The sequence below is a fragment of the Morus notabilis genome, unplaced genomic scaffold (genome assembly GCF_000414095.1).
Source record: "Morus notabilis unplaced genomic scaffold, ASM41409v2 Scaffold977, whole genome shotgun sequence".
Taxonomy (NCBI): Eukaryota; Viridiplantae; Streptophyta; class Magnoliopsida; order Rosales; family Moraceae; genus Morus; species Morus notabilis.
In genome coordinates, this window is record NW_010356730.1 from 45435 (window position 1) to 110434 (window position 65000).

Sequence of the window (65000 nt, forward strand, 5' to 3'; positions counted from 1 at the left end):
GCCCGTGAAGGGCCTGGGCCCAGGCCCGGCCCTGGCCCTTATGGACTAGGGCCAAGGGCCTAGACCGGGCCTGAGTTTTTCTTCTCCGGCCCGGCCCAGGCCCGTGATGAGCTTGAGGTCAAGCGTGCCGTGCCGGCCCGGCACGGCACGGTTGACAACACTACGTAGGATGTAGCAAATAGAAGAAAGACATTTTATTTCTAAGTTTTTTAGATGATCACAACAATGATATAAGCTCTGTTACATTGAAGAATGCTCCAGAAGATCTTCAATTAACAACACCTTGAATTCAAAAGGTTATTGCAAATGTTGATGTTGTTGCAACTATGAATATTATATAAAAGATTTTGGTGGTGCATTTATTTTCTATGTTAGTTGATGAATCTCGTGACATATCAATGGAAGAACGAAAGGAAATTGTGTTGTGGTATGTGGATAAAAATGGATGTGTAATTTATGGGTGTTTATCATGTAACTAGTACGACAGCTTTCTCACTTAAAGTGCTACTGAAATTTATTTTTCAGATATAGTTTGAGTATATCTAGATTTTGAGGACATGTAAGGAGAATTCAGTGGTTTGAAAACTAAGGATAATTATTTTGGTGCCCTCTGTTATAACAAAACATCTCATTTTTATGTTATATTTTAATGATATTAAGACTGTACCTTCATTTTAAAAAAAAAACATTCTTCGGTATCCTGAGATCATTTTTAGAATGCCCATTTTACCCTTTTCACAAATTAACAATACACTAATATTTTTTTTTTAAAAGTTATGAAAATACTTTAAAACATTTAAAAATTTAAAAAATCAAAATAATTTAAATTTTTTTAGAAAATATTTTTAAAGTTATTAGTTTCTATTTAATTAATAACAAGGTTAATTTGGACATTATATGTCCCAAAAATCAATCTCAGAGTACTGAGAAACTTTCTTTAAAAATAAAGGTGTCATTTAATATTATTGAAAACATACGATACCAACGAGATATTTTACTATAATAAAGCTACTAAAATGATTTATCTGGAAAAAACTATTATTATGAAAGAGAACCCTTGTGTTGTTTACATTTATTGTTTTGCTCATCAGCATCAACTTGTCCTTTCATCTGTAGCAAAAAAAAAAAAAAAATGTTCAAGTTGCAACGTTCTTCTTTTCAGTTACTACTGTGACAAATATTGTTGGAGCTTCATCTACGATGTGAAATTCTTCATCAGAAACATGCATCTACGATGGGACTGATGCAATCATATGATTTTGCAAGTTTGCACCTAATGAAAACTATATTGGGAATTATGAATGAATTACCAAAAACACTGCAAAGGAAGGATCAAGATATTGTGAATGCTATAACTTTTGTGAAAATATGAAAGGAAAGACTCTAGATGATAAGAGATGAAGGATGAGATTCTTTTTTTGATCAAGTTTCTTCTTTATGTAGAAAGCACAACATTGATGTTCCCAACTTGGATAGTATGTTTATGTACTCCGGGCATATCACGACATAGAGCTCAAGAAATGACGTATCTGCATCACTGTCGTATTGAATTATTCTATTTTATCATTAATATGCAACTTTAAGAGTTAAATAATTATTTAACTGAGATAAATACTGAGTTGCTTTATTGTGTAGCATAGGGCTGTAAGAAATCACCTCGAACCCGACCGAGCCTAGCCAACCCTACTCGAAAATCACGGGTTTCTAATTTTTTATTTAATTTTCGGTTTTAATTATGCCTAACCCGCACTGTGCGGGTAGAGGCGCGGGGTGGGGTTACATGAACCCGAGGTAACCCTACCCGGCCGAACATGTTCAAAGTAGGTAAAACAATGTCCAACACTTCAAATACTTACTTTCATAAGTTTATGGACTTTAAGCTTTTAAACTGTTAACTTATTTATGTTTTGGATTCACAGTTTGTGTAAAAAATGCTTGTATGCCATAGTTGTTGAATTAGGACATTCTTTATTTATATTGGAAGTGCTTGATTTCAAAGTGAGTGTTTTAATTGTTCACCTTGCATTTAGACCCCCTCTTGAAGGAAAGACATATTCTATTTGATAATGATTTCTTTTGTAACAAGCACAGATTAATTGACTAAAAATTGATTAAAATTGATGAAGTCATTGATTAAAATTGGTTTTCACCAACCCGAGTAACCCGACCCTACCCGAGTTCACCTGAAAGGTTGCAGGTTTGTAGACTTAAGAGAGTGTCACGGCCTAAAATTTTCTCAACCCACACTGGTCGGGTAGGCTCAATTTTTCGGCTCAACCCTACCCTACCCGGCCGATTTACACCCCTAGTGTAGCATACGCCCTAATAATTCATTATCTGCTTTTGATAAGCAAAAATCAATTCGTCCTGTTGAAATTTTATCTGAAAGATTTTTTTTACAGTTGATTTAGGGTGCTCGATGATCAACTTGAAACTTATATTCATGATATGCACTCTAGCAAAAAAGTTACCTATCAATTGATATTATTATTTTAATCATGTGATATTAATTTGAATGTAGTAATAAATTGAGTAGTTAACAAAAATAAAAAACTTATGATAATTATTGAGATTAAATTTTTATCATAATACATTATCAAATTTTTATATTTAAATAATAATCACAATAAAAACATAATAATTGAAAGCTCATATATATATATATATAGTATTTTATGAAAATTGTATACTCCACTAATAATATGGTATGGTTATGAATCCTTATAATTTCTTTACCGGTAGGGAAAAAACAGTTGCTCTCGTAAAAAATTACGGTCTAATATGGTCAAAAAAAGATATTGAAGAACGCGTTAGGTAAGTTCTATTGCTTTTTACCTATGAACTTGAAAAGAAAAGATTGTGATGAGTGTGACCCAACGGCTTTCGACTACTTTTCTAGTTGCGATGTTACCTTAAATTTGCTCCGAAGATGTTCTTCTCAGCTTTTATCACTCTTCTCCTTTTCTTTTCGATGGACTCCCTTTGTAGATCTTTTTAGTGGGCCTGGGCCCAACTTGAAATAGAATAACATCCCTTCTCACATGCCCAAGTCAGAGACATTTTTAGAGAAAATTACATATAATATATTAAGAGAGCGTAAGTCTAAATTTTTATTTTTTATTTTTTATAAATATTTTTTTATTAATGTAATTATTTAATTAAAAATATTATGAATTAAGAATAAAAATTAAAAATTCTGATCAAGAGTATTTGTTAAGATTGTCAATTTTATGGTAGGACAGCACTTATGATTTTTTTTTTTTTTTTTTTTTTTTTTTTTTTTTTTTTTTTTTTTTTTCTTTTTCCTTTTCAGACTTACGATTGACTCACTGACATTTGTATATAAATGGGTCGTTGTAATTTGTATGACAATTTCGTCTAAAGAAAACAAGGGAAAACAAACGAAATAGTTTTTTAAAGAGAGAGAGAAAAAAAAAAAAAAAAAAAGAAGGTAAAACCAAGCTCACTTGTCCAGAGAAATTAATTAACAGCATCTGGGAGGTGAGGAAGACAGTTGAGTCTTGATTCCCTTCTAGGTCCAATAAAAACAATATTTAGCGGAATTTCATTATAAATAAGTGAAATACAAACACTAATTTAGACGAAAAACTCAATGCCTTTAGCAACTCAACTGCCATGAAGTTCAACTAAAACGCTCTAGGGGTAATTCATGCACAAGAAAAATATAAAAAGAAACACAACTAATCAAACACACAAATGACGCATTCAAATTTAGTGACATTTACAAAACTACTAATTTTGAACCATTCTATTTCATCAATTCTACTTAAATTATTATATATTTTTATCTAAACGATTTTGAGCCCCGTTCATTTCGCCGATTCGAGTTTAGAATTCGAGTTTTGCTACAGTAAAAAGCTCTCAGAAACAGTCACATCTAACTTTTTTGTTACAATAAAAAGCTATCACATAAAATCAGATCTTAACTCAAATTACAAACTCGAATCAGCGAAGTGAACGGACCCTTTATTTTAGTGCTTCAGTTTGATGGAGTATACTTTATACCTTATTACGTTTTTTTTTTTCTTTTGGATCAAATTTTCAATAAATACAAAGATAAATTTCTTGCTAAAAAGAAGTATTTAAATTTAGTTGTATTTGCAACACCACTTTCTTTTTACGTGCTATTAGAGGTGTTGGATTCTTTCCTTTTGTTTTTCCAAAGACTTTTTTACATGGACGGGACTTTATGAGTTTAGTAAATTAGTCTCTTAATTTTTTTTTTTAAAAATTCACCCTTTAAATTTTAAAATTTATTGTATTATTGGTTAAATTAAAAACGAAGTTAAAAATTTAGACTGTATGTTACATGCGAGTATTTAATAATGATAATTCTAGTCTTTTTACATCAATTGAACTCTTTATACACGTCATGAATGAAAATTTTTGAAATTATGGGACCCCAAAACGGTTAACTCCTAATTTCAAAAAAAAAAATTCGGTCATTATATATATATGAGGATCAATTCAATGTCAAAAGATATTAATTACCTTTATTAATTACTCACTTAAAAGACACTGTCCATACTCCCAATTTCAAAAAAAATTGAAAAGATATTAATTACCCTTATTAAATACTCACATAAAAGATATTGTCTAAATTTTTAACTTGCTTTGTAATTTAACTATCATTGTAATAAATTTTAAAATTTAAAAGGTGAATTGTCATGAAAAAAAATTAGAGACAATTAATTAAACTCGTAAAGTGAGATGGTGTCTTTACAAAATAGCCTTTCGAAAATGTTTGGAAAACGTGTGTGGCCCATAAATTCAATTAATGATGATTTTTGCATTTATTATAACTTCCATTCAGAATCTATATTTTGGAAATTTATTAAAACAACTCACAATCCCATAATTCAAGGGATTAAAATTGTGAAAAGCACGATGAAGGAAGAGTGTTTATAAAAGTCGTCTCTCGTTTGGGTCCCTAAACCCATCATTCTCATTCATTTTTACACCATCGAATATTGAGATTAGATTGAGGTTTAGAAGCTCTCAAACCCGGTGGTCTTTTTTAGTTTTCGGAAAAACTTTAGCGTCGCCAATGGCCGGAGGTATTTCGATCTTTAGTTCTTCCGTCTTTGATTGTGTTAATGTTGTTTTATGCATATAAGATGCTATCAGTTGGTATTAGAGTAATGTTTAGCTTCTGTCTTGACGTTTTGAATCTAAAAATTACCCCGTGAATTTTCTTGATTTTGATTTCATTATTTTCTTGAGTTTTATAAAGTTTTGATTTTAGAAATTAGTAGGAAATTGGATTTCGATCATTTCTGTGGTTTAAAACGTTGTTTTTGGTGCCTAAAATTGAGAAAAACTGCCGGACTTCAGTCCGGGTTGAAAGCAGGTCAAAACTGGGTTGAATGACCCGATTGAAGGTTGGAGATGACAGAAATAATGGTCTTGTTTCAATTGATCTCATTTTTATTTTTCATATTTTTTAAGAAAAAAAATAAAAACGTTTTTAAAACAACATTTAGTGTAATAAAGATAAAAAATAAAATAAAAATGATATTTTTATTTAGTATAAAATGAAAGAAAAATAAAAAATGACTTTTAATCATTTTTAATAAGTTTTTTTATACTAAAAATAATTTTTTAATAAAATTACTAAATGTATTTTTAAAAATAATTTCTGCCTGAAATTGAAAACGTTTTTATTTTTATTTTTATAAAAAAATAAAAATTATTTTAATACAAATTTCAAACTCAATTGGTGAAATAGTCTCTCTCTCCAAAAAATCATCTTTTTTTTTACAAAGAAAATATTTTGTTGCGAATGAACAAGATATTAAAGAATTGTCCGTACGTAAAATCATAATCACTAGCACGAGCAAAAATGGTTGAAAAGTCTACTGTTTGAAAGAGAGTAAAACAGCCCGAAATCCCAGGAGCTAATCCAAAATCCCCTACTCGATTGACAGGCATAGCTTTTGTAGCTGCTTTATCTGCCTGAAGTCGTGTAAACCATAAATGAATTAACAAATAGGAAGCAAGACCTACTCCCTCCCATCCCAGGAATAATTGAAGAGAGTTATCTACAGTCACCAACATTGGCATAAAAAAAGTAAAAATGGATAAATAACACATAAATCGAGGGCTATGCGGATCCTCAGACATATATGAAATGAAATAAAGATGGACCAAGCTACTTATGGATGTAACCACAATTAACATCACTACGATAGGGTAGGGTGGGTGGTTCCGCTCAGATTGTGGCCAATCTTCCTAACCGCGCGCGGGCCAGACTTAGAGCGCGGGAAACTCATCACTACCTCGTAAGGGCGTTGAGACCATAGCATGTTACACGAAAGCGCCGCTTTCTCTGTAGTGTTGTCACACAACTACTCACCTAGAAGAGCCACTCGCTTGTAGTGTTGTCACACAAGATAAGCACGCCGCCCGCCTGCTGGCCGGGCGAATCGAAGTATGTCAGCTTTGAAAAATGCACATGTCCTTTTGTTGGAGGACTGCTGTCACTAAAGGAAAAATGGCATGTCGTTTTAAAGGTTATGAAAACGACATTTACATTTTGATGTATTAAAGAGCTGCTGGTGTATAAGGAAAAACGACGCTGCTTTGGAAGTCTTAAGTAAAACGATTTGTCGTTTATTAAAGCTAAAAGGCAGCCCTCATAAGGCAAAATGACCTATCATTTTTCGACAAAAAAAAAAAACAATTGTTTTTTTCATAATTTATAAGATTGGGTATTTTTTTACAAAAATTTATATATTTTAAATAATTAAGATTTTTCATAAATTTTGACACTTTTATGAAAAATTCATAATTTTGGTATTTTGTATATTCATATTTTAGCCTTCAAATCATGAATATTATATTGTATAATTATGTGCTAAAATTATGCTAATTTTGTATGTATAATTTGTTTTTGTTTATGCATACAATTTATGTAAAATGTTTTAGTGCATAAATTTTTTAACTTTGTTCATATTGCTTATTGTTACATGCAATTTATGTATGAACAAATTTTTTAGAATAAAATTTATATGTCTAGTAATCCATATAATTTTATATAATTAGAGTTTAGGCCAAGCACCTTTAATTATGTAAAATTATATATTAAGTGGTTTAGGATCACATATAGGAAAATTAATCATATTTAATGTAATAAATTTTATCCTACATAAATTTTTATTATATTTGTATGATTAATTAGGACATAATATCATATTCTATTTTTTATTTTACCCACACGAATTAAGAAAAGGAATATAATTTGATAGTTTTATCACTAGATGAATCTAATTGAATTAGAACTTTAGCCCACAAGCAAGTTTTATGTCATTAGATTCATAATTTTTGGAACATGACTTACATTGGTATAACATGATATGTGTTTATTAGTCTCAAATTTATGTAATGTAAGCATGCATGTTGAATTTTGATGTAGCTATGCAACTTGTGAATTTTCCTGATATCAAGTGTGATATTCCTAAACTGAAAAGGGATAATTATAAAGTATGGAAGGAGAGAATTCTTCTTTATTTGGGGTGCATGGACATTGATTATGCTATTAGAAAAGACAAACTGACCATTATTAAAACCAGCTCTTCAGAAGAAAAAGCTCTTTATGAACAATGGGAGCGATCTAATCACCTTAGTGTGATGTTCATAAAGACCAAAATCTCTGTTGGTATTCGAGGTTTTATGGATTAGCATAATAATGTCAAAGCATTACTGAAGGCTATTGATGAGCAATTTGTAACTTCAGATAAGGCACTTGCTAGCACCATAATAATGAAGTTTTTGTCCCTAATGCTCACCAGTGTGAGAGGTGTGGGGGAGCACATCATGCAGATGAGGGACATTACGGCTCAGCTGAAAACTCTTAAGGTTGAAATGTCTCAATCCTTCTTTGTGCACTACGTACGAAATACTCTTCCACAACAATATGGACCCTTTAAGATCTCTTATAACACACATAAGAATAAATGGTCAATCAATGAACTTCTAACTATATGTGTTCAAGAGGAATGAAAGCTGGTGATGGAAATGGGTGAGAGTGCAATGTTGGCAACACAAGAAAAGGACCAAAACAAAGAAAAGAATTAGAACCAAGCAAATCAAAAGGGGAGAGTAAAATACCACCCCAAGATGGAATCAAAAAGAAAATCAAGTGTTTCTTCTGCAAAAAGAAGGGACACATGAAGAAATATTGCACCAAATTTCAGAATTGGCTTGAGAAGAAAGGTAAACCAACCTCGTTTGTTTATTATAAATATAATATGGTTAATGTTAATCATTATACATGGTGGATTGATTCTGGTGCTACAATCCATTTTTCGATTACTTTGCAGGGTATGCAAAATCTAAGGAAGCCAATGGGAAGTGAGCACAGTATCTTATCAAGAAACAAGATCAGTTCACATGTGGAGGCTATTGGAACATGCAATTTAGAACTAAATAATGGTTGTTCTAGATTTGGAAAAGACATTTTATATTCTAAGTTTCTCTAGAAATTTGATTGCGGTTTCAAGACTTGTAACTTTGGGTTAATTCCTTTAACTTTTAAGAGACATCTTTTAGTTTGTTTTATAAATTTGATCATGTTGGGAATGGTACATTGTCTAATGGTCTTTTCTTTATTAATTTGAAAAGTGATGTTGTTAATAATGTTATACATATTCACGTTGGTATAAAACAATGTGTTATGAATGAAGATTCCTCTATGTTGTAGCACCGGGAATTGGGTCATATCTCCATAAATAGGATTAAGAGATTAGTAAATGAAGTACTTAGTACTTTGGATTTTACTGATTTTGACACTTGTGTGGAAAGGAAAGCAGACTAACAAGTCAAAGAAAGGTGCCAATAGGAGTGCATATATTAGAAATCATACATTCAAACATTTGTTGTCCAGACATGGACTAATATGGTCCAAAATACTTCATTTTTTCATAGATGATTACTCATGATACATGTATCTTTACTTGCTTCATAACAAGGACGGAGCATTAGGTACCTTTAAGGTTTTCAAGGTTGAAGTAGAGAAACAATTGGGAAAGCAAATTAAGATCGTAAGAACAAACAGAGGTGGAGAATATTATGGTAGATACACAGAGAATGGACAAGCACCTAGTCCATTTGTGAAGTTTCTTCGAAAGCATGGGATAGTTGCCCAATGCACCATGTCTGACTTTCCAGATTAGAATGGTGTATCAGAATGGTGTGATAAAAAAAGGAAACCGAACATTATTGGACATGGTGCAGAGTATGCAGAGTAGCTTAAAGCTACCTAAATCCTTGTGGACTAAAGCTTTTAAGATAAGAGTGTGTATATATTGAACCGAGTTTTGACGAAGGATGTCTTAAAGACACCATTTGAACTACAAAAAGGTTAGAAACTGAGTTTATGACATATACGCATTTAGGGATGTCCGTTTGAATTCTTCATTCATTCCTAAGTTCTTCATTTTCGGGTCTTATTTCAGCTTCTTTGGGTTCCGCAACTCTTCTGGCTTTATTAGCATGCAAAACGAGGATTTTAAAAAACCTTTGGGCCCACATGAACATGAGTTCTTTTACCACAAACATTCCTCGCTCCAACCTTGTTTAGAATACCCAAATTTCTCTCATCAATTCCTCATATTTACGAAGACATATGTGTGGGCACGTCTGAAACAAAACTGGATTAGCTCTCAAACACTCAAGTTTTCCACGAACACCAAGACATGCACGACGTTGAATTTGAGGAAAAAATTTCCTTTTCTTCACTCTATAAAACCAGCCACTAAGCTAAGGAGACTCCCAGAAGAAGTCTAAACTTTATCTCTAAGATAAAGCTTGAGAGTTATCTTCCACTTCTATTTTATTTTGGAAACAAAATCCCTTCTCTCTTATCCTATAATGCCGACCACCATAGGACAATACCCCCCTGTGGGTGGCATAAATTACAGATAGTGAAAGAGAAAAAATTGTCCTTTATCCAAAACTCTAATTTTGACTCAAATTCAAATTCCAATTAAAGTCAAACTTAATTTAATTTAAATTTCATTTGAGCAACTTATCAAATAAGAAAATTGGATAACTTATGGAGCAAACAACTAAATCCCAGCGGGATTCTCAGTGTTGGGCGTGTACACCATATGAACCCTTCCACATATGTGCTCCAAAATTCAAATTTAAATAATCACATAATTCAATTTATAATTAACTCTCAATTAATTATTCTTAAGCGTTTTATTTAGAATTTCATAATTCTAAAATTTTTATTTTACCCATAGTGTATTATAGGATTTCAAGGACGATGTGGAGACTCATGGACTTATAATTTCAAGCTCTAAAAAAATTAATAATTAATTAAAACTCTTTAATTAAATAATTAATTCTATTAATTCTAAAAATTACTCTACTATAAACTTAGAATTTCAGTCTCATAATTATAGATATAATTTCATTCTAAACTGTGAAGTGTCCATTTTTTATAGCCAATACATATAGATCAATCCTCCATAAATAATTCATAATTAGAGCTAGGTGAAATCCGTTAACCTCTCTGGTTACATCTTTATCCTTGAGTATCATTGATTTTCTAATGGACAGTGATTCATAAAACAAATTCATGAATTGGAGCTCCTACTAATCCAAGTACCGAATCAATCATCAAGAAAATTATTTATCTACTTCTTTCTCAAGAAAGAATGGATTCCATCTTGTATAATAACATTCACAGCTTCTTACTTTATCATGTCTCTAAAATACAAACAATAAGATTTAACATCTCGAAATTCGTATCGAGTAAATTAAAAGTCACAAATCTATAAATAAGAGTCTGTTAATAACTCAGGGTTAAGATCATTCCATATATGGTCATCGATAGACTCAATTATAATTTCTATACTTAACAAAAATTATTAGAAATTCATATTGTGTCTATGTCTCGGTTCCACACAATCTCATTATGCGTAATATACTCATTCAATATCTCGCTATATTAACAATGCGGATAACATCATTCCATTCTAAATGGGAATTACATGTATTAGTAATATTTTAATTAAAGATTCTGAACTTTAATTAAATTCATTACGAGCATCGTTTTGATTATTATCATCTCACATATAACACTCATATATAATATTTAAGGTCATAAAAATAATCATGAAAATTTCAACGATATTCATAAAATATCCAATAATATATGCACATAAAATAATGAATAAATTCTTTTATTAAATAAATAATAAATATCATATTATATCTTATGCTTCCAAGACACCATTCCCAATACCACTTACGCGGTAAATAATTCATTTATCATGTAAATTGTAATTTATTTTAAATAATTTTAAAATCAGCTATTTTGTCACGACCCCAAGGATAAAGCCGTAATTATTGGAATTTAATTTAAAATTTAACTTAATTTAACTAGATTAGTTAAGGAAAATTCATAAAAATAAAATAAAATATACAAATACTAAAATAAATATTAAAATATATTGCGTCAGAGTCTTTCTTTTACAAACAATATTTAAAACAGTCCATAAAGTTTAAAATTATACATCTCTATGACAATATCAACCAAATGCAGTTTATATACAGAAATACAATATAACTAAGAATTAAAAACTGTAAATTCAGAATAAACTAACCACGTCGAATCTCGTACCTTCAAACCATTGGCATCCACTTACCATGCTGTAAATCTAAACCGCTAACTCTGGAGGGAGGGGTTACAACATTGAAAATAGAGGAAAAGTGAGCGAAAGACCCAGTAGGACATAATTTTATAAAACTGAATAAATAAATGAAAGTACAGGCCCGAATGAATCAGTCGGAACTAAACAACCTTTTTCTTGAAAGGTAAATAAACTGAAATTTCATATTATAGACAACCAGCAAGTAATTTAAGTAATTAAATTACTTACGACCAATGTAAGGCCAAACACCACCGTAGTGGCCCATCCGGGTTTCAGCTTCTGCCCCCAAGGATAAGATCTCCATATCCTGTCTAGGCCATCAACGGGCTTACCAGTTCGCAAGATATCTTATCTTAATAAATATTCATTAAAACTTTAAATCAGTCTATTATGAGATCAATAGCAATAATCAAGTTATTGTCTTAAAAAACTTTTCTTTATTAAACATGTTTTTATCTTTAATAAACATTTACATAGGCTAAGACACTTTAAAACTGGCTAACAAGAAAATGGGTAAGAATATCCTACCTCTTGACAATTTAATCTACGGATAACTTCATGTTACCCAACCGTCTATTCTTAAAACTCCACGGCTCGCTCTAAACCTCAACGAATCCATTCAATTCGCATCGATCTGCATGCATAGTACCATAGATTTTTTAACGGAGTGGAATTAGCACCAACGGATGTCACCACTGCGTTCAGCATGTTGAAACGAGTCGGGATATGGTCTTAGATCTTCGATCGGACGTTGGGAACCTCAAGAACTGAGACTCGTTGGAATCCGACCACCGGCGGCGGTAGTAGTGGCGGTAGAGGTTACCGGAGCACATTTCCGCGGCGGACATGGGTCATACCTGTTAGCGTTTATGCCCTTAGGAATAAATGTAACAATATTCTTTGAGACACTTTTGACTATTAATAAAGATTTATTTATTAATTATATCTATGTATTGTCCTGTTTATGTTCATAATAGTTGAATGTATGATAAGCAAACTGAAAGTCTGAGACTGTCATTCTATATCTTTAGGTCATGCATGTAATGTCAAGAACATGCAGAAGACAAGAATCTAAAGATGATAGTCGAAATCTTATTATCCACAATCGAGGGAATAAAGTTAGGCACTTTATTCATGTTAAGATTGTTATGTTGTCTATTTCCTAACGGAGACGGCTTGTCTTGGTCGGCGGAGGTGTGACTCTATGGGTGGGGACATTGATATAGTTTCTAATGGTGAAATCTATATTGGATCAGACGAAACTTGAATTGTTTTAATTAATAATTCTGTTTGAATAAAACAATTCACTTTTGACGAATTATATGTTGTCATCTTAATCCTGAGATGGATAATGAACCCGTATGCTTGACTTGTATCCTTTGATGTACTAAAGGGAGACATCCTGATATTATGTAAAGGTATGCTTGCCGGTACATTGGGGGTATGACTCGTGTATGCGTAGATTCCTTATTCATAGATAGTGGAATCCATAGCTCCTATAGAGAGTCAATGATATCCTCTTATGCATTATCAGTGGATTGGAAAATACGAGCGCTCAGCCATTAGACTACTCTGTATTATCTAATGGTTTACTGTTTGTAATTGTACAAATAGTGTTTTTCCGATAGTACGATAATGGAACAGAAGATAAATGTAATCGGGAAGGTAAAACGGAACTTGACCTCAAGTCGATTATGGATATCCTATGGGGATGATACACTAATATATTGAGTCATGAACTAGAGCTAATCAGACCTTTGTAAATACGCTATATAAATCGAGAGTGTGACTCAAGGCTTTTAGTGGAATAGCGCTAGAGTTTTATAATCATGAGACGGACTTGTTGGTTTACAAGTAGCGTTGTGATTATATGAGCTTGATTTATATATGTCCATCGGGTCCCTTTGCTAGCTCACATAATTTCCTGTAACGATACGGCGTATTTCCTACATATTGGTAACTTGTGTTATTTCCGTAAAAGAGGTTCAAAGTTAATATGAGAATGGTTGATTCATGAGTGATTTATCAGGTGAATTAATTGATAAATTAATTCTAGATAAATTTGTTGAATTATTGTTTTAAGAGTTGTTTAATATGGGAAGACTATTATATGATTGTTTTGATCAGGCAATTTCTCTATTGGGTTGCTTGAATCAAAACTGAGGCTCTATGCAAGTTTTCCATGTTGAAAAATTAGGAAAACAACTTTCGTCAGTGCAGACAGGTCGACTGGTTAGGTAGATCGGTCACAGGTCAACCGGTCCGGTCGATCGGTTCATGAAGGACAGGTCGACCGGTGAGTTATAACGTCTCTGTCACCGGTCGACCGGTTGTAACGTAAAATGCATGCTGATGTGGCAAAATCGACTCTGGATGCGATTAAGACTTTGGGAAACCTAATTATTACGGAAGTATGACTTCCTAAACACTATAAATAGCCTATTAAGTCACATTACTCATTAGATTACTTGAGAGACTTTTTGGAGGCTATTGATAAAAGATTCCTGAGAGGAAAAATTATTTAATTCTTAAGAACAATTTTTTCTTTGGCTCTTTTGTGATTGGAAAGAGATCAAGAATACCAAGAGGAGATTGAATGACGTATGCCTACCCGCACTCCGATCGTGGAAACAAGAATAGCAAACAAGACCAGTTGGTTGAGGCTCTTATGGTTGCTGTTTGGAACGCTTTGATATGTCAGACGTGCAGTTTTCTAAATCTCAAAAGGTATGATTTATATCTTTAGTATTTATGTTATATAGCATCATGAACATGTTCTTGGTTGGGTTTGACGTTGATTAAATTTTTTAAATTCCACTGCACACTCAATGCCATTATTTTCCAATAATTGGTATCAGAGCCATGGTTATTTGTTCATGAGTATGCTATGTACATAGATTTGTGATCTAAAAATATCTCTTTTATGCTTGAATTGATATTTTAGAGAGATGGCACTCTAGGGTTTCTATATTATGTTGTTATCATGAATATATAGTGAATGGCTGATTAAGTAATTATTATTGATTATTATTTATAAATTATCAATGGTTTTTGATTATTTAATTTTTACCGGTTATGGTTCCTTAGAGTTTAGAATGGTTGTATAGGAATTTGTTCTTTATAATGTAATTCGATATACGGCCTATCATCGCCGTTAGGGTTTATTTTATTTTCTTTAATAGAAATTTTATAAACCGAAAAACGATATAGGAATTTTCATGTAAAATTCATGGAGGAGATGTATCATGGATCTTGAAGAAGGATCTTGAAGATGGATCATGAAGATGGATCATGAAGATGGATCTTGAAGATGAAGGATGTAAATGTATCTAATTTTTCTTAGTTTATAAAATTGTTTTGTGTTTTTGAATAAATTGAAAAACTACTTTGATTTCTGTTTTTTCGGATTTTGGTGACAATTTTTTTTGAAATTGTCAAAAATATGGAAAATTCAAAAATCTGGGTTACTGTCGCACAGACACCGGTCGACCAGTTAGTGTAAGGCGGTTGACCAGTTGAGTATAACTACTTTGTCACCGGTCGACCGGACCTAACGTGACAGTACACAATTTTACAGTTTTTTGAGATTTTTTCAAGAAAACATGAAAAATAATTTTATGATAACCAGAATTTGATCGTGATGAAGAATTCAAGGACAGCCGGAAAGATTCAAGATGAAGGATCGATATATGTTTCGATTATTCTTAGTAATCTTTATTTTTTCTTTTCTCTAGGTTGGAACCATAATATCACGGTTATTATTATTATGTTTGTTGCCTAGCTTAATTGCTTTGTATGATTGCATATAATATGATTTGCTATATATTTGATAACATGTCATGTAGAATAGGGAGTGCCGCTCATTAAAATTGTTCATGCATATTTCTTAATATAAAACCTTGTTTTCTAAAAGATTGAGTGGGTGAGGGTTTTTGAAGAAAAGACCCATGGCCTCCATCGTTGGTCCGCAGGTGACACATGGTGATACCGACCCCTGGGAAGGGATTCATTATGTACTAGTGTGGATCTCCGAAAGGATAATTTATTTGAGCATATTTTATGGCTGTACACCCCTAGGTGACAATTATAAATTATGGATCAAATAGTTCAAACGATGGTTATACACTCAAGATTAATTTAATTATTAATCTCCCATAGAAGCTCTGCTAATTAAATTAATGGCTAAAGAAAACGATTATCAATATATGCTGGACAGAGATTGATCCGGATGATATATATTGATCGGAGGGGATCCGTGTTCCCAATTAAATTTTGCATGATCTCCCCTAGGAGACTTACAAAATTTTGAGTTGGGAATTATCGTTGTGAGGTTGTGATTTTTTCAAGGTTTTGACACACAAACATATTTGTTGCATTATAACATGTATATATGTTTGATTACTAAATATTTATGCAAGTTTGCTTATACTAGATATATGAATGTTTATTGTAGATCAAAATGTCTTCTAGCGCATTATCATCAATACTTAATAAACACAATTTAACTGGCGAGAATTTTACCGATTGGAAAAGGAACCTAAAGATCGTCTTAACCTTTGAGAAACTAAATTTCGTACTGAATACACCTTGTCCTCCGGAGCCACCTGCTGATGCTCCTAATGAGGTTTTCATAGCGTATCAACGTTGGAAGAACTCTGACGATATGGCTCACTATTATATGATGGTGAGCATGTCCACTGTGCTACAAGCACAACATGAAGATTACATAACTACTCGTCAGATTATGGATAATCTTGAGGACATGTTCGGTGGCCAAGCCGCTGAAAAACGTCGGGAAGCCCTAAGTAACCTCATTAACTGCAGACAGAAGGCTGGGTCTTCCATAAAGGAACATATGCTGAAGGTGATGGGCTATTTGGCTGAAGTGTAGACCAATGGGGCCGACATCGATGCTGAGTCTCAATTGACCATGATCTTTGATCTTTAGTATTTATGTTATATAGCATCATGAACATGTTCTTGGTTGGCTTTGACGTTGATTAAATTTTTTAAATTCCGCTGCGCACTCGATGCCATTATTTTCAAACACTACCCCCCCTAAATTGACCCTTTTAAGTTCAATGGTGCAGTCAATCTCACAAAATTCTGACTCTAACTACACAGATCGGGACAGCCAACTTCAAAGAATTTCGGTGACTGGTTCTCGATTCTCCGACTATGGAAACTCAAAATTGGTTGAGGGCTTTCATTACCCATGATCTTCTGAAAATTTAGGCACCAAAAGCATGACGATTCAACGGTTGGATCATCGAAACCACCCTCCAACCAAACGGCGGCAGCGGTGAGCTCTGATCTCTGGAAAACGTGGCAAATTTGGGCAGCTGAGGGTTGCTTATTACTTTACATCGTCCTCTGAGTCCAATGGCACCGGCGGTGTCAAAAACGGTGACTGGAATAGTGCACAACGGAGAGGAGGCGCGGCGGCCAAAATGGGCGGCTCCGGCGACGGTGCTCCAGCGAGAATCGACGGGTGAGACGGTATGGTTTTTTTTTGTCTTGTTGAGTTGAGTCCATAGGAACTGGAATCACTCCGATCAGAGGTCGGACGGCAAAGTTACGACGACGAGAAGTTTCGGTAGTTTTTAGACATTTCGTCGGCGATTGCGGCTGTTTCCGGCAGAGATGTAGGTCGTGCGGCATGTCAACGAGTCCAGCTCATCGAGAGCTTTCCGATGGTATGGGCGGTGTCGCGAAACGACACCAGAATCTCATCGGTGGTAGGTGGCCGCATGGAGAGAGTGAGTGTTAACGTGGGAGAGAGAGGAGAGAAAAAGGACAAAAAGAAAGAAAAAGAAAAGAAAAAAGAAAAAATGAGCTTAAACTTTTTAGATAAATTTGATAATTAGACTTTAAAGTTTAAATTAAATAGAGTACGGACTGACTCATTATTCATGTTCTTAAAAATTAGTTACCAACACTTAAAACTGTTCGAGAGACAGCAATGTTAATTTTAAAACAATCATTTTTAAAGAGAAATGTCATTTACGTGATAATTATACATGATAATCTTTTACTAATCTCAAATTAATTAACACTAACCATGAAATTTAATTAATTAATCTTAATTAATTTAACTAGATGTTACATATTTACTTAGGCTTAGTTTGGTAGTGCTGTGGATTTTAAAAAAATTACTTTTAGCTGGGCTGAAGGAAGAAGTAGTTGTTACAAGAAGTAGCTGAGTATTTGGTAAATTGTAATTATAGTAGCTGTGCTGATTTCAAAATCAGTGTAATAGCGTTTGGTAAATTTTGATGTTGAATTGATGTGGGTATGTAAAATGACCAAAATAGACATGGTATGAAATTAAATATATATAATTATTTTTTGTATTTAAAAATACTTGTTTAACTTTAAAAAAAACATAATGGTATGGTTTTGAGTTTTTTAACAATAAATTAATGATAATTAATTCTTGTTTTTTTTTTTTCATTTCTTCATTCACAATATAATTACAACTAAAAGAAACATTGGTGAGTAATTAATTTGTTGAATAAAAATGTACATTCCATAAACAAGTTAAATGTTTGATCGTCAAATGACCAAGTTACATAAACAAGTTGGGCCTTGATGCGTTGTATGTGGTCTTCAGCTTCCTAGTTGGTGGCCTAACCTTCTTGTACACTAATGGAAACTTATCTTTGAGTTGTGGAATTGTTTTGTGCTCTCTCTCTTGCAAAGCTTGGCAGGGACAGTTGCAGCCTTGATAATCTGACTGCATAGGAACCTGACTCGATGGCGAGAAGCCATTTCGTTGTACATCTGCTCCACGGCACCATTTAGAGTGGTGTCACAGAACTCCTTGTACATATTATGGTACCCAGTTCGGCTATGATAACGCAGCCAAATACCATAATTATCAATTTTTGTGGGGTTCTTCTAAAAAATCTGCAAGAAAATATGATAAATTTGTTGAGAAATTTCATGCTAAGAAACGAGCTAAACCAAATGATAATTAATTACAGAACCACAAATAAAGAACAATCAACACACATTATTTTACTTGAATATAAAAACACGTGATTAGAAAGGAATAACTATTTTACCACATAACACAAGAAAAATGAGCAAATAAAAATATTATTTCAAAATACACACATGATTTATTTTTTATTTTTTTAATAAACACAGAAAGAACAAGCTTTAGGAGGAGGTCAACCTAGAGGACCATAAATGCTCTCTCTCAGTTTTCAGGCAACACTAATACCATAACTGCAAACAAGTAACAACAAATACCACTTTAATTAGGCATAACATGATATATGAAAGCTCTTGTCCATAGAGCTACGACTACAAGCCGCCGCCAATGAACGCAATGAGAGTAATTTCCCATTTATTTGTTTTCTTGTGCCTGATTTAATTATCAAACTTAATCCAAAATACAGAAAAAACAACTGAACTCAAAAAAAAAAAAATCATGGCAAGCTGCAGTGTATAAATGAATAGAAAAGCAGTTGGAATATTAACATCAGCAACACCATAACAGGAATTTGAGAATCATCAAAGCATAAAAATTGGAAAATTACTTTATTCATACGAATTTCTTGACAATATACAAAGACAACAATGATAAAAATTTGAAAAATTACATAAAAAAAACCACAGAAAATATATTCCTAGTTCATTTTGTCAAAAAGGAGCAGAGAAGTGCAAAAAGTTTCCACCTCTATGGTATTCTTGATCACAAAATGTCAACTCAGTGAGTGAACATAACTAAAACTCTATTGCAAAAATCTGAGATTTGTAGTTTCATTTGAATCAAGGGAAGGTAATTTCAAAGAGGCAGATATGTCTAGAAATCTTAATTAAATTTTGGCAAATACCAAAAAAGGGGGAACAACATCCAAGGCTCTCATTCTAGAACACCTTTGGCTCGGATATCTAAGGCAAAACTTTGCTTTGCTCTCATTCTAGAACAACTTTGGCCCTGAGCGGTTCTGCTTTTCTACTATTTGCTCTCCTTCCTCCTTCGACAGTCCTTTTTTTAAGAGAGCATTTGGCATGCAGTAATCAACAGTAATTATATTTCTGGGAAAGTGATAGTAGGTAATATGATTTCTAGAAAATGTATATTATCATGTTTGGTTGCATGAAGGAATCTTTTCTCAGATTTCTAGGAATGTTTAATTATTGAGTTTGGTTGTGCATGGTAATGTAATGTATTTTTACTTTTAATAAAAAAATCAATAATTTTGAGTATTTTAAAATTAATTGGACCTTATTAATCTAAATAATTATTATTTTAATAATCTATTTTAAGGAAAATCTTAGCCTAATAGAGATTTAAAAACGAAGGGAGTATATACAAAATTTAAAAACAAATTTTTAAAAAGAATTAAAAATAGAAAATAAATAAATTGATAAATAAAGAATTTCTTAAATTTTAAAACAGAAAATTTTTAAAATGAAAAAAAATGCTCTTTTTCTCCCTTTGTCTCCCTTCATTTTCTTCACACTCTTCCCCCCGCCGCACCCTATCGCTGTGAACGTCAGCCTGGCCCAAGCCAGTCGAGTGTCAGAGTACCTTACCCAGACGATGGTGGCCTTATCGTCGTCCGGATCGTCGTCGGAGAAGCAGAGGGCGGCGCTGACGACTAGGTGGTTGACTCGGTGGGGGAGCTTGTGACGGTAGGGGAGTGCGACGGTGAGGGAGCTTGTAACGGTGGGGGAGTGCGACGGTGGGGGAGCTTGCAACGGTGGGGGAGTGCCTGAGATTGATTGAGGCTTGAAATAGAGGAGGGAGTGCGATGGTGGGGGAGCTTGGACGATGACGGGAGGCAGCAGACAGCGGTAGATGGCGGCAAACGGCCGAGGATGGGGAATAGATCTGCAAGGTCAGGGTTGCGGCAGTGGCGACGGTGATAGTGGAGCTGTGTTGGTCAGATTGCTATGGTTTTGTGATTCCAGGGAATGTGAATAACACCCTCTTGGGTGTTATTCAGATTACCCCAAAATGGGGTAAAGTGAATTCCATAGGATTCACTTTTTCAGGAATTTAAAAATTATAATTCTTGTACCAAATATGGAAATCTTCAAGATTCCCATTCTCATCCTTAAGATTACTGTATACCAAACGCACCCTAAGATTGATGGTGTCTTCTCTATTAAGTCCTTTGCTTCCTTAAGGCCTAAGTTAGTGCAGCTCCTGACCTCCTTGATAAGTTTAATTTTCGAAGCTGCCTCGTATGATTCCAATTTCAATTCGAAGACGGTCTTTTCAAGTTTCTTCTCCTCCTTGGCTGCAATTGCTGCTTTCGTTGCCAACGCCATTCCAGCTAAGCAAGCAGCTCCTGGTTTCATAACTCTGACACCTGGTGGTTCCGTCATGCCCCTTTTTTTACATCAAAATGGCACCTAGCTCAGCAACTTCAGTCAGTGTAAGTCCTGATATTTCATCAATAAGCTTGAAAACACGCTCAGTTGGAGGATTGCGGTGCTCAGAATGCTCAAAAGCAATTTTCATAAATATCAACCAAAAATCACAATAGTAATTTTGAACAATCAAACAAATTCTGACTTTTAACTTTCTTAAGTTTCAGCCTTTACTCAACTTCTATTACTTTAACTTCCAACAAATTCAATTCAATGCAGTTGTTAAGAGAGAATAGGAGCAAAATTCAGTTCTGATGATCGAATAAATATAAATGAAGTCTGCTAGTCTTCGAAAACATACAATGGGATAAATCAAACTCAAGCAATCAACCTAAGTGGCTTGATTTACCCCAAAATTGAACTTTCCGAAAATAAACAAAAAACAAAAAAAAAAATCAAAAGGCCTAAAAACGTACTATGATAGTGATGTTAGGAGGGAGAGCCCAGGCGAGGGAATTGTGCTTGGAGGCGCGCTTCTTGGCGGAGCGCTTGGCAGCCTCGAGAAGAGCCGAGCCCAATTAGAGGACGCGATCGATGAGGAGCGTCTGATCGGAGTCAGAGGCGGAGGAATCAAGAAGGCGGTCGAAGGAAAGGTCAATGGAGAGAGGGGATGAATCAGAGTGGCGAAGAAGAGAGTGCAAGAGGTGCTCGATGTCGGAGTGGTTGGGATTGGGGATTCTAGGGTTTCGGAGAGCACAAAAGAGAATGGGTGAGAGAGAGAAATTGATGAGTTTGAAAAACGATGGGTAAGATGGTGAATTTCATAATTCACCAGGGGTATATTGGGTAATAGGAAATTTTCATTAATGGACAGCAGGTGATTCCCGCACAAGTTAAAATCTAAAGCTCCCTTTCAACTGATTCTAATTTTAGCTTCAAATTCTTCAAAAATTCTTCCAAAATCTATTTTTATGAAGTTTACCAAACACAGTTAACTGCTTTGGATGGTTAAATAATTGCTTTTGACCTCTAAAAATCAATACCAAACTGGGCCTTAATTTGATTTTAAAGATTTATTATTTGCTACAATCTCCCAAAAATGTGTCATTAACATATGCAGTTGAGTCGCAAATAGTGAATTTAAGGGCCCAATGTCACAACACTTGTGCCAATTGAAAGAAACATTTTAGAAGTAATTACACAAATTGTTCACTATGAAGAGCCCTGATATAAAAATGTCCACTATTATAAAATAATACGAAAAATGTATTTTCCTTCTTAATAAGGCATATATTATGCCAGATTTGCCCTCTCAATTTATTATAGGCATGTTCTATATATGGCGTGTGTTTTTGTTTGCCTGAATAATTTTCCTGATAATTATAATTTATATTTTCTGTTTATAATAATGATTCGACTTTCCATTTTGGCGTCAACTGTTTTTGTGTATATACGTTGACTTCAAATCATGATTTCCGTCTTCCCCTTTTTTTTTTTTTGGAAAAGAAACCTCCTTGCATTTTGTTTATTCTTGTATTTGGTTTTCTGCATTTCGGTTTTGCACGTGGGTTTTGCTGGAAGGATAGTTGTGCAATTGTTTGTAATTTCGTTTGTTTTTCAGTAGTTGATTGCTGTGTGGTTGATCGTTGCAAGAGGTGATGTTCCATTAGTTTTGTTTTTTCTTTTGGTTATTTTCAATTACGTCCCTTTGATTACGGAAGATTGGTTAAAGTTTATTTTAGGATTTTCTGGTTTTGTTATCGGGTTTTGTTTGGTTTGTTAACTAATGCTGTTAATATTCCTGCATTATGTATATTTTGTTTCATAATGATATATCACTACGATAATGATTGGTTAACATTTTTAGTTTTAGGATTTGCTGGGTGTTTGTGGTTTTTATTGCAAACTGTTATGCAGTTTTAGTTTTTATTGCAAACTGTCATGTCATTTTGGTTATAATATCATCATTACAATAATAAAACAACTTTTTATGAGTTCATGTATTCGTGCACGTTGATTGTCTGAAATTTCTTGTAAACTTTATATTCAGTCTGCTTTATAATAATATCACCAACAAAATAATAAAAATACTTATTGATGGGTGCATTTTCATGTTTCTTTATTGCAAATTTTATATTCATTCTTATAATAATGATATCATCATTATAATAATAAAACAATTTTTTTATGAGTTCATATATTGGTTCGTGTTGATTGTTTTAGATTTTTTGCAAACTTTATATTCAATTCGTATTATAATGATATCACTATTGAAATAATGAAAATGCTTATTGATGAGTACATTATCGTCTTTCTCCTGTATTATAAATTGTTTCATAATAATATCTTCCTTTTTTCTTTTTTTAATATATATTTTTTATCTTTATTGGCTTAGGCATACTCGTTAGTAGGACAGATAATTTAGATAGCGACACAACTTGAAACCCATATAAATTTAGCGGGTTTAGGTTTCCTATAAATGAGTTTTGGTCATAACCAGATTGACACGATTAATAAATGGGTTAGGTTATGGTTGACCTCTTAACACGAATTGACACGACTAACTATATGTGTCATCTACAATCTAATGATATGTGATATAACATAAAAGTTTATATGACATATTAAATACAAATAATGTGAATTTTAATATTTGTAGGTAAAATTCATTTATTTTTTTAAAGAAAAAGATAAATTGACTAATAAACATGTTAAATCTGTCTTGATCATGTTAAATAAGTCATTATTATATTAGTTATATATTCAATATATTAATTTAAATAAATTATATGGGTTGACACGATTAACACGATTAATAAATGAGTCGTGTTTGAGTTGACATTTCTGACACGTTTAATAAACATGTCGTGTTTAAATTAATATTTTCTGACATGATTAATAAATAGGTTGACACAAACACGATTCACTACCATAAATTGCCATCCTTACTCGTTAGTATTGTGTCTTTTCTGTATTATAATCTCGATTTTCATTTTTATAGTGAAAATTATTTGACAGATTGTAACTTTCCTTTTGGTGTATTCATTCTTTCATATTACTCAGAAACTTGATATTTGTTCTTTTTCATAATTAATGAAAGGTGCATGAGCTTTTTAAGGAGGTTTTTAGCTGTCTTTTGATTTTTAGGGTTTTTTTTTTAAAAAAAATTTTTTGTCCTGTTGTAGGATGCTTTTAAAACGTGTAGATGGTTGTTTAGTAGCTTTTTTTTAATGGTATCTGTATTTATTTGTTTCTTAAAGAAACTTTCCCTTTCTTAAAAAATTATTTAAATGAAATAATAAAACCTATCTAAAATTTCAATATTTTATATTCAGGTTTTATTTTATTAAGTTTCCATTTCAGTACTTTCATTTTTTTTACGTTTTCATTTTATAAGGATATAAAAGTCTTTATATGTATGATAATAGATAGTTTTGTAAATAAAGAAAATAATAGATATTTTTAGATTCAAGGTGTTCAGAGAAGACGTTCTTGTAAATAGCCCAACTTTTTTCCATAAAAAAAGAAGAAGAAGGAAAGAAATAGTATATTTATTTAGATGTGAGCTTGTTTGGTTGGAGGATTCGTTCTCTGATTCGAATCATAGTTTATGGTTAGCTACAGTATTTTCTCTCACAAAAAATACACGTAAATCGAAAATGATTATAATCTCATGATTCTAATTCATGAACCAAACGGGCTAAATTATAACATATATTTTTTTTAAGATAATAGATTATAGCATAATTTGATATTTTAAGTTTTAAATAGTATTAAAAACTCAAAAATACCCCTAAGCCTCCTTTCCGCCCATCTCTTCTTCTCCCTATAGTCAAGTGCACAATGGCCAGCTCCAGCAACCGGCGGCCGACCACTGACTCCGCCAAATTATAACTTATAATTTTTTTATGTGCTCCTAGTGTTTATGTAAATTTTATATTTGTAGAATTGCATTGGAGTTATAGATAGAATTCATGTTGCAGCACATTTTCCAACCGAAGATCAAATTTCATATCGTGGAAGAAAGTACAACCAACTCAAAATATGATGTGCGCATGCTCATTTGACATACGATTTATATATGTTATGGCCCGATGGGAAGGAATGGCAAATGAGCGGCGGGTTTTTTGAAACGCTTTCAAAAGAAGAGAATAAATTTCCAATGCCACCGCATGGTAAGTGTACATATGTCTTTTGTTTCTATCTTAAATCATAGTAGACGTTTGATTGATGGATTCATAATCATAATTTAAAATCATTATTAATTTACGTGTGTTTTTTTGTAAGAAAAAATACTGTAGCGAACCATGAACCATGATTCGAATCATGAAATGAATCTAGCAACCAAACAATCCATAAGTGTAAATTACAAATTAAAACTCTAACATAAATTATTACTGAATTAGGAAAGTATTATTTTGTTGATTCTGTATATACAAACATGTCCGAATATCTTTCACCATATCGCAGGGAGAGATATCATTTGAATCAATACAGAAAGAGTCGAAGTCAACTAGAAGCCCAAAATAACTTTTCAATTATCGGCATTACTCAAAGAGAAATGTCATTGAGTGTTTCAGAGTGTTGAAGGCTCGTTTTCCATTTCTGAAGCAAATGCCTCCTTAAGATTTGAGCATACAACGGTATATTGTCATTGCTTATTGTGCAGTTCACAATTTTATACGAATGAATACAAGTGAAGACACTCTTTTTGATGTACATGAAGAATTAAATTTAGAAGAGGAGTCAATTAATAACCAAGTGACTGTGGTCTCATCCAACACCGGGTCGAATATGTTGGTCTGATTCCGATACCAAGGCCGATACGTTGGTCTAATCCCGACATCGTGCATGACAAATCGTTCGATTCTAATATTGGGCCCAACACGTCAGTCCGATCTCGACATTAATTCCATCTCGTTGTTCCGATCTCAACATCAAATATAAGTGGAATTTTTGCTTTGTTTTAAAAAATATATAATAAAATTATGGTTACCAAACACGTTTTTTGTTTTTGTTTTAAAAATAGAAAATAAATGGAGGTTACCAAACATGTTTTTTGTTTAAAAAAATGAAAAACAAAAACTAAAAAAAAAAATGTTGTTTCTTTCTTGTTTAAAAAAATAAAAAAACAAAAACGTTATCAAACAGAGCCTCAATCTCAACAATCTTTACCAAAATAGTCTCTTTAATTATGATCAATTATGACTTCAATTATGATTATTTGTGTATCATATTATTTTTTCATTTCACTATATCTTCCTTCTATGGGTATCGAGTTGTTTGTGTGCGTGGGTATGTGTCTCTATGCTTTTGGATTTTTTTTTTTGAACTGTAGAACTAAATCAAAATTTTATTTAGTTAATGAAATATACAGTTTTGACTCTTTAATTAATAAACTATCTATTTCAAAATGAATCTAATACAATAATGGTATGTAAGTATTTCAAAATGAAAAAGTAATAAAAAAAGTTTAAGGAAAAAGGGAAAAATAAAACAAATACTCCCTTATAGTGTATGTGTCTGAATTTTTACTCATTACTCTTGATTAATATCCTTAATAGGATATTAATCAAGAGTAATGGACTAACATCTAGACTCATGCATTTTAAGAGAAAGTTCAATAGTTTTCTAGGAAGAAAAACGTATCTGAAATAAAAATTCAAAATGTGTCACCAGTCCAAATCATTTTTTTATGGATCTATTTGTTTCTTTTACTATTTAACCCCTCATAAAACCCTTACTCATTATACTTTACTCATGCTACATGTGGTCTAAACATAGTAATATCATTTTAAAAATTTATTTGTGCAAATAATTCTTTTGCCAATTATAATTTAATACGTGCAAATAGTTTTTAAGGCATACTATTCACCATTCGTCGTCCCATACGCACCGTTTGGTGCTCTGCCCTTCATTTGTTTTCTTACTCTGTCATTTATTTGTTTTCTTACTTCACTTTGCCCCTCTCATTTTTTCAATCTTTTTCATTTCTTTCATTTTTTTTATGTGTAAACAACTTTTAAGGCATACTATTCACCATTCGTCATCTAATATGCACCGTGTGGTGCTTTACCCTTCATTTATTTTCTTACTTTCACTTTGCCCCTCTCACTTTTTTAATCCTTTTCATTTCTTTCTAACTCCATTTTTTAACTCTTATTTTGTTTCTTTTTAAACTTCATTTACACAAATATCTCTTATGGCAAGTTTTCTTTCCGCTTTCACTTTTTTTTAATTTTCTTATTGGCACTATTTGTCTACTATAATTACTTACACTAATATTCTCCTAATTTTTTTTTTCGTTCCTCTTTTACTTTCCTTCTTTCTCTTAGATTTTTTAAATCTCAAATCTAAACTTTCTCATCAGAATAATCTCCTTGTTTATGCTTAAATTTTTATTTTGTTATCTTATAATTTAAAATACTTTCTCAATTTAATCATATATTACTATTTATATATTCATTTTAAATTTCTTAATAAATTTTTTTTTCTATTTTATTTTTTGTATTCTATTATTAAAATTTTAATTACAACTCCATACATACATCGCATAGTTAAACTAGTAAATAATAAAAGAATAATAACAAATAAATAACTGATTATAAGACAAAAGCAATTAATAGCTTTCGTAAAGAAAGCAATTAGTAACCACCAATAAAGGGTATGTTTTTGAGAAAATTTCATATTGGTATTTGTATTTTAACATAATTGTCTTTTAATATCATGTATTTTTAATAATTTTAAATTGGTGCATTAAAGTTTTAAAAAATTATTTTTTAGTACTTTTAGGTTATTTTTTAAGATGTAAAATGTTAAATTTATCATTCTTATTATTTTACTAACAACTCAAATCACAATTTAAATTTTCTGTAGTAAAAAAATTGAATTTAAATTTCTATAAAAAAAAAACACTGTAGACCTGTTTAATTTATGTATGCAAATCATGATTTTTAATTATAAAATTTAAAATTTAAATTTTTTATAAAAAAAATAATATAATAAAATTAAAAATCATAATTTGAACGTGAACCTTCATCGAACATTTTCGTAACTTCACCTATTCAACAACCTCTTCTTTTCCTACGCGGAAATTTTCCATTGGTCATTGTTACCAACCAAACCACAGCGAATATCCACTTCCTCGCTGGTCGGTCTCAGCCAACTGGTGGGAGATAATACAATACGGACAAGCCTACCGTAACCGTCCAGCAAAACACTTCGTTAGGGTTTAATAGTCGTCTCCGTTTCTTCGTCACTCTCTCTCTTTCGCAGAAGCCGCAAAACGAGCTCTGCTTCTTCTTCTTCTGATACAAAAAACCCTAATTTCTATACACTCCCAAAACGGTAAAACTACAGAGATTCTTGGTAATCAATCGGAGAGCTAGAGAGGAGAAAAATCGCCATAGCCAGAGCTTTAGAAAATGGCGGAGAGTTTGGTACTCCTCGCGGAGCAAAAAGCCTCTTCGAAGGGGTTTTCCGTGGCCGACGCGATGAGCGGATCTTCTTCTCTTTTCCAGAGGAGGGTCGAGTTTCATCCGGCGAGGAAGCCGAAGGGCTTCAGTAATGGCGGCGATTTTCATATCGAGACGCTAAACCCTGGTACTAGATCGGATTCGGGCCGGGCAGGGTTCGGTGCGGGTCAATCGGGGTATGGTGGGAAGAAAGTTGCGGGTTCTGAGGGTTCGGAGAGCGGATTGGATCCGGAGCTCAGTTTCGGGATTACCTTTCGGAGGATTGTAAGTTGGCTTTATGAGGAGTTTCGTAAATTTACTTTTCTCTTCGTTTTCCTTTCGGTTTCGGTTTTGGTTTTCGGGTTTCTGATTGTTTCATAGAGTATTTAGCTTGGTTGTCGTGCATCTAATAACAACCGGAAAATTTGCAGATTTTAAGAATGCTAACATGTTCTTTTAAAGCTGAATTGGTTTCCTAAATTATCAGCATTATTGGAAGCTTTTAGTGTGATTTTCCAAATTTTATGCTTATGGGTTTGTTTGTTTTCAAGGCCTTATTTTGGCTTTCAACTAAAGTTTTTCAGTGTTTTTTTTTTTCCCTTTGTCTGTGTTTGTTGCTTTTAATCGGTTTCTGACTGCTTTAATGGTAATTTTCTTGAGAAAACTACGCAAAACACATGCCATGCCATATGTGTTTTAGGCTTTTAAGTTCCAGAAGTACTTAGTTTGGGAGAATGAGAAAAATGGCACAATTTGGGAGGGGGAATAAATATTAGGAGCATAAACTTTACACAAAATTCAGAATCCTTGAAATGCCGCACCTTTTCCCCTCCTCAGAACTGTCCCGCGGTCGATGTTGCTATTTCCTCTTCTACGTATCTAATAAGTGTCATTTGCTGTAATTTTCAATTTTTTTCTTCTTCGGTAGAGTGCTAAACTTGCTATTTATTACAACTAGTTTCAAACCCTTGTTAATTGTTATTATTATTTTCAGAAAGCCGCTATTTTCTACTATTTCAGTGTTTTCCCCTGTTTGGTTCCGGAAGAAGTTGTAAAGCAGTTTAACTGTATGGATGGAATGTATATTTTCAGGGTTTCCTTTTGGCGGATTGCAAGTTGTTTAGTGGATTTTTGAGGAGTTCCATAATTATTCTTTTCGTTTTGGTTTTGGTTTTTGGGTTTATCATCGTGTTTAAAAGCTGACTAATTATCAGTTTTATTTGAAGCTTTTGGTGTGTTTTCCAAAGTCTTTGCAACTGGGTTTGTGTTTTAGATGTCTCCAAGACCCTATTTTGGCTTTCAACAAATCTTTTATTTGGATTTTTTGGGTGTTTCTTGTTTTTATTCGGGTTTTTCTCCCTTTTTTCTTGTCTCCTTTTTTTGGGAGAGAATAGTAATTAATTGCATAAAGGGGTACTTGCTGGAGCAGCTCAACAAGATGTGGGTTCAATACCCGTTATGCCTCATTCGGCTATGGAATTAATAGCATATTTTACACAAAAAATCAGAAAAACCCTCAAAATGCCGCCGTGCCTCTTCTTCTTGCCAGAATTGTTCTGCGGTTGCCGTTGCTATATCCTCACATACATTTCTAATAAATGTCATTTGCAGCATTTGGAAATCTTTTTTCTTCAGTAGAGTACAAAACCTGCTTACCTGTTTATATTACGGTTAATTTCAAGCCCCATCACTGGTTACAACTACAATCATTTGCAGAAAGCTGCTAATTATTACAATTTCTGTTTTTTCCGCCTCGCTAGGCCTGGAAGAATTATATATTGCAGTTTAAATATACGGATGGAATGAATATTTTCAGGGTGCTGGTTTAGAAAATCTGGGGAACACTTGTTTTCTCAACTCGGTACTGCAATGTCTCACATACACCGAGCCTTTAGCAGCATACCTGCAAAGTGGCAAGCATCAGAATTCTTGTGAGTGACATCTCCTCCATTGAATGCTCTTCTTCTTTCGAGCGGACACTAAATTAACGCATTCACATTTGTATGTGCATACATTTTTTCCTGCTCAAAATATTTATGTGGCAGAACTCTTGAAGAATGTCAGGGAAATCATGTGAAGTGGTTTCATTTCAAGTATTGGGAATTTATTTTGGCTTCTGAATTTTGGGATTTATGATTTAATTTCTCAGTTAAAGGTGAAAATGTTTGAAGCCATTTAAGTTGATAGATCATAGATCTTATGAAGGAAGCCGTAACCCACCCATAATGAGACAAATTAATGTTAGATCATTGATCTGAATTTTGTGAGTTAAAGTAATTCTTTTAATTTCACTTTAAAAATGTTATGGCAGTTGTCCTTTTGATTAGGTGTTTGGATGTATGTGCGTGTGAGAATTCTTAAATTTATTTTCATTGTCTAATTCCGTTTGTTTATTTGTGAAGGCCATGTTGCTGGATTTTGCGCTTTATGTGCCATCCAGAAACATGTTAGTCGTGCTCTGCAATCAACTGGAAGAAGTTTAGCTCCTAAGGATCTTGTGTCGAACTTGAGATGTATCCTTTTTATTTTATTTTGTTGTTGTAACTTACCATTTTGGTGTTTGGGTTTTTATGACCTCTCTTCTATTCTAAGCTGTAGATAGAATGGATGGTTAGAGGGAGTAAATGGACACCATCTCCAGCAGGCAAGAAGATCACTGATTATTACGTTTTGCATTCACAACCGGACTGTTTCATAGTTTATATTGTTCAGATTTTGTTCACTTGACTGCCCAAACAGGCATATCTCGAAATTTCCGTAATGCTAGACAGGAGGATGCACACGAATACATGGTAAACTTGCTGGAATCCATGCATAAATGTTGCTTACCTTCTGGAGTCCCTAGTGAATCTCCTAGTGCCTACGAGAAGAGTTTGGTCCACAAGATCTTTGGTGGTAGCCTTAGAAGTCAGGTAGTCTTTTGTTACATGCTAGCTGGATTTCTTGTAGTTTGTATTGGCTTCGTCATGGAACTAGACTACTAGTTTAGTCTTTGGAAGTCTGGTTTTAAATCTATAAAGCTTGAGAAGTTTTTGATCCACTTTTGTTTTAACTTATTTATTTATTTATTTTTCAATTGTGGATATGTAATGGTTGTATGTTAGTTCTTCAGGTCAAATGCTTGCAGTGCTCCTTTTGCTCCAATAAATTTGATCCATTCTTAGATTTAAGTCTTGAAATAATCAAGGCAGACTCCCTGCATAAAGCACTTTTAAACTTCACTGCTGCGGAACTACTAGATGGAGGAGAAAGACAATATCAGTGCCAGCGATGCAAGCAGAAAGTCAGGGCTCGCAAACAGCTCACAGTTCACAAGGCACCTTATGTTCTTACCATCCATTTGAAACGATTCCGTGCACACGATCCTGGTCAAAAGATCGACAAGAAAGTTACTTTTGGTCCAACTTTAGATTTAGGACCATTTGTCAGTGATTCCCACGTGAGTAAATTTATAGTTGATCTTATTTTTGGAAAACAAATTTTTTCCTTGTTTTGTATGTTTGTTTGGTATATTCTTAAAGTTTATAGGGCATTTGAATTCTAATTATGAGATTCAAATATTTGGTGTTTGAAGTCTCTTACGAATTGTTGCTCTTTACTTTCTTCTATATTTTATGACCATGTCCAATTCTGGCAAGTTTCTTTATTTTGCTTGTGCTCAAGAATGAGTTTGAAGCGGAAATGTTAATAATAAGAGCACACAAGTAAGCAGAGTCTTTGCTATGATATCGAAAAATAAAAGAAAGATGAACTGAGTGATTCAAAATGAGGGAGGTAGGTTGAAAAATGAAAGGGACGTTGGGAAAATATAACATAGAAGAACAATAAGATCAATTTTACTTTTCTGCCAGTTTCTCCTTTGGTTTTCTTAAACTCCTATAAATGTGTTCATTCTAGGAAAAACTTAATTTCGTTTTTCTTTCAAAATTATTATTCCCAAGAAACTGCCCTACAAGCTTGAACCTCGAAGTGGAATAGTTAGATGAAATATTGATGTTGTGATATGAGCTATAGAAATTCCATATCATTTCAAGGAATCACTCGGAAAAAGAAAAAAAAAAGAATCAGATAAGGGATTGTAGGGTGACCCTAGCGCAGACATTTTAGATTCAATACTTTTTAGACTTGTCTATGCATACTGTTATGCTGTTCCACATTTTCACTTCTTTTTCAGTCTCTCTGTGCATGTAATATCTTTTCTTTGCTGTTCTTTTATTATTTTGTTAACAAAGGTGTAAGGTTTCTGTAGTATTCACGTACTGTCAATTTCTTGTGCTTAGCAGGCAGGAGATTTGAAATATACTCTCTATGGGGTTTTAGTTCATTATGGTTGGAGCACCCATTCGGGCCACTATTACTGCTATGTTCGGACGTCAAGTGGCATGTGGTATTCCCTTGACGATAGCCGGGTATGTATAATTGCTTAAGATTTCCTAATCAATAATAACATGATTTTGTTCTTTTTAGAGGTGATAATTTCTAATGTAAATTTATTGATTTTGACATTTTGTAGGTTGAATTCTAAGTTCTATATATGATTTCTTTCCTTTTTTTTTATTAGTCGTACCTTTTACTTTCTTCCCTATACTATTTGATATGTTGCATGGGTAGTGAGAACCAACCAGGTTTTAGGATGTGCAGTATTGTTTTAGTATATTAGTATGTTGTTTTGGAATATTAGTGTATTAATTTTGTTTAGTTTAGGACACAGTTTTAGTTTATACACACACACATATATATATTTTCTTATTATTTTACTGCTGAAAGCTCTGCAATGAAATTTATTTATTTATTTGACTTCTCGTAGCAGTAGGAGGCTTGCTAAAAACCATAGAAAATCATGAAGGAAAAGTTTCTTTAGTTATGGTCATACAGCATGTGGCAAACTATCTTATGCATTTCTGATGTATCAGGTTGTGCAAGTTAGTGAGAAGACAGTCCTGGAACAAAAGGCTTACATGTTGTTTTATGTACGCGATAGAAGTAATATTGCTTCTAAGAAACCCTTGAATGTCTTCCAGAAAGAGAGTATCAAAGTAAATGAATGCGGAAAAAACACTTCTCCTTATAACCAACCTTTAAAAAGACCAGTTCAAAATGGATCAACTGAAGTGAAACCAAATGGTGTAGCCTCTTCTGTTTCTGTGGCACAAAAAGATGCATCATATGTTGTTCCACCAAGGATACCCGTTTCAAATGGAAAGTTGGATCAGCCGAAGTCTGAGCCATCATTGACAGCATCACTCTCAAAGGATTCATCAGAAAATCCTCCTTGTCCTGATAAAAATCCAGCACAATGCTTCAAGCCCTCTGGCCCACCAAGCAACAAGGATGATGCTCGTAAGCTTGAAACTGGCACGGAAACAACTGCTGCTGCCAGTATAAATGATCTCCAAGAGAAAGGAAGTTCAACTAAAAAGTTGTGTGCATCAGTTGTCACATCGCCCAACCTAAAGGAAATCCAAAACTCTGCTCCTGCTGAGAATATTACTGACATTACGTCCCAGGAGGTAAGTGAATTTTTTTCTCTTGTGAGCATCTTACTACATTTTTTTTTCCCTTTAGCATTCTAGATTTCAACTTTTCTTTTTCTTGATTTATCTCTCTCTCTCTCTCTCTCTCTCTCTCTCTCTCTTATTAGGACTCTGCTGAGCCCATTGCTTTACCACCTGAGAAGATTGATTCGAGTAAACAACCAGAACAACCAAACTGTGAAAAAATTCACGTATGCTCTTTTTTTATTTTATTTTTCCGAGTCTCTTAATTCATGTCAACTATCTTTCTGGTCAACATCTAATCAATTGTGAAATGTTGACTCTTATTTCTGCTTATCAGGTTGGAAGCATGACAAATGGTAATGCCACTGAAAATTCAGTGGATAAGGCTAGTTCCTGCAGTCAGAATTCAATAAAGTCACCCGAGCCATCAACTGTTGCAAATGAATTTTTACATGTGGAAGATTTTGATTGCAAATCCCACAAGAGATTGAAAAAGAAGATTTTAAGGCGTCAGGTTGTAAGCATGAATTTTCGCTCAAGTGTCTTTTTAAGGGCATCCCTGGCTCTACAAAAGAAAAAGAAGCACAAAAGGAGTAAACACAAGACCTTGAATACCAAAACTCGTAGAAAGGAGCTTTTGATGGCCAGCAATTGCTTCCCGTCAGAGTTTGGGCCATCTACATCTGAGATGACACAAAAAATTTCAACTAGTTCAACTATTTCTCAGAGAAAGGAAGCCAAATCAAGAGTACCAGCAACTGGTACTGCACAGAAAGATGGAGTTAGTTCTCATGGCGATTCACTGAAAAATGTTGTAGATTCAGAATTTAAAGAAAGAATTGGTCAAAATGGCTCTATTCTTGCAACGGATGTGCAATTGCACAATCATTCTGGCTTCTCATCGTCAATGAACCATCTCAATGCTAGAGAAACTGGTAGTCCCCAGGATTGCAAAAGGAAAAATGGTTGGATGGATGTGCCCACGCGAGGTGTGGAGGAGACAGTCGGTGAGTGGTTTATCTTGAAATTTGAATGTTCTCTTCTCTTGGGCTTATTTTCCATTGAATAGTCATTGCATAGAACACTTTCACATCATTCCCAAGTGCAGATGCAAATGCAGTACCTTTGAAAGCCATCTCTTATTGTGTACACATGCACGGCACAACACACACCATTATATATATATATATGTACTAAACAATTTTGGCTGGTCTTCCTTGTAAAATGTGTTTGTTATATTGGCTGATCCTAATTCCTAGCATATTATTTGACAGAGGGCCCTTTTTGGTAAATAGGTTCAAAATGTGGAAGTTTGAAGTTTTGAAACATGTGTTTGAACTTTTGAAGTTTTGATTCAAAATATTGAAAACAAGGAGGGATAAACTTGGTTCAAAACATCAAATCATTGATTTGAACCAAACCTCAAAAAGTTTTGTTGGTTCAAAACACTTGAACCTGCTTCTCAAACGACCTCAGCGTCTCTTTATCTCCTTTCCTATGGCTTGCTAGCCGCTTGCACAGTAATTCGTGTTTGTAGATGATTGAGTGGTTCACAGTTGCCCCAGGGAAAGTTGATATCTGTAAACCAGATATTTACCTTATTAATTGGATATATACACTATTTTTCTTTCCTTTTGTTTTGGACCGTGGGCTGTTAGATTTTTTCTTCTGCAGCTTTTTCTTTGCAAAATTCGAAGTTTATGAACGGGAAATCCGGATGGGTTGGGCATGTGATGCATTAATGGGTTCATGGATTCTGTTGGTTAGAGATTTTTTCTCCTTCACTTGATGGGGCCCCTTTTTGCTAATTACCTTGAAGTAGTTACCTAATCCTGGGTTGCTTAATTATTAACTAAAGTGTTTCTGTTGCAGTTGCCCGTTGGGATGGGATAGAACTGCCTTCTGCGACTGTGAAATCTCATGCTTTGAAGAGTGTCAGCATCGGTTATGTACCGGATGAGTGGTGAGTTAGAATTGTCTCATGTTCTTAATCCTTATTGCTAATTATATCCAAGGTTGAGACTTAGCATACGTACTTTAAGGACATGAAAACCTCAGCGTATTTGAACTTATTATGAAAATTGAGCTTTCATGTATGAAAAAGTTCTTCCACTTGTATAATTCTGTGCGACATGGTTTCCTATTGGCCACAAGTAAGATTTGAAGCAATGAATACTACGTATTTCTCAGAAATCTTTTCCTCATAAATAACTATTACCGGGGTTAATGTAGTTGACATAAAGTCGGCTAATGTTATAGGTATTAAAAAGGACGGCCCATTTCACAAAAAAAAAAAAAAGAAAAAAAAAGAAAAAAAAAGAAAAAAGGAGGAACGGTGCTTGAAAATGTCGTTTTGATATGTAACTAGACTCTAGCCTCTGATTTAAACATTGCCTTAATTGGACAAATAGTAAATAAATAAAAAATCAAGATATTACCATTGTTTAAATTTATTTCTCACAAATGAGCTAATGATGGATTTGTTTAAGTTAGAACTAATCAAGATATCTGTTATGCGTCCATTTGTTTTTACAGGGATGAAGAATATGACCGGGGAAAAAGAAAGAAGGTAAGGCAGGCTAAGCATGAGTTTGGGGGGCAAAATCCTTTCCAAGCAATCGCGACCGAGAAAACAAAGTTGAAGGAGGCAAAGATGGAGAGATCCAGATCAGGAAACCAGCCATTCAGGATATGATTTTGAGGTAAAACCGTGAAGACAATTTTGACCAGCTGCGACATTTCGTTTTGTTGTTCTTGCCTTGTTGAGAATTGAGATGAAATATAGTTAGAGGGCGAATTTTGGGATTCTCTGCCTTTTTGGGTTGGGTTGTGTCTTATTGCAGAGGGTGTGAGTTGATGATTGTGTGCAACTCCATTCATGTGAGAAATATTTCTCATGTAGAGAATTGTACTAGTTTAAGGATCCTTTACTTGAGAGATGAATTGAACTCCTTTAATCGGGTATGTTAGTGTATCTTCCTGTCCGAAACTGGGGGATTTTATTGTGGTGATTTAGTTCAACTGTTTATCTGAAGAACCGCGAATACGGCCAGGTTATTATGGGCAACAGACCGGATAATTTCTTGATTTGTCCGTGTCATCCTTTTGCAGTGGCTTCGTTAATCTTTCCTTGTAGTATTCCAATTTTATCAGATGTCCATAAAGGGACGTCAATCTCTTAAATAAATAAATAAATAAATATATATATATATATATATATAAAAGAATAAACAAAATTGATAAAATAAGACACATTGTAGCATTTGCAAGTTGGAGTAACAAATTGTCAAAATTTGAAGTCTAGGGTAAAGTTGTCAAACCTTACAAGTTTAGGAGGAAATGTACAGAGCAATTTTCAAATCAAGGTCCTCTATTTAAACATTCTTGTAAGGCATAATACTTAAAATACCTCATGTGTTATGCCAAAATACCATTGTTGTTCCTCTTATTATGTAAATACCCAATTTACACCTCCTGGATTTATAAAAACAGACCTAAAATACCTATGAAGCAATCAAATTTTTAAAAATACCATAATTACCCTTCTCAATCTTTATTAGATGCAGTTTAAAAAATTATTGAACCAACATGTTAAATAAAATTCATCTTAAAAATTGAAAAACTCATAAAATAATTTAAGCATTTTTAAAGCATTTATTTGATTGGAATATTTATTTGAGCATTTTAAAAATTTTCTCTTTAATTTTTTAGTTAAATTACATCTAAAATAACATTTAATATAGATTGTGGTAATAATGGCATTTTTAAAAATTTAATTACTTTAAGGGATGTTTTAGATTTATTTTTATAAATATATGGGGTGTTTTAGACATTTATATAAGTGGTATTTTGACAAAACAAATGAGTGTTTTTAGATATTTTTCCTTTCCATATAAATAGCCCGGTAATTAGTACCCAATGAAGAAAATTTAAAATAGGGAATATCAATTAAAAAAAAATAAAGAAACCAAATATTTATTCATTATATGAAATAATGATATGAAACTCTTAATTTTTCAGAAGGTTTTTTTTTTTTTTTTTTTTTTTTGAACAACCAAAGACACCGTATTTTTTAAGGGAAAATTTTATTACTAAATTAACAAATTACGTAAATAGTTGCAAATGACTACAAGTTAGAAAGGAATTCGAAACCCAATAAGGAAATACTTACTCGGCACAAACAAAATCGAGTGCGACTAAAACTCGTTAATAAGAACCACTATAGTCGTTAGATAATGCCAGTCGACCGAGACCAAACCTCTAATACTGGTGAGACGACCTAATACATACACCGTCGATAATCAACTCAGAACAAACGATTTAAAAGACACAATGATGGATTTGCTTGTTTCTATGAAAAAGTATAAACCTGTGAAGCCAATAAAACATAACAACTGCTAGAGCTAAAGTTTTGGAAGGACTCACAACTTTTCCACGGTATAAATAATTAACATTATTAAAAGACACACTATTTACATGGGATTGATGTTGGGAAGGAATAACGGGATCAATAAAACCTACTGTTGATGGTGGAATATTATTGTAAAAATGTGGGACTTGAGGAGAATTATCATAGACTATTTGGCTTCTGTTGCTGTCAATAAAGATAAAAAGATTGGTATTGTCTGATTGAGTACTGTCATTTAAGTTCGAAACAAATGCTAGGGGATTAAGAGATTGAGACAATAAGATAAAATCTTGTAGAGTTGGTCCTAAGGTTAAATTAATGTTAATTTTAAGAATAACAAACACGTGATTGTGAGATTATTAACAGATTAATCTTGAGTTTGTTTACGCTTAAAAATCTCAATTACATATCAACTCAAGATTGTAAAGAGAAGTTTGAAACCTCTCAGAACCAGAATTATGTGAAGATCAAATAGAGGTTGAAGTCATGAAGAAACAGTAAGACTAGTATCATATATGTTTCTTTTCTCAATTTGGTCTTGTATTGAATGTGTCCACAGTTTATCAATTTTATTTCAATAGTTGCAACTCATGCACACACACTTTCAATATTTATACTTTATAAAATTGTAAAAAGATTTTGAATTTTTTTTTCCGAAGTGATAAAAATAATTCTTTTTTACACATATTTGGTCTTATATTGTATTAAAATCAACTTTTTGAAAATATATCTTTGTAGTGTCAATTTTTGTTAAGGGTATGCCTATACATTTTGATAATTTAATAGGTTACTTCAGCTATCGCATGAGTGACTAAAAGCTTGTAGTACTCTGATTAAGATAACATTAATTATCGATGATGTGTAAAGAATATTAATCCATGATTATTAATTATTATAATTAATATGTATGCTGAGTTATGTTACAGATGACGATGACGGGTGCTTACCGTATAATGTGAAAGTTCATGTCTATTATTCAGGCTATAAGATATATGAATTTTAATTGATTTACATGTTTTGTATGAATGTTAGATAGCAAGTATGTGGATTTAATATGAATTTTCGTGACTAAAATGTGTATTGAAGAAATGATGAAACTTGATATAAAATTCTTGTATTTTGATGTTTTATTACATGTTATAGACCTCAAAGGAATAACAAAAAAGGCCGTGATCAAGGGCAAGGTAGTGAGGGAGTGCCTAGTGGTAGCAGTGGCTCTTCGGGAAGTGGGAATAGTGGACCCTATAGCTTCAAATGCCACCATTGGGGGGAGCTAGGGCATATCAAGAGGAATTGTCCTATCAGAGGCCAATAGGTGAACCAACAGGCCCAGCAATCACCGCAGAATTAAAGGGGCATTGCTCCTAGTCAAGACAGACTTCCACAGTTCTATAAAATTTTTCTGAATAGTAAGCATAAGATTTAAACACATCATGAAATCCCACGTTTTTATTCCTTTCCAAGTCATTCATCCACTTACATGATATTACTTTTTACGCCCTTTTGTCCTTCAAAAGATTTGAATTAGGAAAATCCTGATTCACACAAAGTTGTAGATCTTTTCGCTATCTTTTCAATGCCATTTGAATCGCTCAATTTGAAATTGGTCAACCTGTCGACTGGTTACAACAACATTTAACATTAATCGGTCAACCTGTCCTGAAAAAATAATCCAAAAAGTTTTGAAAATCGCACCACGTTGCATGTGTCTCAAGTACCCAATCAGCCCTAAACGACTCTAATAGCCATGAGAGGCCTCGTTCGTTTCACTGATTCGAGTTTAGAATTCGAGTTGAGATGTAATTTTATGTGAGAATTTTTTACTGTGGTAAAAAAGTTAGATGTGATTATTTGTGAGAGCTTTTTAATGTAGCAAAACTCGAATCAGCGAAACGAACGAGGCCCTAGACACTCTTGTTCTTTTGAGTTAAAAACTCAAAAAAATGTAACTCGAGTTACAACTTTATTCGAGTTCATGTTCTTTTAAGTTTAAACTCGAGTTTAAACTCGAGTTCAAACTCAAGTTTAGGACTAAAACTTGAGTTCAAGTTTCCTCTTCAACTCGAGTTCAGAAACTCGAACTCAAATTAATGAACAGTATTTTTTCTATTTTTAAAAATGCTATAACTTTTTCATTTTAATTCTGATTGAGATGATTTTTTTTCTATGCGTTGATAACGAAAAGACGAATAAAACCCGACCCATATACCATATTAAAATTTTTCATCAGCATTGAGTTTTTATTAAAATACTATCTAAATACAAATTTGAGTTTTGACTCACTCAAACACAAACTCAAAAAGATTCTTATCTCAAACTATAACTCAAATGTACACAACCAAACACAAACTCAAGTTACAAGTTCAACTCAAGTTATAACTCAAATTCAACTCAAGAATTATACTCAAATTAAACTCCAATATAAAAACCTACACTTGAGAAAAGTCATTTTTCAAGAAATTCATCAAGAGCTTCTTCCCTCGCCTTCTCTCTTCTATTTCTCTCTTTTCTTTTCTTCCAAACACCAACCCCGTGATAGGTTTCCTAGCGGACTTTCAAATTAAAACTCTACTTAAATTGCGTTATTGAGTGCAGTAGCAAGTAAGAGTCATTTTCACATATGATTAGTCTTAATTAATAAGTTATTAATTTTGCAAAGTGAAAATATAAATAAAATGGATTAGAATTATTAAATTAAATTAACAAAAATTAAAAAGAAATAAAGAAAACAAATATGGAAATTAACTAAAGAAGATAACAATGGTAAAAACACCGGTCAAAGAATTATTCTCCACCACATGACATTGAATTATGATGAACATGTAATATTATCTCCTTCATATTAAAACTATCAACCGTAGATAATAACAAGCTCTATTACTCAAATCTTTTCTTAGTTTGTCGTTAAGCAAAATAAGCTCTTCACTCAATCCCTTTCTCTATCAACCGTAGATAATAACAAGCTCTATTACCCAAATCTTTTCTTAGTTTGTCGTTAAGCAAAATAAGCTCTTCACTCAATTCCTTTCCCTCAAACAACCTAGAATAAGCTTTCTAGATTTAATCTATTTGAAACATTAAGGTAAGAAAGATAAGTTGATCTAAGCAATAATCATAAAAGCTCAGATTATGAGCCTAGGTTATGTTCCACTTGCAATCAAACAAATGCCTCCTGCAATTATTGACTACAATTTGTTTCTAGTGATTAGTAAATCAAGATAATTACGGATCAAGATTCTTAATCTAACAATAGAGAATTCTCAAGTCCTATTTAGTTAGCCACCCAAATAAAACAAGAAAACAATCATAAACAATGCAATTCGACGAACATAGACAATCTTAATAGAAAGTTGGAAACTTTTATCAAAATATTCAATCACAAATCCATTTCAAGGATTTTGAATTCACCCTCAACTAAAAGGAAAATCTAGCCTAACATAATTGAAAAGAAAATCAAAGCTAACGACATTGGAGTTCAAGAGAAAGAAGGAAAGGAAGAACGAGAATGGTGTTTAAGAACTCTAAGCAGACAATCCTCCTTTGAGCTACCACTTGACTTTTCTCAGTTTCTTCTTCTTTTTCATCTCTTAAGACGAATGAGAAAAACTGAGCAAAAAGTGATTGTTTCAACCCTAGAATGACCTATTTAGAGGCTCTCAAAGTTGGGTCAAAAGTAAGGAAGTTCGAAGCCCATTTAAAAGTAAAAATTGCGAATAACTGCACCAGGGCCGTGCCTCTACAGTTACAAGGCAGCAACCCTATAGAAAATGTCCGCCTAGCGCGTTGCAGCGCAACCAAGGCAGCGTCGTCGCTCTTCCACCTAATTCGAAGTGGCACCGTGCTCTGGCGCTCTGATCTTAGATTTTTGCACTGTTTTGATACACTAGAATGCCGTGGTGCCCATTTACTCGAGCCTCGGTTCCCAGGACTTCTCCAAAATACCCTTTTGAGCTTCCAAACTTCTTTTAGCCTCTGGAACACCTACAAAACACAAAATCACAAATAAAACACAAAACACTCAAGAATAAAGCGAGGAAACATCAGAAAACTGATGGGAATAATTTAGATTTAACCGCTTATCACATCTCGTTCCCTCTCTCTTCATAAATAAGATTTTTGATGGGGGAAAATTAGGGTTTTGGATTTGGAGAAAATTTCATAAGTTTATGTTACACCATGGTCTAGGGTCGACCACTCTCTCGAACGACAGGCGCCAAGGACTCCCCGTTGAGCATCGATCGCTGGCATCGAGGGAAGAGCTATAGCTAAAGTGCCCTTTACGTCGAGAGACCATACATGCCGAGATGAGTCAAGCACCATGACTCGACTTCTGGAGGCCATTATGTCGAGACAGCACGTCCAGTCAAATCCATCAACGGTCTTGTCAACTCGGAGAAGGAAGTATTGTTCCAACTACTGTTGCAGGAGTTAGGAAATCAGGCGGCAAATGAGAGGGATCAGCCGTATTTCCTGAGGGTGCCATCATGAAAACGCACCTACCCCGCCCGTAAATCGAGGAATAGAAGATGGCTTCCTCCTTGGGAACGGAGAAGGGATAATCGCATGTAAAGGCCTATAAATAGAGCCAAGAAAATGCACGAAAGGGTCACGCACTATTTCATTACTCCAAGAGAGTTTGTAATCCCAGAAGATATTAGTGCATCCACAAGTGGATTAGGCAAAGAATTCTTACCGAACAACTATAAATCTCTGTCTCGTTTACATTATTTCTCAACATTAGTCCTTATTTAAATCGTGAGTGTTACCGAGAGTGTCTTGGGAGAGTAAATCACGCGTTGATGGAAAAACACCGTCAACAATTGGCGCTAGAAGGAGGACGAGCTGAACCCAGAAATCAAATCTAGTGAGAAACAGCAACCATGGCTCCAAAGAACACTCGCAGCACGATGGCTAATTAGAAAGATAAGGCTCCAACCGCTGGAGGAACCTCAACGACTCCACCCCTGCCGTCTGCTAGGAATCCCCTAGACCGTATTGACCATCTCCAGAAGCAGGTCGAAACACTGGCTGCAGTCATGGAAAGGATGGTTACAGCTTTCGCCGGGCGGGATCAACAGTAAAACTCGATTCCCCCATTGGAGGACGTGCTAATGAACCTGGTGAATGCCGCCGTTGGGAACCAAGTGATTAGTGACCAATGTGGTGACATCGAGGGGGTCGGTGATAGTGGGGCCAACAGCCCCCGCCCAGCCAGGTCGAACAAGTCTGTGGGAAGCCGGCAGCGGGCGGCCAAGAGAAGAGCCCAGGAGAGGGCGGCGGCCCAAGCCATGAATAATCAGGGCGCGCCTCAGGAGAGGGCTATGACCCAAGCTGTGAATACCCAAGGCGCGCCTCCTCGGCCCCGGGTCGATGCTAACAGGAGGAACGCCGTCCCCGTGGAATCCTCGTCCGCATGGCCGTCCCCGTGGAATCCTCGTCTGCGCGTGGAGGAGACCTCAGGGGAAAGTTAAATGCTCGGCGTGACCGAGACGCCCAGCGCGTCAGGGAGGACGAGCTAACGGCCGATAATAAAGCCCTGGCCGAGAAGATGCCCAGGCTTGAAAAACAAATAGGGAGCCGATTAAACAACTTTGAACAAGTTGTGGGAACGGTCACCGAGGCAGTCAATGTCGACGCCAAGATGTACACATCCCACGATCACTCGTTCACAGAAAACATTATTCGGGTGCCGCTGCCAGATAGGTACAAACCACCCCCCATTCCGCTGTACGACGGAAGGAGTGACCCGGACGACCACCTGGAGGTCTACACATGACATATGGTCCTGCATGGATACCCCGAGGAGGTCATGTGCCGAGCATTACGGAATCACCTTTCTAATTTCGCCAGGAGATGGTTCAGATCCTTGAAACAGAACTCCATCACCAATTGGGATGACTTGAAGAATGCCTTCCTGACTCAGTTCATAGGTGTCAAAAAGTACATCCCACATAAATAAAACCTGTCGAGGGTGTACTAGGGGCCTAACGAGTCCCTGAAAGACTGGATAGCCCGGTTTGGGGAATAGGTCGCCGCCACGGAGGGAATATCCGACGAGGTAGCCCTGATGGGGGCACTGTCGAGCATGAAGAAGGATATCCTCTATAGCACAGACCTCGACCGGAGACCGCCCCATACCTACCATGAATTCCTAATAAGGGCATAGGGATTGATCAACGCCGAAGAGGCTAAGAAGGCCTTGAAGAGTAAGGCGGCAACCCCTGTCAAGGAAGAGGTAGGGCAGGCAAACAATCACAACAGCGGTAAGTAGCGCCGAGGTCACCCTCAGGTGTAGGCCGAGTAGAGGTACAACCCAACTCTAAGCAACAAGGGTGGCAATGCCGCAAAGGTAAGACGCCTATACCCCGTTGATTATGGGGATCGAGGACGTCTATCACGAGATCAGTCACCTCTAAGTCCTGCGTCGACCATCGCCGCTGAAGTCTGACCTAGCGCGGAGAAACCAAAAAAAGTATTGTTAGTTTCACGGTGAGAGTGGGCACACTACGGTCGAATGCTATGACTTGAGGGACGAGGTCGAGAGATTGATCCGAGAAGGGAGGCTCAGTGAGTACTGAGTCGACCGTCAGAACAACAACGACCGATGCAACAATGACCGACGGGAGGAGCAGAGGCACGACAATCCGCCCGAACCCGTCGACGTTATAAGAATGATATTTGGGGGACCATACCTCGGCGGCACCTCTCATCGCGCACAGAAGGATTACGCGCGAGAGGCAAAGAAAAAGTTTAGCCGGAGGGTCATGAACGTCTCCAAACGCGAGGCCAAGACAGCGCGATACGAGGAGGCCGAGATCACCTTCTCGGAGGCCAACGCGAATGGGGTGCATTTCCCCTAAAGTGACGCTTTGGTCATCGAGGCCATGATCGGTAACCACACGGTTTGCCGCATCCTGGTCGACAACGGCAGTTCGGTGGACATTTTGTACTCTGATTGTCTTGACAAGATAAGGATCCTCCGCATAAGGCTGCAAAACAGCACACAGCCCTTGTATGGCTTCACCGGGGATAGTGTCATCCCAGAAGGGGCGATATAGTTACCCATGACCATTGGAGACCGACCACACAGCTCGACTGTCATGTCAAAGTTCTTGGTGGTGAAGGGAGGCGACCAATACAACGCGGTCATAGGGCACTCGACATTGAGGGCACTGAAGGCGACCACATCCATCTACCACCAGACGATGAATTTTCTGACTCCCACTGGGATAGGAACCAGTACGAGTTGAGGCTTACGTATTCGGAGACGGTCCACCACTATGCCAAGCCGACACAGGTACAACCAGGGCGGAAGGGTTCGACCTGGATCCGAGGCTCCTAGCGGAAGAGCCTAAAACGGGACCGGTCGAGGAATTGACCAAAGTCCCCATTGATGAGAGAGAGCCTTTAAGGAGGCTGAAGGTGGGCTCAGAGCTAGAGGAGCAGACCCGTGAAGGACTAGTTGAGTTCCTCAGAAGCAACCTCGATGTGTTCGCCTGGACGCACGAAGATATGGAAGGGATAAACCCCGATATAATGTGTCACAGGTTGAACATCGACGAGAAGTGCCCGCCTAAAAGGTAAAAGCGTCGACCCATGAACGCAGAATGGTACGAGGCCCTACGGGCAGAAGTTGACGAGCTGATTAGGAACAACTTCATCCGAGAAGTCCTATACCCTGAATGGGTGTCAAATCCTGTGTTGGTGCGAAAACCCAACGGAGATTGGCGAACATGCGTTGACTTTAGTGATCTGAACAAAGCATGTCCCAAGGACAGCTTCCCACTACCCAGAATTGATCAGCTGGTCGACGCCACAGCGGGACACGAATTACTGAGCTTCATGGATGCATACTTTGGGTACAACCAGATACCTATGCTCGATCGCAACGAAGAGCACACGACGTTCGTCACTGATAGGGGTCTCTACTGCTACAAAGTCATGCCCTTCGATCTAAAAAACGCAGGAGCGACTTATCAACGCCTCGTCAATAAAATGTTCGCGAGACAATTAGGAAAATCAATGGAGGTATACGTGGACGATATGTTGGTGAAGAGCAGGAAAGCTGAGGACCACGTCGAGAACCTCAGGAGAATGTTCGGCGTCCTCAGAATGTACAAAATAAAGCTAAATCCCCACAAGTGTGCGTTCGGTGTCGCGTTAGGAAAATTCTTGGGTTTCATGGTGAGTAGTTGAGGAATTGAGGCCAATCCGAAAAAGATACAAGCCCTCATCGACATGAAATAGCCGAGGAAGCCCAAGGAAGTCCAGAAGCTGACAGGCTATGTGGCCGCGCTTAACAGGTTTATTTAAAAATCTACGGATAAGTGCGTACCATTCTTTGATACCCTGAGAGGAAGCAAGCCATTCCAATGGACGGAGGAGTGCGAACAGGTGTTCCTGCAATTGAAGGAACACCTTGGGAAACTGCCTCTGCTATCCAAACCGGTGACCGGAGAGGTGCTGAGCCTATATCTGGCGGTCTCGGAACACGCTGTTAGCTCGGTGTTGATCCGCGAAAAGAAGAAGGTGCAATTGCCAGTGTATTACACAAGCAAGCGCCTCCTTGATGCCGAGACGAGGTATCCCCAGATGGAAAAGCTCACCCTCGCGTTAGTTGTGACAGTGAGGAAGTTGCGCCACTACTTCCAGGCCCATAGTATTCAGATCTTGACCAATCATCCTCTCAGGCAAGTGTTACAAAAGCCCGACGCTTCTGGTCGACTTCTAAAATGGTCTATAGAGCTCAGCCAATTTGATATCGACTACAAACCGCGGGCTGCCATTAAAGGCCAAGCCCTGGCAGACTTTGTGGCAGAGTTTTCAGGGTTGCCAGACAGAGCCGAGGAAGCTAATGCACCACCACGATGGAAGCTCTACGTTGACGGGAGCTCCAATGACAACGGCAGTGGAGCAGGACTGGTGTTGTACACACCTGAAGGACACAAGATCACTTCGACCATCAGGTTTGAATTCCTCGTGTCCAATAACGAAGCAGAATATGAGGCGTTGCTGGCCGTACTCCGATTGGCAGAGCACTTAAAAGTAGAGAGCATAGATATCTTCAGTGATTCACAGCTGATTGTGAATCAAGTCAAGGGCCAGTACCAAACCCGGGATGAGAAGATGGCCGCGTATCTAAAGAAGGTCAAGGAGGCATTGAGGAAATTCACGGCTTATGATATACAGCAAGTGCCGAGAGTAGAGAATAGCAATGCTGACGCTCTCGCCAGGTTGGTGACATTGAAAGATGCTGAACACTTGAACTTAGTACCCGTGGAAATCCTAAAAGTCCCAACCACAGAGAAGAGGCCTGAGGTCGTGCTAGTGGACTACCAGCCAAACTGGATGGACCCAATCATCAGGTATTTGTTCCACGGTGAACTCCCTGAAGACAGGCAGCAGGCAAAAAGGTTGAGGTATCAGGCATCGAGATATACGTTGCACGACAATGTTCTCTATCGAAGGGGGTACTCGACACCATTGCTCAGGTGCCTCGGCGAAGAAGAGGCGAGGAGGGCGCTCTCGGAAGTGCACGACGGTATATGCGGAAACCACGTAGGAGAGCAATCCTTAGCCTACAAAATACTACGGCAAGGTTACTATTGGCCTAGCCTTAAAAAGGATGCGGCCGAGTACGCGAAAAGGTGTGAAAGCTGCCATAAGTCAGAGAGACCCAGAGCCAAGCTCGAAGGTCTCAGGCCAAAACAACCGCGCCCAAACGGACCAGGCCGTGCGGGCTCAGCCCCCGGCTCATGGCCAGCACCACTAGGTAAGTACATCCCCCCTCTTTGTAACGCATTTGGGCCTGGTTTTGCAGACACTGGAACCAGACTCACAAAAAGAATGAAGGAAATGTGAGCTTACCAGATTCGAAGAAGGCCTGAGTCTGAAGGCAAAAAATGAGCAATACGCGGAAGGATGCACGGAGACAAATGTTTCTGGCAAAAATCTGGCAGAGTAACGGCGTCTTGAAGGCTTGGTGACCAGAGAGCTGCAGATATAAGGACATAAATATACGCCTGAGAGGGAGCCCAGGGGTCCCCGAGGAGTCCAAAGGACTCCAAATCTCAACCGTAGAATCCGATTCGGTTCCATCCGACGGTGGATCCGAGAAGGCGCGATCGAACTGTTAGGGAGAAAGCAACAGAAGAGGACTTAATCGGACGGCTGCGATTCATCCTCCCAGTGCCACGCGGCGTCAGGAAAGTAGATACGTGACTGTTGACGCGATCGACGTGACCGCTCCACTGCCTGAGAAACCAACCGCAATGATGCACTGTACCTACAAGTGGCCTCCCTTACTCACAGAAAAGCCTCTCCCACGTGGCGTTCTCGACGCCGTGTAGCCAGGAAAGTCACGGCGCGACATCCCAGTATAGGGGGTAATTGTTACACCATGGTCTAGGGTCGACCACTCTCTCGAACGACAGGCGCCGAGGACTCCCCGTTGAGCATCGGTCGCTGGCGTCGAGGGAAGAGCTGTAGCTAAAGTGCCCTTTACGTCAAGAGACCATACGTGCTGAGACGCGTCGAGCACCATGGCTCGACTTTTGGAGGCCATTACATCAAGGCAGCACGTCCAATCAAATCCATCAACGGTCTTGTCAACTCGGGGAAGGAAGTACTGTTCCAACTGCTACTGCATGAGTCAGGAAATCAGGCGGCAGATGAGAGGGATCAGCCGCATTTCCTGAGGGTGCCATCATGAAAATGCACCTACCCCGCCCGTAAATCGAGGAATAGAAGATGGCTTCCTCCTTGGGAACGGAGAAGAGATAATCGCATGTAAAGGCCTATAAATAGAGCCAAGAAAATCCACGAAAGGGTTACGCACTATATTTCATTACTCCAAGAGAGTTTGTAATCCCAGAAGATATTAGTGCATGCACATGTGGATTAGGCAAAGAATTCTTGCCGAATCACTATAAATCTCTGTCTCGTTTACATTATTTCTCAACATTAATCCTTATTTAAACCGTGAGTGTTACCGAGAGTGTCTTGGGAGAGTAAATCACATGTTGTCGGAAAAATACCGTCAACAGTTTATGTGATTGTTGATGATGGATTCACGGAGATTGATTTTTGGAGACTATGATTTTATGAAATATGCCTATATATATGATTATAATTGATGATTCTTATGGTGAATTCTTACAAATGGTTGTTCTAATTATTTGTTTATGTAAATTTCCAAAAATTTAATTAGCAAAAATTTGAGAAATTACCCGAATTCAGATAATGAATTTCCCGTTAGATTGTTTAACTATGTTAGTACGCTTTGTAAAATAGAAAATCAAAGTATTCATTTGATTACATGAATGAATTGTTAATTGCAAATAATTCTTTAACTGTATATGACGAAATTCCGGAATGAGACGATTTTGATAAATTTCGCAGATGAATAGATGAAATAAGGAAAAATTACATGCTAATAACCAGAATTATTATTCTCATTAAAATCGACAATTAGTTTTGAGATCAGTCAAACTGATCTGAGAGATTCATAATTATTTATGTGGTTAATTAGAAACAATAGTAACGAATAACTCTGTGCTGTAACAAAGACTGAATAAATACTCTGTTGCAACAGTATTAGTAACCATAGACCTGTTAGCGTTTATGCCCTTAAGAATAAATATAATAATGTTTTTAAGACATTTGACTATTAAAAAAGATTTATTTATTTCATATATCTATGTATTATTTTCTTTACGTTCATATTAGTTGAATGTATGATAAGCAAACTGAAAGTCTGAGACTGTCGTTCTAAGTCTTGCTGGAAAAACGACATCAAGTGCACAACGGAATTTTAAAATTTTAATTAATGCCAAAGCCAACCAAAAACATGTTCATGATGCTATATAATATAAATACCAAAGATCTAAATTATACCTTCAGAGATTATGGAAACAACACGTCTGATAGATTAAAGCGTTCCAAATAGCAACCGGAAGAGCCTTAACCAACTGGTATTACCAACTGGTATTTTTTACTATTCTCGTTTCCATGATCGGAGTGTGAGTGAGGTACACGTAGTTCAATCTCTCATTGGTATTCTTGAACTTCTTCCAACCACAAAAGAGCCAAAGGAAAAATTGTTTTTGAGATTTAAATAATTTTTCCTCTCAGTTATTAATAGCCCGCAAAAATCTAATGAATAATGGGACTTACCTAGCTATTTATAGAGTTTAGCAAGTCATATTCCCGCAACAATTAGGTTTCCCAAAGTCTATCTCGTGCCAAAAATCGTATGTCAGTTTTTGACACATCAACAGTTATAACTGGTCAATCGGTCCCTATACGAAACAGCCCAAAAAGTTACATACCGGTCAATCACCTCCGTCAACTGGTCGATCGGTTACTATTATGAGAAACTTATTTCTCAAGCTATTTATAGAGTTTAGGAAGTCATATTCCCACAACAATTAGGTTTCCCAAAGGCTATCTCGTGTCAAAAATTGAACAAAGTCGGTTTTTAACACATCAACAGTTAAAACTTGTCGACCAGTCCCAATAGTTATAAAAACCACCGGTGAACGAGTCCCTATACAGAACAACTCAAAAAGTTACGTACCGATCAATCGCCTACATCAACTAGTCGACTGGTTCCTATTATGAGAAACTTGTTTGTCAAGCTATATAATATGGGAAACCTGCATAGAGTCTCAGTTTGATTCAAGTAACCTAATATAGAAGTTACCTCATCAAAACAATCATATATTAGCTTTCTCATCTTATATAAAACTCAAAACAATATTTCAACCAATTTATCTAGAAGTAATTTAACAATTAATTCACATGATAAATTACTCATATATTAATCACTGAATTGATTTTAAACTTTTGGCGAAAATAACATAAGTTACCAATACGTAGGAAATACGCCGTATTGTCTCAGAAAAGTATATGAGCTAGCAAAGGGACCCGATGGACATATATAGATCAAGCTCCTATAATCACGACAATACTCATTAACCTACAAGTTTATCACATGATTATAAACTTTAGCGCTACTCTACTAAAAGCCTAGAGCTGCACTCTCGATTTATATAGCATATTTACAAAACTCTGAATAGCTCTCCTCCGTGACTCATTATATTAGTGTGTCATCCCCATAGGATATCCATAATTGAGTTGACGCTAAGTTTCATTTACCTTCCCAATTATATTTATCTTATGTTACATTATCACTCAATCAGAAAAACCACTATTCGTACCAATAAAATTAGTAAACCATTAGATAACACAAAGTAGTCTAATGGCCGAGCACTCGTATTTTTCAATCCCCGGATAATGCCATAAGTGGATATCATTGACTCTTTATTGGATTTATGGATTCCTTATATGTTAATAATAAACCTACGCACAAAAGAGTCATACCCTTAACGTATCGGTAAGCATACCTTTACATAATGTCAGGATGTCTCCTTTTGGTACATCAAAAGATATAAGTCAAGCATACGGGTTCATTATTCATCTTAAGATTAAGCAGACCACATATAGTTCATCAAAAGTGAATTGTTTTATTCAAATAGAATTATTAATTAAAACAATTCAACTTTTGTCCAATCCAATATAGATTCCACCTCTAGGAACTATATCAATGTCTTTACCCATGGAGTCCCACCTCCGACGATCAAGATAAGCCGTCTCTATTAGGAAGTAGACAACATAACAATCTTAGCCCTTCCCAGGTACTTTATTTTATGCTTAAACGCTACCCAATGGTTAGGTCTTGGATTCAACTGATATCTACTTACGATTTCGACAGCATGGTAAATGTCTGGTCGTGTGCAAAGCATTGCATACACAAGGCTACGAACCACCGAGGCATAAGGAACCTTCACCATATATTTTCTCTCCTCAGATGTCTTGGGATAATTATTGTTTGAAATAGTAATTCCAGACCTAGATGGTTGCCCACCTTTCTTAGAATTCCGCATTGCAAACTTCTCGAGAATTTTTTTCAATATATGAAGCCTGGGAGAGAGCTATCATTTTGTTCTTTCAGTCTCTGATGATCCGAATACCCAGAACATAATTAGCTTATCCTAAGTCCTTCATATCAAACTGTTTGGTAAGCCAAACTTTGACTGATGATAATGCCTTTACACCATTGCCAATGAGTATAATATCATCAACATACAACAGTAGAAAAACCACTTTCTCATCTTGAATATGCTTATAAACGCAAGGTTCATCCATATTCTGCTAGAATCCATAAGTCTTGACTACTTGGTCAAATCTTTTATTCCAAGAACGGGAAGTTTGCTTTAATCCATAAATGGATTTGTGCAACTTGCAAAATTATGCTTCCTAACCATTAGCTTCAAAGCCTTCTAGTTGTACCATATAGATACTTTCCTAAAGATGGCCGTTTAAAGCCGTCTTGACATCCATTTCCTAGATCTCGTAGTTGGGAGCATCTACAATGGATAAGCATGGACTTAAGTATGGCTACAGGCAAAATGATTTCCTCGTAATCGATTCCCTCCTTTTGTGTGTATCCTTTAGCTACCAGTCTAGCCTTATAGGTTTTGAAATTTCCTTCTGCATTTATCTTCCTCTTGTAGACCCATTTACCCCCAATGGGCTTAATCCCATCAGAAAGATCTATAAGTTCCCAGACTTGATTAGAATTCATAGATTCCATCTTAGTTTTCATGGCTCCAGTCCAAAGTTTTGCATCAACATCCGCCGTAGCCTTTTTGTAAGTATAAAGATCTCTGTCGTGTTCCAAAGACTCTGCAAAAAAGGTTTCCTATTAGCCATGAATCTCTCACATTCAAGTCTAATCCTCCCACTACGCCGAAGCTCCCTATGTTGTTATTGGGTTTCTTTTTCTACTCTGAGTGGGTCAATTTTCGAGGGAACTATCGGTTCGATCAGGTCACTCAACATCACCGTAAGCACCACTCTACTGTGAGGCTTAAAGTCATTTATGTAACTTTCCTCAAGGAATGTTGCATTTGTTGAAACTATGACTTATTTTCATAGGGTTATAGAAATAACCCCCTTTTGTCCCTTTCGGATATCCCACAAAAATGTACACTTTCAAATGTGCTTCTAACTTATTCGCTTCCTTGTCTAGGACATGTGTAGGACATCCCCATTTGCGAATATAGTTCAAGGATGTCTTCCTGCCCGCCCACAACTCGTGAGGAGTTTTAAGAACTGACTTTGTTGGCACGTTATTTAGAAGATAACATGCAGTTTGTAATGCATATCCCCAGAAAGATATAGGCATTGTCGAATAACTCATCATGGACGGTACAATATCCAACAAAGTCCTATTTCTCCTCTCAGCTACACCATTCTGTTGTAGAGTGCCTGGTACAGTCAAATGGGATAGTATCCCATTCTCTAATAAGTATCTAATGAACTCATTAGAGATGTATTCTCTACCTCGATCGGATCAAAGTGCCTCTATGGGTTTAGCCAATTTGTTTTCTACTTCAGCCCGAAACTCCCTGAATTCTCAAAAGTTTCACTTTTATGGTGCATTAGGTATACATAACCATATCTTAAGAAAATCATCAATAAAAGTGACATAATACTCATACCCTCCTCATGTCTTGATGTTCATGGGACCACAAACATCACTATGCACAAGTTCAAGAACCTCTTTGGTCCTATTGTCCTTAGACCTGAATGCTCTTTTGATCATTTTGCCTCCAAACAAGACTCACACTGTGGAAATGACTCTATATCTTGTTAATGGTCCATCCTTTACCAACCTCTATATCTTGTTAAGGCTGATGTGACCAAGTCACAAATGCCAAAGTTATGTCTCATTAGAGTGAAAAGTTTTAAGCTTTTTAGAGTTATTAACAACTTCAGTGTTCAACAGTGAATCCATCTTAGGTTTGATAAAATATAGATTATTTTGTATCCATCCGTCATATATAAAAGACTTATTTTTACGAATCATGATTTTATTATTAAAATAAAAAACTGAATAAGAATCCTTAAATAAACAAGCGACAAAAATAAGATTTTTCTTAAACCGAAGAACATGAAAACAATATCATAAAAATAAATTCTTATAACTATCAAAATAAAGATAGACATCTCTCACTGCTTCAGCCAACACTAGAGTTCCATCACCCATCCTCAACGTGACGCTTTAATTAAGAAGACTTCTTATTTGCTTGAACCCTTACAGAGAAACACACACATGATTAGTTACTCTGAATCTATGACCCAGGTATCACTTACCACTTTTGCATTTAGAGGCTAGGGAGTCCTTATAATTCTTCTTCATGTGCCCCACCTTCGCGCAATAAAAGTAATTAAGCTTACTCGGGTTCTTTTTCTTCTTTTTATTCTTGTCCTTGGATGGCGGAATAGAAGAACTCTCCTTCTTAGCTCCATGCTTTTTCTTTCCATTCCTTGGAGTGGGTTTAGAGGAAGATGCCTCAACCAAGTTGGCTTCCACAGTAGTTGACCTTTTGATCATACGCTCGAACTTTTGGAGTTCTTACATCAACTCTGTCGGGGTTATATTTTGTCTAGCGCTTAAGTTGAATGTTACCTTGAACGTAGTATACTCATTCGACAAAGTCTTGAAGATTATGGTCATCTGAGACTCATCATCGATGTCGGCCCTATTGGTCTGAGCATCAACAAAATAGCTCATCTCCTTCAGCATATGTTTCTTGATGGAAGACTCAACCTTTTGTCTATAGTTAATGAGGTTATGAAGGGCTTCCTTACGTTTTTCAGCAGCTTGGCCACCGAACATGTCCTCAAGATTATCCATGATCTACCTAGCAATTTGGTAATCTTCATGTTGTGCTTGAAGGATAGTAGACATGCTCGGCATCATATAACAGTGAGCCATATCGTCAGAGTCCTTCCGGCGTTGGTACACTAGGAAAACCTCATTTGGAGCATCAACAAGTGGCACCGGTGGACAAGGTGTAGTCAGTACATAATTTAGTTTTTCAAAGGTTACGACGATCTTAAGGTTCCTTTTTTAATCGGTAAAATTCTCACCATTTAAAATGTATGTATTAAGTATCAAAGATAAAGCACTGACATCCATTTTGATCTACAATAAACATTCACATATCTAGTATAAGAAAACTTGCATAAAATTTAGTATTCAAACATATATACATGTTATAATGCAACCAATATGTTTGTGTGTCAAAACTTGAAAATATTACAACCTTACAATGAAAATTCCCAACTCAAAATGTTTTAAGTCTCCTAAGGGAGATCATGTAAAATTTAATTGAAAATACAGATCCCATACTATTAATATATACGATCTGGATCTATCTGTGTGTAGTATATATTAATAATCACTTTCTTTGGCCATTAGTTTAATTAACAGATCTCATAGAAGAGGTTAATAATTAAATTAATCTTGAGTGTATAACTAGTTTATGACATATTGTCTAATTTTGGCTTAAATTTAAATTCCAATTAAAGTCTAACTCCAATATAATTTGAATTCTAGATAACTTGGAGAGCAAACAATTGAATCCAATAGGGGTTCTATTTGCTATAGGCGTGTACCACATGTGGTCCCCACCACATGCATATTCCAAAATTCATAATTAAATAATCACATTATTTAATGAATAATTAATTCTTATTTAATTATTTTTGAGTAATTTAAAATTCTATTTTCCTATTTTACCCTTAGTGTTTGGTAGAATTATAAGGATAACGCGGGGACTTATAGACCTATAATATCAAGTTCCAATAAAATTAATAATCAATCAAACTCTTTAATTAATTAATTAATTAATCTTATTAATTCCAAAGTTATTCCACTAAAAATTTGGAATTGCACTCTTGACATTATAGACATCTATTTACATCTGTAAAACGTTCATTCGATATAGTCACTTCATATAGATCAATCTTCCATAAATAATTCATAATTAGAGCTAAGTGAAATCTGTTAACCTCTCTAATTACATCTGTCTTCTTGAGTCCCATTGATTCTCTAATGAATTATATATTCATAAAACAAATTGATACATATTCAAGTACCGAATCAACACTCAAAAGAATTATTTATCTACTTCTTTCTCAAGGAGTTAATTTTATCATATACATTAACATTCCCAGCTACCAATGTCTTCATGTCTCCAAGATTCAAGGGATAGGGTTTAGTAATCTCGAAATCCATATTGAGTAAGTCAAAAGGCATGAATCCATAAATATGAGTCTGCTAATAGCTGAGGATTAATATCATTATATACATGATCATCGGTAGACTTAATTAGAATTTCTATATTTAACGAAAATTATCAGAAATTTATATTGTGTCTTGTCCTAGTCCTACATAATCTCATTATGTAAAATACACTCATTCAATATCTCTCCATATCAACGATGTGGATCAGCTCGTTCCACTCTTAATCTGAATGACATGTATTAATAATGTTTCAATTAAAGATTCTAAACTTTAATTAAATTCATTACGGACTTATTTTGATTATTATCCTTAATTATTATCCTCTAGTATACAACACTTATATACTATATTTAAGGTCACATAAATAATCGTGGAATCTGTAGTGATATTCATAAAGTATATAACAATACATGCACATAAATAATGAAAATTTTATATTATTAAATAAATAATAAAATTTAAAATTACATCTCATGCTTTAAGGACACCATTCCGAACACTTATAACATGCATGAATATATTCATAGAATTTCTAAAAAATAAAACCTAAAGCACTAAATCATAAAACCATGAATATATCTATTGTATAACTTTACTCAATCATCATCTCATGAATATTCCTCTCCTTCCTCTCAAACAAAAACTATGAAGACAATCATCCTAACCCTTAAAGAATTCTAAACCAAAAGAATAAGTAACAAGAAGAATCATACTATAACAATCTCCTATTCTATCTTGAAGAGGAATTCAAAAAGGATTAAAAGGTGAGTTTGGTGGCTGATTATTGAAGTTCTCTTCGCGGTGTACTTGAACATGAGAGAGAAGAAGGGCGGGGGATGATCCAAAACAACTTTGGAAGAGAGAGAGTGAAAAAATGTCGATAGAGAAAGAGAGATATTAGGCATCAAAGAGAATAATAGAGTGAGGGTTTAAAAAGAAAATAATTTTTTATTGGGCAATACCCAGATAAAAATTGTGACCAATTAATCCAAAACAACTTTGGAATTTCTTAAAGGGATAATAAGGAAAATAAACCAGAGTAGGATAGGAATATAAATTAATAGGTCAAGATTTAAAATTAGTTAGTAAATAAGCTATTAGAGTGTAAATCCAGATTTATACCCACATAAAATTTCTAAAATGCCCCAATCTTATTTTCTCCCTTCTCTTCTGATACAACCCAGCACCCAATTTTGTCCTCTCCCCCTCCTCTCTTTTTCTCTCCTCAGAATTGCTTTGACAACAAGTTGTCATCACGTTGAGAAGCCGACGACGGCAAAAATCGGTGGGAAACTCGGACGACAATCGCAGGCATCATCCTACTCTCCTCTTCTGCTCACACTGGCTCCGGCAAATCTTGAATCATGAGATCTCACTTCCGGCGCCGTAGCAAGCTCCGTTCGAGATTCCGGCGACTTCTTTTTCGTTATCGTCGTAGTGGTTCCATATCCAGCAATGCTGTAGTGAGGTCCTCCATCAAAGATGAGAGATGGAGGAGACAAATAGAGAGATAAAGTAGAGAGAGAGAGAGAGAGAGAGTAGTAGTAGTAGGAGAAAAGAAAAATAATCTGAGAAAAATATAAAAAAAGTTCTATAACTAAGGGTAAAATTGGAAAACAAAATATTAGAAGTTGGAAAAGGCCTATCCATTTGTAATCTTGGCTAAACATGCTACCGAATCCCACAAGTTCTAAAAGTAGGCCTATTTACTACAGTTTCTCTTTCTTAAATATTAAAGGCCTGAATTGGTGATTGTGGGATGTCGTTGAAATAGAAAGGAAACATTTCTCCCCTTTTCTTTTCCTTGCCCCACGCTGATCACTCTCCCTTTTTCATTGCCATGGCTAGATCATATAGATTAGGTAAATATATAGAAACAAAGTATGAATCTGCCCTCTTTTCTTTCTTACTGTACGTGCATGAGTGGTTCTTCCTGATGCATCTAGGCCGAAAATAGAACAACCAAATAAAGGCTCTGACGGCCCACACATATCAATCTCACACGCATACATGCAAATTTGACTTGTTTCCTTAAAGGGCCAGTTGGTGACATTATAACATAAATACACACACACACACACACACACACACACATATCGTCATATCACATAAAATCTATTTATATAAAACTAGGTACTTATACATATAATATGTATTAAAGTAACATTATACACACACATACATATAACCTATTTATTTATTAAACCATCACAAAAAAAAAAAAAAAATCCTCAAATCATCACGTATAATTTAACAACTTGGCATGCATTTGTTATTGCACATCGATTCCTTGTCGCGTTCACTTATGAAAAATAACTCAACGTAATATTAGAATTAACTAATTATAATACAAAACATGATTCAATTTAATTTATAAGATTTAATTCAAATAATTTTGTTAATTTAAAAAAATGAGTGTTACATTAATCACCGTTTATATTGGAGCAATCGAACTAAAAAGATTATTAATATAGTGGAAGGAGTCAAGTATCGATTTACTTGGAAACAATGGATATTCGCGCATCGAATTTTTCAAACTAGATATGATGGAGTCTTAAGTGGAAAGTAAATTGTTTTCTTTGTAATAGCCACTTAGAAGCCAAACTATCCAAAGGCAAGAGTTACGCAATATGAGAAATTACATTGATAAGTGCTAAATTTCACATATTTTCCAATTGATTTTCCTATGTTCCCTTGCTATGTTTCTTGAGTATTTGGTGTCTTTATTAGTGTTTTTATTTTTTGTAACTGTTTGAAGGACCAAAGAATGACTTTTAGTTTAATTTGTGGAGTTAGGCAAATTTTGGATGACGGCATTGATAAGAGGAAGTTAAGGCGCTTAAAAATGGAATTTCGAGTCAATTTAGTAGAGCTGGAGCACCTCGGCGCTATAAAGACAGCGCAGAGGTATTGCAATTTCAAGATTTGTTTGCTTTACATTTTCTTTTTAATTTTCTTTAATCTAGTCTAATCATCAAAACTCTCTTTATTTTTATTTTCACATTGCAAAATTAATAACTTATTAATTGACCAATCCTCTGTGGGATTGACCTTTGCTCACGACTACACTAAAAAATAACCATTTAATGTAAGAATTAATTTGATACTACTTTCGAAATCTATTAAATTTTGACGCCACTACCAGGAATTGATTCTTTGGTTAATTTGTTATTAATTTTGGTTTTCTTTTTGTTAGTTTTAATTAGCTCTTGTTTTTAGATTTTCTTTTATTTTGAATTTCATATTTATTTTGCAACCGTTGTCTTGTGAGATACTTTAAGATGTCGCATAACTAAGTCCTCTTGAGTTTTTTCCAACAAGAGGAACCGTTGCATGGTGCTTAGGGGAGATTAGATTTGCTCATTCGGTTTCCTTACCATGGCTTCTCTAAGGAGTGTCAACTTCAAATCTTATTCAATGGCTTAGGTGCCCGAACAAGACATTGGATGGAAAGGGGAAATGGCACCACCATTTTCCACCAACAATCAATGGATGAAGCTTAGTACATATTGGTAGATATGGCCGAGTTCAATCATTGGAGTTGGAATTGTTTAAAAAACAACTAAGGTTGGGAGGAAAATTCTAACATTATGGGGTCATGGTATGACACCGAACCTCAAAGAGCCGGAGACATTACTTGATTTACAAGCTTTAGTTACTCAAACAAGTGTGAGGTTGGATGATTTGCTGAAGAAATTGTTATAAACCGAGAGACGTACGGCAACAATGGTTGAATACTTTGAAGAATTGATACTGTTAGATTTGTGTTTAACGTATGGTGCTATAGAGAGTGTTGTAATACTTTTTTAAAATACTAACGATTAGCTATAACGATTATGCTCAGAGACGTTAAAGAAATTAAGTAAGAAATTATGTAGGAAAAATAAAGGAAACTAGAAAATAAGATCGCACTTCGGCTAAACAACTTACATTTACGGGGCCACACCCAAACAGTGAATAATCCATTAAGTCTTAAGATTACAAATACTAATCAGACTTATACACTCAAAGACTCCTTCATTGACATTATCGTCGCCGTGTGGAATCTCCTTAATAGCCTTGTCTAACAAGCACCACTCATCTTCAAACTGTGCGACGAGCTCTCTTCAGCTGACAATGCGCTTTCTCCCGAAAGCTACAAATCTTTCTCACGAAAGAGGATCTCAATAAGCACTCAAAGGCTAATAAACTCATATATAATATCTCCTCGTTAACGTAGGCAACCTCCACATATATAATATCTTCACATAATCAAGTCTTAGTTGAACTTAGACACAATCCCAATATTCATGCCTTTGACCAAATCAAACTTAGTTGAATTTCAAATCCATATCATATCCAAACCTCGACATATATCTTCAACTACAAATCCGTTTAAATTCAAATTGCAGGCATATGCAAATATCTCCACAAATCATCCTTGTATCAACCATACTAAATCTCACACGACCTCCCTTTTTCTCCTTTTCCGATAATAACACCACTCATCAAGCAATCAATCTATTTTACTTTACTTAAATAGATTCTATCCCAAATTTGCAAGAATTTTCATGATTTCACATAGCAATCAAATCTCCTCAAATCTCTCTGAAATTGTCTTGCACAAATCCGCTTTCCTTCTTCAAAAACATTTCAAATCCAGAACAATTGACCAGATAAAATCTCTTCACGACCTGTTCAAAAGCTCCAATTGCTGATTGTTCTTATTTTTGAATTTTTACAACCGATTGCCAATACATTGCCAACTAACAAAATCCTAACAATCTCCCCTTTTGGCATTTTTTGGCAAAATAAACACATTGTTTCTACTAACAATAAAAATTCAAAAATTAGAAAATTTAAAAAAATGCATTGTTCTCCCCCTTTTTGACAAAAATAAGCCAAACAAAAAAAAATTAATATAAAAATCTTCTAGGGGCTGTTGTTATAGAAAATATTGCAAAACCAGATGAAACAATCAGTGCAATACTTTCCTGCTATTCACCTTTGAATTCATTGATTTTTGCAGATCGTTCCCCTTGAATCCTCTATGAGTCTTACTCCCCTTGAAGGCAATATTCTCCCCATGCATATTGCATTTATCACTTGTCAAAAGCTTAGAGTGATAACTATTATAGTACCCAGAGTCAGATGTACATGCTTTTAAAGAATTATAAGTCCTATGACACTTCAAATCAGATTTCCTTACCTACAAACGTCTAGGAAATTGATTTTACACTTCAACCTTCATTTTAAGTGTCTTTCTTGAGAATGCGAAATTTGGTGGATTAATGATCACACCTCTTTTAAAGCATTCAAGTATTTGTAACATCTAGGTCTAATGTGGCCAGGCAAATTACATTAGTGACATGTAGGGACAAGCCTTCTTGACTTATGCTGAGGGCGTGAGATAACAACTTTCTTATAGGGAATAATTTGAGGTTCGGGAGCATGTGACGCTTTAACAAACACGATCTTTGACGTTGAACCGTCACCGTTGTATCAAGGCATTGACGATCATCGCTTGATTTTCCCAATAAAAATATATGATCCAATTTGATAGTGCCATATTGCCATTTTGTTTTTATTGTTGAGCTTTTTAGTGCCATAAAGTAGTGGAGGCATGTAATTGAACCTCTTTCCATTAGAAAGTTCATTCCTGCGATCATAGATCTATTCCCAAAATCTCACCGAGCAAACAATTAGTGAACCACTTTGATACCAAATGTTACATATGTTTTTAACATCTGGTGTTACAGAGAGTGTTGTAACACTTTTCTAAAATATTAACGATTGGCTATAATGATTATGCTAAGAGACATTAGAGAAATCAAGCAAGAAATAATTCAGGAAAAATAAAGGGCACCAGAAAATGACATAGCAATTTGGTTAAACAACCTATATCTGTGGGGCCCAGCCCAGACAGTGAACAATCCATTAAGTCTCAAATTACAAACACCAATCAGACTTATACATTCAAAGGCTCCCTCATTGACGTTGTCGCCGCCATGTCAAATCTCCTTGATGACCTTGTCCAGCGAGCACCATTCGTCTTCAAACTGTGCAGCGAACTCCCTTCGGCTGGCAATGTGCTTTCTCCCGAAAGACGACCTCAATAAGCACTCAAAGGCTAATAAACTCATAGACTCTTTTATGAAATTTTCTCTGTAAAATTCATTGCCCCAAATATGCCCTTTAATTACATTAAAACCTTAAAATATAAAAGCTCAATATTTTTCTTCCAAAGGCGCACACACCACATACACCCCCATGCTATTTTATGTGTGTGTATATATATATATATATATATATATATATATAGATATAGCAATCCAATTGGAAATCCTTTTCACGATATCTCCACCAATATCTACAAAATATCTCCTCATTATAATATCTTCACGTAATCAAGTCTTAGTTGAACTTAGACACAATCCCAATATTCATGCCTTTGACCAAATCAAACCTAGTTGAATTTCAAACCAATATCATCCAAACCTCCACATATATCTTCAGGTACTATCCACTCCTACCATGGATGTTCAACCTCCTACCATGGATGTTCTAATTGGATACATGTAAGATTGTCATCTTGAAGAGCCTACACCGAATCAAGAAGCTTATCATGTGAGTGACAGATATGTTGTGGTATGATGATGATTCTTATTTGATTTATGTTGAAGCTTCACAAGTATTCGAGCCTCTAGAAGGAATTGAGGCTTAATATGAAAAACAAGAATCCTTCAAAGTTTTGTTAGGTCAAATACTCACTAAGTTGGGCACTCACGCGATCGACATTGATATTAATTTGATGAATGAAGTGATGTCCATCCAGCACCATGAGTTCTATGTAGATCAAAGCGTAGTTATGGATAGCAAAGTGGAGAGTGAAGAGCACTTGGAAGGACCATTTGAAGAATTCATACAAGAAGAAAAAGCAAAAGCGTTGTTAGAGGACGAAGAAGCTCATGCAATCAATCGATATGAGCTCATTGATGGTACTACCATGTACACCACTAACCGATCCTTATTGGCCGTCATCGACACCTTCTCCACATTATGATGTTCCTTACAAGATTGAGCCCAATTTGAAGCCGAATAATGTTAGAACAACGTGCCAAAGTATTCTATATCATGCCAAGCTTGAAGGCATTCACAACCAAGACCCATATATGATATTCTATGACACTTACTATGAGTGGAAGCCGCTCTTTAATGATCACTTCTCTAAGTTAGGTTGAGGACGTTAAACCAAGCGATTATTGGTTTAACGTCCCATATGTGGTGTTCAACGGCGCTTGGTAAATCTCATAATCATAATGATAACCTAAAACATAAATGAGGAACAATGACAAAATTAAAATGTCTTTTCTTTGAAACATGGATGCATCTCGCATGATATTCCGATTTCACACTAAACGTCCTCCTGAATAAGGTTTACATTTTCCTCTATTTACAACACGGAACTTAAAGTTAGCGATAACACTTAGCAAGTACAGTCTACTCTCAAAAAATAATCTCTTTCATTGATGTTAAGCATTCACAGTACCTATTCATATCAGGAGAGCGTAATAATCATAACATATACATCAATATAGATACAGAAATCATATCACCTAACATACAGTAGACTTAAGATTATTATCTTGTCTACGTAAGTGAGCCCTACGCAATGTACCAATGTGCGTAACCACGATGAGTGTCGAGGTATAGCAATCTGTTGTGTATCTTTAATGTCAGCAGAAACGCACAAGTATATGCGGTCAACATGTATTATATGATAAATAAGAGATGGTTCTCACGAGGATTAATTACTAATTTTTGATAAATACTAAAATTGTATCAATCAAACTTTATCTAAGCGGTCGATATTAAACCCAACAAAGTGGGTAAATAAGCGAAATTACGAAGCAAATTAACTAACAAGAAATGTCAACTTAATGAATAAAATAAAAATGAGAACTAATGCAAAAAATCAACATAAGAAACTAACAAAGTTAAAATCAATTGATTACGCTCTAGGATTGGAATTTCACCCATTTGATTTCAATTGAGTTACTTTTTTTCTCTTAAATTGATAAATTTCAGTTAATGAAATGTCAGTCAAGTGCACTAAATTATCCATTTACCTATTCTGATAAACTAGTAAGCATATACGTAATAAATGACCAAATCATTAAAAGTATTAAACACATATTAGAATAATCAATTCCAATAGTCAAACTTAAATTAAAGAGAGCAAATTAACCTAAAATCCATCATTAGGGCTACGTTGCAACCCTAGATAATCAAACCAGAACATTTCCCAAATTAAAGTGCAACTAAATTAGTGAAATTCCAACACCACAAATCGAACATTTTGAGAAAAATATAAATTGAAATTAAAGAGAACAAAGTTTGAGAAATAAACTAGGGTCGAAAATTCCTCTCTGCAAGCTCTTACGCAACTTACATCTTTAGAAAATGAGTTACAAAATTTGGAAG

The 65000-nt window shown here is 35.3% G+C and overlaps 2 protein-coding genes, 1 non-coding gene and 1 pseudogene across 5 annotated transcripts; 2 read left to right on the forward strand and 2 right to left on the reverse strand.

Annotated features, from left to right (window-relative positions):
- The first annotated feature begins 16143 nt into the window (after nt 1–16143).
- Nucleotides 16144–17179, forward strand: LOC112090275. The gene is made up of 2 exons (XM_024161170.1): nt 16144–16548; nt 17027–17179. The coding sequence occupies exons 1-2, from the start codon at nt 16144–16146 to the stop codon at nt 17177–17179; spliced, it is 558 nt and encodes a 185-aa protein (XP_024016938.1).
- Nucleotides 17180–19615: 2436 nt separating this feature from the next.
- LOC112090277 lies at nt 19616–21168 on the reverse strand (annotated as a pseudogene).
- A 7127-nt stretch (nt 21169–28295) lies between these two features.
- On the forward strand, nt 28296–37062 carry LOC21393226 (ubiquitin carboxyl-terminal hydrolase 23). Of its 3 annotated transcripts, none has more exons than XM_024161156.1 (11): nt 28296–28756; nt 30288–30402; nt 30874–30984; nt 31211–31383; nt 31584–31910; nt 32752–32880; nt 33385–33981; nt 34113–34196; nt 34307–34976; nt 35842–35932; nt 36505–37062. In XM_024161156.1, exons 1-11 carry the CDS (start codon nt 28442–28444, stop codon nt 36662–36664), a joined length of 2772 nt encoding a protein of 923 aa, XP_024016924.1. In that variant the 5' UTR covers nt 28296–28441; the 3' UTR covers nt 36665–37062. The 3 variants fall into 3 exon arrangements, with proteins under 3 accessions (XP_024016924.1, XP_024016927.1, XP_024016932.1); XM_024161159.1 differs by having other exon boundaries at nt 32755–32880; XM_024161164.1 differs by lacking the exons at nt 28296–28756; nt 30288–30402; nt 30874–30984 and adding an exon at nt 31010–31115.
- On the reverse strand, nt 37035–37138 carry LOC112090300. The gene has a single exon (XR_002901581.1). It is a non-coding gene; the product is annotated as a U6 spliceosomal RNA (small nuclear RNA).
- Nucleotides 37139–65000: the final 27862 nt, after the last annotated feature.

Bases quoted from the DNA above. Each gene is read 5' to 3' on its own strand.
- LOC112090275 (XM_024161170.1), top strand. From the start codon at position 16,144: ATGTCTTCTAGCGCATTATCATCAATACTTAATAAACACAATTTAACT. The intron at 16,549-17,026 runs GTGATGGGCTAT...AAATTTGGGCAG, and splicing joins TAAAGGAACATATGCTGAAG to CTGAGGGTTGCTTATTACTT.
- LOC21393226 (XM_024161156.1), top strand. From the start codon at position 28,442: ATGGCGGAGAGTTTGGTACTCCTCGCGGAGCAAAAAGCCTCTTCGAAG. The intron at 28,757-30,287 runs GTAAGTTGGCTT...GAATATTTTCAG, and splicing joins GGATTACCTTTCGGAGGATT to GGTGCTGGTTTAGAAAATCT. The intron at 32,881-33,384 runs GTATGTATAATT...CTGATGTATCAG, and splicing joins ATTCCCTTGACGATAGCCGG to GTTGTGCAAGTTAGTGAGAA.